Genomic DNA, 71,692 nt, shown 5'->3' with positions numbered 1-71,692 from the left:
CTCTCGCAAGGCCTTGTGGCAAGGTGGTAGTGGTAGACGAGGACGTCATGTCGCACGCACAACTGGGTGACGGCAACCTTCTGATCGTGCCCGGCACGACCGATGGTGTACTCGAGGTCGAAGCCGACCACTCGGTACTTGTCCTCGGCAAGGAACTGCTCCATAGTTTGGATGGAGCTCTCCACTGAGATCGGATCGTTCGTGTACACCACTGAGAGGGCCTTCCCCCTCACGTGGGTGTCCACTACGTGATGCGTGGGGAACTGCCCGCCGTTGCCGTCGTCGGCCACTAGGAGCGCCATTGGAACCGCTGGATGTCCTCTCTGTATGTGTCGTCGTGGGTGTGCTTATTGTGTCGTGTGACGCGAGATATATAAGGTAAATGGCCGCAGGAAAAAATGGGGGCCGGGCGGCCTGGATTCTCTGCGCGTCCGCATGGCAGTTTTTGCAGCGGGTAACTGCATCGACGCGCCGCACCCAGCGCAACCGCATGCACACGAACATGCGTGATCATGCGCCGGCCCCAAACACTGGCAACGCGCGTGGAGGGACGAGGGCAGAGCACCCGGAGGGACGCGAGGGCAGAGCGCGCGTGGCGGGACGCGAGAAGAGCGCGCCGCGGCCGCCTGAACCACAAGCAACAACACACATAGTGCAGTTGAACACGTAGGAAATGGTCACCTACAAGTTGGCCGATAGTTGCGTCGCTGCATAGAGAGCGGTCGTGTGCTACCACCTCCGTCTAGTCTATAGTCCCCTTTATATTTTGTGCCATACTTTGCCCTCAAATTTAACCAACAAAATGTTAATGCATGTTATAAAAATTATATAATTGGAAACTATGTTCAAATACGAATCCAACTATATAATATTTGGCGACTTGCATTCGTATTTTATTAGTTAAACCATACGTATAAACCAGGACGGGGGTATAGTAGGTAATTAAATCGCAAAAAAAATTATTAACTGTATGTGTACGTGGCCTTTCGTCCTCCTCTCGCACGTCTTGTCACTCCGCTACCGCAGACGGCTTACAGCGCGAGCTTGCACAGCGCGCGGGGGCGTTCTTTTGGCCAAACGGTGGCGCTAATGAATCGTTAGTGAGCCCGTTACCGCGCAACCTCGCAGGTTCCCACACAAGCTTCCCGCCTGACTCGGTGAAATCCCCCAAAATCCCAATGCTTACCGGCCTGCTATAAAAACCCTCACGGCCGGCGAGTCCTGCGTCGCATTTTCCCATCCCTCCCTGTAGCTTATCTCGTCTGCTTCTCCCACAATCGCCAATGGCACCGGTCCGTCGTCGTCGCTCGGCCACTCCGCCGCCATCAGAGGACAGCTCCAGCTGGGAGGCTACACCGCGGCGGCGGCGCAGTCCCCGGCGTAGTGTAGTGTGCGTGGTGTCCCTGTTGGGTGTGCGCGGAACACCCACCACACGCTCCGCCGCCGCTGCCCGTCGGCAGCTGTTGCCGTCCGCCGTTGCCGCCACACCACCGCCGAAAGCCAGGGCCATCTCCCGCTCCACCGCTGCAGCCCGAAGGCGGGAGGTGGCCGTCGTGGCCGCCACCCCACTGCCGGCCACCATGGCCATCACCCGCTCCGCCACCACGGCCCGAAGGCGGGAGGTGGTGGTCGTGGCTGCCACCCCATCGTCGGCCGCCATGGCCGCCAACCCACTATCGACCGCCGGGGTCATCACCCGCTCCGCCACCGCCGCCCGAAGGCGGGAGGCGGAGGTGGATGCACGCACGTGCGTCATCGACCTTGGGCGCTACACCGAGTTCTTGCGGGAGGAGGAGGAGCGCCTCGTCAAGCATGCAAAGAGCCTTACCCATGCCGTGGTCGCGGCACACGCCGCCTCAGAGGCGAGGAATCAGGAGATCTACGAGGAGAACCACCGCTTCGAGAGGGGTCGTCTGGAGTGGCAGAGGGCGTTCGAGGTGAGCGTCGCTGAAGCTGCAACAGCGGCTGGCACCGTATTGCGGTTGCCCAGCTCATCGGTAGGCTCCTCCTCGTCCGCCTCTTACTGAGCGTGCTCGGCAGAGGAGAGGCATCCAGAAGTAGTACAAAGCCCCTCCGAAGTAGTAATAGTGGTAGTATTTAGGGGTTATTTTGTTCAGTTCATCTGACTATAGATGTGGTGGAACTGTACAACGTACTTAAAATTAGCTAGTATATATAGTTGAACTAGCTATTTCAGTACGTGGTTGGCAACAATTGGGGAAAAGTTTGGTCGGTTCAGCTGTCGAGTTGAACTGTTTGTATAAATTAAGAAAGACTGCTTAATCTATGAATGAAATCTATGCTTAATTACTGAATTTTAGTTGCAAAAATTAGATACTGGTAGTGATTTTTAGCTTCATATTTTGACAAATCGTAGTGTTACAAGGTTGACAAATGGCAATGTTACTAGATCAACAAATGTCAATCTTTCCAGTTTGGCAAATGGCAACATACCCAATATGACAGATGCAAATCTTACCAAATTGTTTTTAAGTGGTTGCACACGGGTCATCCAAAAGAACCGTTTGTGTTGAAGAGATGCACAAATCCTGCTCTCACTTTACATCATGTCGTCCCGGGATCGACGGGCGGGGCGCGGGAGGACGGCAGCTGGCGGCGCTGAGAGGTAGAGTTCGACGGCGGCGTCCCATGCCGCTGAGGGGGGCGCGCGCACGGAGAGGAAGGCGGGTGGCCATGGAAGTCAAAGGGCTCGCCTCCCAGTGAGCATGCGCAGTGTACAGCTCGCACGCTTCCTGGTGAGCCTACGCATTCGAGGACAGCTTGCATGCCTCTCGGTCAGCCTGCGCACCGGACTGCACTCGCACGCATCCCGTTCAGTCAAGGTCAAGCAGTTGTCCACACGGCACCTCCTACAGCCATTAAAACCAAGACACGAGTTACGTGAATGGTTAACAGAACGCACACGGTTTGAATTATACAAACGTTTGAGATATTAAAGTGGCAGCTATGCTTTCAAAATGCCTTTGTTGGCTGTCATTATTCGAGTGCGCCTTCTCACAAAATGGACACGAAAAATACCATAGCATGTCGGGTGCCATTCCATGATACCATGCCAAGTTTCATGAATTTCAGACGAGTTTTGGATTTACTAGAATTTAAAAATAAAGTATCTCAACATTTTGCCTGCAATCAACGGTGCTCTGGTGTTTGAAATTCATTCCCATTTCTTGCATGGGACCTAAGCATGCACCCAAGGACACAAATTTGATTTTTCAACCAATTTATATGCACTGGAGCATGTGCATGTAGTTCAAATTTGAATTATGCACATAAATGCATTGAAAACTCAGTTAATGCATAAAATGGTTCAAACGAACCCCGAAAAATCACAAAAATTGACACAACACTCCTGTTGTTCTATGTTGACACGAGAAAAAATTTGAAAGCAATAAGAGGCAATGGATATTGTTTCGTCCCCAAAGGTGGGACATTCCCTACCGAAACCATCATTCTTGTTGTGAGAAGCTCTGGTTGTAAGAAGCATATACCCAAACCTGCCCCAAATGGGACAAAAAAATTACCACGGCATGTTGATGCCGCTCCATGATAGCATGCCAAGTTTCATGAATTTCAGACGAGTTTTGGATTTACTAGAATTTAAAAACCAGGTATCTCAATGTTTTGCCGGTAATCAACGGTGCCCTGGTGTTTGAAATTCATTACCATTTCTTGCATGGGACCTAAGCATGCACCAAGGACACATATTTGATTTTTCAACCAATTTATATGCACTGGAGCATGTGCATGTAGTTCAAATTTGAATTATGCACATAAATGCATTGAAAACTCAATTAATGCATCAAATGTCCAAATGAACCCCGAAAAATCACAAAAATTGACACAACACTCCTGTTGTTCTATGTTGACACGAGAAAAAATTTGAAAGCAATAAGCGGCAATGGATATCATTTCGTCCCCAAAGGTGGGACGTTACCTACCGAAACCATCATGCTTGTTGTGAGAAGCTCTGGTTTGTGAGAAGCATATACCCAAACCTGCCCCAAATGGGACAAAAAATTACCACGGCATGTTGATGCCGCTCCATGACAGCATGCCAAGTTTCATGAATTTCAGACGAGTTTTGGATTTACTAGAATTTAAAAACCAGGTACCTCAATGTTTTGCCGGCAATCAAAGTTACCCTGGTGTTTGAAATTCATTACCATTTCTTGCATGGGACCTAAGCATGCACCCAAGGACATAGATTTGATTTTTCAACCAATTTATATGCACTGGAGCATGTGCATGTAGTTCAAATTTGAATTATGCACATAAATGCATTGAAAACTCAGTTAATGCATAAAAATATACAAACGAACCCCAAAAATCACAAAAATTGACACAACACTCCTGTTGTTCTACGCTAACACGAGAATTTTTTTTGAAAGCAATAAGAGGCAATGGATATCGTTTCGTCCCCAAACGTGGGACGTTCCCTACCGAAACCGTCATGCTTGTTGTGAGAAGCTCTGGTTTGTGAGAAGCATATAACCAAACCTGCCCCAAATGGGACAAAAAATTTACCACGGCATGTTGATGCTGCTCCATGATAGCATGCCAAGTTTCATGAATTTCAGACGATATTTGGATTTACTAGAATTTAAAAACCAGGTATCTCAATGTTTGCGGCCGAGTGACGGTGGCAGGGTGCTTGACATTCATTCTCATTTTGTTGCATAGGACCTAAGCATGCAACCAAGAACACATATTTGAATTTTGAACCAATTTATATGCATTAGAGCATGTGCATGTAGTTCAAATTTGGATTATGCACATGAATGCATTGAAAACTCAATTAATGCATAAAAATGTACAAACGAACCCCGAAAAATCACAAAAATTGACACAACACTCTTGTTGTTCTATGTCAGCACAAGAAAAATTTTGAAAGCAGTAAGAGGCAATGGATATCGTTTCATCCCCAAATGTGGGAAGTTCCCTATCGAAACCATCATGCTTGTTGTGAGAAGCTCTGGTTTGTGAGAAGCATATACCCAAACCTGCCCCGAATGGGACAAAAAATTTACCACGGCATGTTGATGCCGCTCCATGATAGCCTGCCAAGTTTCATGAATTTCAGACGAGTTTTGGATTTAATAGAATTTAAAAACCAGGTATCTCAATGTTTGCGGCCGAGTGGCGGTGGCAGGGTGTTTGACATTCATTCCCAACTCTTGCATGGGACCTAAGCATGCAACCAAGGACACAGATTTGAATTTTCAACCAATTTATATGCATTAAAGCATGTGCATGTAGTTCAAATTTCAATTATGCACATAAATGCATTGAAAACTCAATTAATGCATAAAAATGTCTAAACGAACCCCGAAAAATCCCAAAAATTGACACAGCACTCCTGTTGTTCTATGTTGACACTAGGAAAAAAATTGATATCGAGAAGAGGCAACGGATATCGTTTCGTCCAGAAAGGTGAAACGTTCCCTACCGAAACCATCACACTTGTTGTGAGAAGCTCTGGTTTATGAGAAGCTTATACCCAAACCTGCCCCAAATGGGACAAAAAATTTACCACGGCATGTTGATGCCGCTCCATGATAGCATGCCAAGTTTCATGAATTTCGGACGAATTTTGGACTTACTAGAATTACAAAAGCAAGTACGTCGATGTTTGCCGGAGAGCCACGGTACCGTGGTGTTCGAATTTCATCCCCATTTCTTGCATGGGACATAAGCTTAAACCCATGGACACATATATGATTTTACAACCCATGTTGGTGCACCGGAGCATGTGCATGTAGTTTAATTTTGAATTGTGCACCTAAAATTGCTAGAAAACCAATTTAATGTATAAAATGTTCAAACGAACCCTGAATAATTCCAATTCTTTTACAACACACATATAGTTGCATGTTCAATGCACATAAAAGGTCTAGCAATTCAAACACCGTCCATTGCCGCTGTGACCCCATTATATAATTCAAATCAAGATGAAAAATCAAGTAGATCACACACAGTTTATTATCACCAACCGTGTGAGATGCAGCACAAAATATCCTGCAGCACCGTCGGTGTATAGTACGCCTATGGCTTACGCGAGAAGGTGCGTCGGCTACAGTCCACATCCGGCGTCTCAAGCACACTAGGTCGCTCCCCAAATGTCATTTCACTATTCAATCATCGCCGGTGAAAGATGGGCACGTGGACCCGTGTCGTGAGGGCAACTTTGGTGGCCCACTCCGGCGAGAGCGCGGCCACAGCCGCCATGCGCGTGCTAACAAGGTGCATGAGTGCGGCCGCAATCTGCGACCGGGCGGCCAAGGCAGCCCAAACGGCCGTTGTTGCTTCTCAGGTGGCGGCGGCAACATCTGCCTCGTGGATAGCAACTGGCGAGAGCGGCACAACAGCTGTCCGTTTCGAGGCGGCGGCCTTAGCCCTGATGGAGGCCGCCCACGACCATGTCGAGGCCGCCCACGCCCAGCTCATGGCGGTCACCGCACAAATCGAACGAAGCTTCTCTGACAACGGTCGGCAACCCACGACCGAAGAGTTGGCAATCGTTGAGAGCGTTCGAGTAGTCGTCCGTTCCTCCGCCGCATACCTTGCAACACCGGAGCCTGTCCAAGCACAGATCGCGGCCGCCCATGCCCAGCTTGTGGCGGCCTTTTCCAAAGAGATGGCGGACGTGGATGGCGAGATGCTTGCCGAGTATGGTGCGATGGATACCATGGAGCCCCTTCCCCAGGAGACCGTCGGGCACGAGCTGGACGTGGAGGCGGCGGCGGAGATCGACGAGCACCAGCCGTAGTACTATTACTCTTTGTTTTGTTTAATTAAGAGTGTCGGTCTTTAATTTCTTAGAGTAATGTTTAGGTTAGCTAGCTCTGTTTAATTGCTGAACTTGCTCGATTAAGAAGCGTGGGTGTGCTGTAGTCTCCTTTGTGTACCCAAATTATGCAATGACGTGGATGACCACTGTAACCATGGAAATTCGAACCAAAATTTTTGACGTTCAAACTCATCACACACGGGTTAAGCTATCTGAATCGTTTGTGATGTTCACATATCGTACACAATTCTGAATAAGGGACCGTGTCTGATGACACTTTGCGCGCCAGTTTTTTGGCTGAAGCGATTCCAAATTTTTGGCTTCCGCAGAAATATCTACCTCCCCGCCCCCTCTCCCTTACCAAAAGCCACATTTCCCCTGTTTTCGCCTTCCTTTCCAAGTTGAAACCTTCACTCCTTGCTTGCAGCGCCGCCTCCTCGCCGGCGACCCTCCTTCACGCTGCTCGGCCTCGTCTATCCAGGAAGGTAATCCACACCCGACACCCATCCTCCTCCTCCTTCCACATCCCACATGCCCCGACCGCCGGCGCGAGCGCGACACCTTCCACCTAAATCACCGACCCCTCCACCAAATAAGTGCCGCCCTTAGCCATGGTGCACGCAGTTTAGCCAGGATCTCAAGGAGCATTTCACAGCGGAGAAGCAAATCGCGGCTGCACGCGTGGATGAGGTCGTGATGGCTGCCATTCGTGCCGACCCCCAGATCTTGGAGGAGCACCTTGCCATTTGCTAGCTACGCCGGTTAAGCATGCTCGGTTTACCCGTTGCGTGTGCTGCTCCTGCCTTTCCTTCACAAATTCTAGTGAATTGTGCTATCTAATTTTACCATGCAATCTGTTGCTCTAGTGTATATGTTCTATATGTCGGTGTGGTGCTCACTTATTAGCAGTTTTGTTAATTAGTTGTCATCTTCAGTTAACTGTTTCGTTCAATTCTGCAAATGTGATGTTCAATTCTTCAGGCTGCAATATTGTATTGTGTTCCATGTGAGAAATAAATCGAATTTATCTTTACAAAATACATGAGAAACGAATACAATTGCTATATTTCTAAGTTGTCAAGCATGCTTGGTTTGGTTATACATTGTGCAATGTGGTGCTCAGTTAACATTTGGTTCATTTGTGTTGTGGTGTCTAGTTAACTGTTTGGTTCAATTTTGCAATGTGATGTTCAATAGTTGTGGGTGCATTATGTTATTGTATACCATGTGAGGAATAAACTGAATTTGGCTGTAGTAAATACATGAGAAACAAATACAATTGGTATATTTCCAAGTTGTTAAGCATGCTTGGTTTAGTTAACTGCTTGATTCAATTCTGCAATGCGATGTCCAATTGGCGTGGGTAGAATTTTGTATTGTTGTGCATGTGTGGAATAAATCAAACTTCACTGCACTTAATACATGAGAAACATATACAAGTGCTAAATTTCCTAGTTCTTAATCATGCTTGGTTTGTATAAATGGGTTTTCCATGTGGCTTGAATTAATCTGATGAATCTGCAATGTGCTTATTTTTCATCAACATATTTTACTGATAGCATGCAAACCCTTACTTAACCTGATGACTAACAACCTTATATGTGTTGCAGGGAAACAATGGGAAGCACTAAGGCTTACAATCGAGGTTAGCACGTGCATGGTCCGTTGTCTAATAGCACATTATTGTGCAATTGCATGAACCATTCTAATATTTAGGTTTTAACAATTTGGTCTTGCACATGTAGGTCCTGCTGTCAGAGGTTTTGACCCACTGTTCGACCCTTTTTGCATATGGGGAAATGAGTTGTCCATGAATATCAGTCAAATCAAGAAACTCAGAAAGATTGTTAGGATAAAGAAATTAGCGAGAAAAAACAACAAGATCTTTGTCTGCACAATGAAGAAGACATCAGTTCACTACAAGATGGTACTAACTATTATACCTTGCCTTTTTTTATTCCTTTGCCCATTTCCAATATAGAGATGATATTTATGCACATCCTTGTGTCGGTGGAAACGACACCTATGGGATCACGGGGAATCCCTTCTACGGTCGGCGGGCACGGGGCTGTGGAAGGAGCTGGTTTAAGAGATCAACACGGGAAATTTATCCAGGTTCGGGCCGCAAATGACGCGTAATACCCAACTCCTGTTGGCTTGTGTTTATCTGGTGTTCTTGGACTAGCTACAAAGCGTGCAAGGTCCAAAAAGTCCGAATCGTCTCTCAGTATGCCGCGGGCCTCCTTTTATAGACAAAGGGGCTGCCACAGTGGCACACAGGAGGTGGAAAGTTGTACAGTAGTTGAGTTTATCTCCGGCATCATAGGACAAAACGCATTAAATGCGCTACTTAGGTGTCCTCCTACTTTATCGGGGACGGTAACGAGGCCCGTCCTGTCCGTCGCCGCTTCGCCTTGCTCCGACACGCGTCCAGGCCAACGAGGCATGCAGCGCCATGTAGGCTGGCAGGCTGTTGAGCTGGTGTGGTGGCGGGGTCTTTACGAAGATCTGCATGCCACCACATAGGTGCTTGACTAGTTTGCCTAGGAGCCACGTACTACCACGTGGGTACCTTCTTAGTTGGTGGGTCGGCCGCTGAGCTGGGGCAGCGACGGGGCGGCAATGCCTTGCCGCGGTCTTGCTGATATTCCCGGCAAGGGTCTTGTCGGGGCCTTGTGGGCGCCCTCGGCAAGAGTCTTGCCGGGGCCTCGTGGGTATCTTCGGCAGGAGCCTTGCCAGGGCCTCGTGGGCGTCCTCAGCAAGGAGCCTCACTATTGTCTTGTCTTATGGTTCTTATCTAGGCCTTGTAGGCCCTTTGTCTTCACAAAGATCTGCATGCCACCATGGAGGCGCCTCCGAGCCTTGGCACCAATGTGGTTGATGGCGTCGGAACTCTCAGGCTCAAGGGTGGCGGCCTCGTTGGTGTTGCGCAAGTTGCCCCGGCAAGGCTCTTTCCGGGGCCGTGAAGGCCGCCCCGGCAAGGGCCTTGCCGGGGGAGTTCACCTCGCCCTTCTACTCTTCATGCTTCTGGTCTTGAGCGCTACTCTAGTAGTCTAGTGTCTTTGCTTCCTTCCCCTGCCCTGCTAAGTGTGGCCGTAGGTGCGGCTCTAACTGCCCGTGCACATGTAAAAGGGTACAAAGGAGGGCCCCTACTTTTGTACACCGACAGGAGCCCCTGGGCCTGGGCCACACATAAGCGCAGAGCGTTGTTGGGCCAGGCCCAGAACGGTGCGCCGGCACGCGAGGCAGAGTTTTTACTATAGTAACTCCCTCGCCAGTTGCGCTTCCCCACGACCCGCGTTGAATGCGTGACGTGGGGGTCGTGCATGGGGCGGTTGCTGCACGCGTGCGTCACATCGTCGTAAATGGTAAAGAGGCGGCCCGCGCCTCCCCATAAAAAGGAAAAACCGCAGGCGCGCTGCACATTTACCCTCTACACCTTTTCCAATCTCGGAACCGTCGTTCCCCTCTTCTTCCTCAGGCGAAAGATTCGAAGCTCTTGTCTCTGCTCGCCGCCGCCGCGCCCCCCATTGCTCTCAATTCTTCGCCCTTGCCCAGCCGCCATGGCACCCAAAACCAGCAAGCGTAAGGGAGCGGCCAAGGACGCAGGGGAGAAGGAGGCGCCGGGGAGCGAGCTGGCGGTGCTTCGGACGCAGCACGCCTACTTCCCTTCGACGGTCGACGCGGTCCACCTCAGGGACTACTTCAGGCCCCTATGGGGGAGGAAGACGATGGGGCACCCTGCCACGCTCATCATCCCTGCCGATTTTGCCAAGGCCGGCCCAAATCGGTACCCCTCTTCATCGATTACTTTTCTTGCGGGCTCTGCCCCCCTTTCTCTATTTTCTTCAACGACATCATGCACACCTACGGCTTTCACCTCCTCGACTTTACGCCGAATGTCGTGGCGTGCATGGCCTTCTTCGCCCATCTCTGCGAGGGCTTTGCCGGAGTGCTCCCCAGCACGGCACTCTTCCACCACTACTTCTATCCTCGCATCCAGCCAAGGGACGCCATTTCTGGGTGCATCTCCTGGATCCCGAGGACCCAGGAGAAGGGCACGTACCCGGAGGGCGCCCAGAAGGAGAGGTGGGACGAGTGGCAGGGCCGGTGGCTCTGGATCAAGGAGGAGGATCCGCACGAGTTCTGCCGAGTTCACCAGAGCCCGCCGACCCGCCGCAGGGACTGGAGCAACCTCGATGCCAACGACAAGAAGCTCACGGTCACCGCCACAAGGATCCATCGCCTCACCATGGCTGGGCTCACCCTCGAGATGATTGGGGCCGATTTCATCCGTCGCCGAATCGCCCCACTGCATAACAAGGGGAGGCCGGCCTGGGACTTCAGGAATGCGGCCGACGTCATGAGGCTCCGCCCTGGCCTGAAGCATAACTTCACGGTGCTGGGGCATGCCCATTTTTGCCAGAGGCTCTTTCAGCTCAATGTGGGCGATGACAGCAGGGCTGAGAGGACTGGCAAGGCCGTGAAGACCGGCAAGGCCGTCAAGGGGCCCCTATTTGGGTTGCCGTCGGGAGTGGTCCCGCTGAGCAACAACTCTCGCCAGACCGCCATCATCGCCATGATGCCGGACTTCAACGCGCACGGCCTTGATCCGCTCTGGGACGAACCGAAAGTGGAGGAGGTGCAAGCGTTCTTCGATAACTTGTCGGAGGGTTATGTCCGCGACGAGCCGGTGCTCATCCGCGACACCACCAAGGAGGAGCTGGACTACATTGCTGCCAGGGCGACGGAGGCAGTGCTTGCCAATGAGGCTGGCAGCGCCGGCGCCGTGGAGGACGAGGCCGACACGGCTGCGGAGGAGAAAGAGCTCGCCCAGTGGGCGGAGTCTACCGGGGAGGCCAGCGGCGCCGGCGCCGGGCCCCCCTATTGAAGACGCGGGCGACGAGTCACCCGAAGAGGAAGCCGAAGCGGACGACCCTCCGTCCGCAGGGAAGAAACGCGTCCTGCGGCGGGCCAGCTCTGGCGAGCCGATCCGGCCTGGCAGGACCGCGCAGCAGCAACAGGTTCAGGAGCAGTCCATGTGCCAGACGAGGGCCGCGGCGACGAAGGCCGTGGCAGCGAAGAAGGCGGTGAAGGCCGTGGTGGCGAAGAGGACGGCGACTGCCTCCTCCTCGTCCAAGCGGCGCTGGACCCTATCCTCTTCTCCCTCTCCTTCGGACAGCACCCTGGAGGCCGAGTTTGACCTCGGGTCTTTTAGCCCGAAGAGGAAGAGGAAGCCAGTGGAGGTGGAGGTGGAGGACGAGTAAGTACCTTGCCCCCCATCATTTCTTGACCTCACGCCTGTGTTATCCTTGTTTGATTTGATGTTATCTCCACAGGGACACGGAGACGCTGGCCCAGAGGGCCGCGAAGAGGGCCAAGCCCTCGGCGGGTACTTCGTGTACGCCGGTGTTGGTGGGGAGCAGTCCGGACAGCAGCCCCCGACGCAGCCCCCGCTTCAGCCCCTAGCGTGAGCTCATCACTCACTCCTTCATTGATGAACATTGGGGTGTGAATTCTTGATGCTGACCTTGCCGGGTTTGCAGGAGAAGAACGGCAACAGGAGGAGCCGCCGAGGGCCACTCCCAACACGCCGCCCCCCTCGACTACGCCGCCCAGAGGGGCGTCCCCGGCAAGGGCATCCACCACCAAGCGCACGCATATGGAGGAGGAGGAGGCGAGCTTAGGTGCCGGTGGTTCTGCCCCGACAACGAATGCTGGCGGGGAGGGCGCCACTTCTTCCCAGCCCGGTGTGGGTAAGTCGTTTGCTTCCCGTCCCTGTTCTTTCTTCGTGTTCTGAGTTTTCATCTTGGCCTAGCTTCATTCCTTTTCTTGGTATTAGATCCTTCCTCGATGGACCAGGACGACATCGACATTGTCATCGAGGAGGTCGCCAGGGATGCTGAGGCCGAGGCCACCAAGGTTGCGGCCGAGGAGGCCGCCAATTCCGCTACTGAGGAGGCCGCCAAGCGGCCTGCCGGGGAGACCAGCGAGACCGCTGCCGGGGAAGCCGGCAAGGGGCCTGCGGGGGAGTCCGGCAAGGCTGCCACCAAGGAGGCCGCCAAGGAGCCCGCAGAGGAGGAGGCGGCCAACGACCAATCTTCCTCCCCTGCAGCCCCTGCCTTGGACAAGTATCTGAAGGTGGGCGACGACTTGTTCATCCGCCTCCCTGGGACGGCGGGCGGCAGAGCGCCAGCCGAAGGGGAGGTGTTCGACGACGAGACGCTCGCCACCGCTGGGCTCCAGGTTGTTAATGAACCGAGTGTTGGCGGTGACGGTTCTCAGGGGGAGCAGCTTCTTCGGGCCATGAGCGCCAACTTCCAGAAGCTCCAAGCGCTCCACCGTGCCAGCCTTGACAAGGCGAAATCCAAGATGGCGGCGGTGGACAAGGTGGAAGCTGATTTTGAGGTGCGCGTCACTCAGGCGCAGGCCTGGTTCCGCGAGGCCCAGGAAGAACAGAAGGTTGCTCAGGGGGAGCTGGCTGAGCGCAAATGTGAACTCATCCTGAAGCAGGCTGATATCGAGAAGGCCCAGGAGGTAGCGAATGCACAGGCCGCCCAGGACGAGGCTGCCCGGCAACAGCACCAGGCTCTGCTAGACTCCCAGGAGGAGGACCTTGCCACTCGTGAGGAGGCGCTCGCCCCCACACTCCGCGGCAAGGACGAGGAGGTTGAGAAGCTCGTCGCGCAGCGGACCCAGGAGCTGGAGCAGAGGCACAAGGATACACTCGATGCCCTGACCCTGGATCACGCCGGCAAGGTGAAGGAGCTGGAGCTAGAGTGGAATGAGCTGAAGAAAAATGTCTTGGAGCTGACAGAGGAGAAGGACACGGCCAACGGCGCTTTGGCGGATGCGCAGGCCGCGGTCCTCAGCAAGGCCGAGCTACTCTCCAAGGCCAACGACTCCATCAATGACCTGAAGCTGAAGCTGGATGGCTTGGAGGGGACGCTTTCGGAGGTCAGGTCCCGGGAGGAGACCCTAACCAAGGACCTGGAGGAGGAGAAACTGCAGCGGAGGGACGGCGCCACCGAGTACGAGGAGTACGCGAAGGGCATGAACCTCTGGATCGGCTGCCTCGTCGACGTCGCAGGGAAGCTCACTGCCCAGCTAGCCGTCATGGGCGTGCCGGACATCAAGCTCTCCGAGGACAGGAACATAAGCCCCAACGCCAGGCTGACCTTATTCTTCGAGCGCATCCTCGACGCCCTGGATCAGCTCCGCTCCAACCGGGCAACTTATCTGGCCAACGAGGCCCGGTGGCTCTGTCGGGGTGCCCTGACCAAGGTGGCGCTCTAGAACCCCACCGTCAACTTCGCCGACGCGTTGGAGAGCTTGCCGGAGGAGGCGGACCTCGCGGTGCTCAAGGAGCGTATCAAGCGACTGCGTCGACGAAGTCCAGAGGGTGGAGGGCCAGCGCCGGGACTAGGCACCCCGTTTCTCGTTGCCGCTGCGAGTTCAAGACCAAGACAATTTTATCTTAAGTTAGAACCGTAGCAACAATTGATGTAATATAACTCTGCAGTACTTTGAAATGATGCATGCTATTTTCCTGTTCGATCTTTCTTGGTATGTATGCCCTACGCTTAGTTGGACAGGCTTGCCGGCGCGTAAACCCAAGCCGCGGCGCTTTGAGGAGGATCCTTAGCGGCATGCCGGTGTGCTTGCTGCCGGACAAACCACCTTACCGCTCTCAACGCGGCCGCTTGAACTCTTGAGCGGACTCAAAACAGAACAAGGGCGTTGCCAATAGCGGATAGGCCACCCTGCCGATCTCAATGCGGCCGCTCGAACTGTTGAGCAGACTCGAAACACAACAAGGGTGTTACCAATAGCGGGAGGGTCCCATCGCGTGCAGGTTTTCCATACAAAGAGCGAGATCTTTCGAGGAGAATAACTTTATAAAAGAAAAGGGAATTACTCAAGGTTTTGTGCGACTTAGCTTTTTGCGGCCACGCAGATGATGGTTGCTTCTGCGGACGGCACCAGAGTGCGGCTGATTGCTGCCGCCTTCTCTTCTCGGGTCACCGCGACGAGGGAGTCAATAGGTTGGCTCTGAAACCGGACTTTCACAGCTTGCGCCCCCTACCTGGCGCGCCAAAGATGTCAGTGGAAACGACACCTATGGGATCACGGGGAATCCCTTCTACGGTCGGCGGGCGTGGGGCTGTGGAAGGAGCGGGTTTAAGAGATCAACACAGGAAATTTGTCCAGGTTCGGGCCACGAGTGACACGTAATACCCTACTCCTGCTCGCTTGTATTTATCTGGTGTTCTTGGACTAGCTACAAAGCGTGAAGGGTCCAAAAAGTCTGAATCCTCTCTCAGTATGTCGCGGGCCTCCTTTTATAGTCAAAGGGGCTGCCACAGTGGCACACAGGAGGTGGAAAGTTGTACAGTAGTCAAGTTTATCTCTGGCACCATTGGACAAAACGCATTAAATGCGCTACTTAAGTGTCCTCTTACTTTATCGGGGACGGTAACGAGGCCCGTCCCGTCCGCCACCGCTTCTCCTTGCTCCGACACGCGTCCAGGCCAACGAGGCATGCAGCGCCATGTAGGCTGGCTGGCTGCTGAGCTGGTGTGGTGGCAGGGTCTTCACGAAGATCTGCATGCCACCACGTAGGTGCTTGACTAGTTGGCCTAGGAGCCATGTACTGCCACGTGGGTACCTGCTTAGTTGGTGGGTCGGCCGCTGAGCTGGGGCGGCAAGGCCTTGCCGCGGTCTTGCTGATATTCCCGGCAAGGGTCTTGCCGGGGCCTCGTGGGTATCTTCGGTAGGAGCCTTGCCGGGGCTTCGTGGGCGTCCTCAGCAAGGATCCTCGTTGTCGCCTTGTCTTCTGGTTCTTATCTAGGCCTTGTAGGCCCTTTGTCTTCACAAAGATCTGCATGCCACCATGGAGGCGCCTCCCGAGCCTTGGCTCCAATGTAGTTGATGGCGTCGGAACTCTCAGGCTCAAGGGTGGTGGCCTCGTTGGTGTTGGGCAAGTTGCCCCGGCAAGGCTCTTGCGGGGCCATGAAGGCCGCCCCGGCAAGGGCCTTGCCGGGGGAGTTCACCTCGCCCTTCTGCTCTTCATGCTTCTGGTCTTGAGCGCTACTCTGGTAGTCTAGTGTCTTTGCTTCCTTTCCCTGCCCCGCTAAGTGTGGCCGTAGGTGCGGCTCTAACTGCCCGTGCACAAGTAAAGGGGTACAAAGGAGGGCCCCTTACTTTTGTACACCGACAGGAGCCCCCGGGCCTGGACCACACATAAGGGCAGAGCGTTGTTGGGCCAGGCCCAGAACGGTGCGCGGGCACGCGAGGCAGAGTTTTTACTGCAGTAACTCCCTCACCAGTTGCGCTTCCCCACAACCCATGTTGAATGCGTGACGTGGGGTTCGTGCGTGGGGCAGTTGCTGCACGCGTGCGTCACATCGTGGTAAATGGTAAAGAGGCGGCCCGCGCCTTCCCCATAAAAAGGAAAAACCGCAGGCGCGCTGCACATTTACCCTCTACGCCTTTTCCAATCTCGGAACCTCCGTTCCCCTCTTCTTCCTCAGGCAAAAGATTCGAAGCTCTCATCTCTGCTCGCCGCCGCCGTGCCCCCCATCGCTCTCGATTCTTCGCCCTCTCCCAGCCGCCATGGCACCCAAAACCAGCAAGGGCAAGGGAGCGGCCACAACTCCTTTGTGTTCTACTCGTGCATATCATCTACGCGTAGACCTGGCTCATGACGCCACTGTTGGGGAACGTTGCATGGAAAATAAAAAAATTCTATGCACACGCAATATTTATCCATGGAGATGCATAGCTACGAGAGGGGAGAGTGTGTCTACGTACCCTCGTAGACCGTTAAGCAGAAGCATTTATCAACACGGTTGATGTAGTCGTACACCTTCACGATCCGCCCGATCAAGTACCGAACATACGTCACCTCCGCGTTCAGCACACGTTCAACTTGTTGACGTCCACTCCTTGATCCAGCAAGACGGGAGAAGTAGTAGATGAGTTCCGGCAACACGACGGCATGGTGACGGTGGTGATGCAACTATCTCCCTAGGGCTTCGCCAAGCACTAGGAAAATATGACCGGGGATGAACTAGAGGGAGAGGGGCGCCGCACACGGCTTAGGAATCGTGGTGTGTGTTGCACCTCTCCCTCCACACATATATAGAGGTGGGGGAGGAGAGGAGGCAGCCTAGGGTGCCCCAAGGGGGCCTGCGGCTACCCTTGGCCCCTGCCCTAGCCGCGCGTTCCTGCCTTCTTAGGCGCGCGGGGGGAAGGCAGGAGGGGTGGCGCCCCACCCCCCCCCCCCTTTCCTTTCTCCCATGAGGAGGACATGGCAGGAGGGGCTAGCCCTCGCCCCTTTCCTTCCTATAGGATCGGCGGCCAGGTAGAGGGCGTGCCAGCCCCTTGTGGGCTGGTGTGTGCCTCCCCTTGGCCCATTAGGCCCATATACTCCCCGTAGGTCTCCCGGAACCCCTTCTGGTTACCCGATGGATACCCGATGCATTCCGAAACCTTTCCGGAGTCCAAACATCATCATCCTATATATCAATCTTTACCTCTGGACTATTTCGGAGCTCCTCGTCATCTCCGTGATCTCATCCGGGACTCGGAACAACATTCGGTCACCAAATCACATAACTCATATTATACTATATCGTCAACGAACGTTAAGCGTGCGGACCCTACGGGCTCGAGAATGATGTAGACATGACCGAGACACCTCTCCGGTCAATAACCAATAGCAGGACATGGATGCCCATATTGGTTCCTACATATTCTACGAAGATCTTTATCGGTCAAACCTTTATGACAACATACGTAGTTCTCTTTGTCTGTCGGTATGTTACTTGCCCAAGATTCGATCGTCGGTATCTCCATACCTAGTTCAATCTCATTACCAGCAAGTCTCTTTACTTGTTCTGTAATACACCATCTCGTAACTAACTTCTTAGTCACTTTGCTTGCAAGCTTCTTATGATGTGTATTGACGAGTTGGCCCAAAGATACCTCTTCGATACTCAGAGTGATAAATCCCAATCTCAATCCATGCCAACTCAACAGATACCTTTGGAGATACCTGTAGAGCATCTTTATGATCACCCAGTTACATTGTGACGTTTGATAGAACACAAGGCATTCCTCCGGTATCCGGGAGTTGCATGATCTTATGGTTGAAGAAATATGTATTTGACATTAAGAGAGCAATAGCAATAAACTAAATGATCATATGCTAAGCTAACGAATTGGTCTTATCCATCACATCATTCTCCTAATGATGTGATCCCGTTATCAAATGACAACTCATGTCTATGGTTAGGAAACCTTAACCATCTTTTGATCAACGAGCTAGTCTAGTAGAGGCTCACTAGGGACACAGTATTTGTGTATGTATCCACACATGTATTTAAGTTTCCGGTCAATACAATTCTAGCACGAATAATAAACCTTTATCATGAATAAGGAAATATAATAATAACAACTTTATTATTGCCTCTAGGGCATATTTCCATCACTAGCTAGTTCATGAGCTACTTGATTGCTATCTCTTTTACAATGGTCATTGTCGGTACTAAAACCGACAGATATCTGGTAGGGGGTCCCGTGCTGTGGATTTTGGAACGATGGTGAACAAGAGACAAGTGAGACAGTGTTTACCCAGGTTTGGGCCCTCACGGAGAGGTGAAACCCTACGTACTACTTGATAATATTGATGATGGAGTATCGAATACAGGTTGATCTACCTCGAGATCGTATGTTGTGTTCTAAACCCTAAGGCTAGTAATTGTGATTGTTTTTCTACGGACTAAACCCTCTAGTTCATATAGGCACCAGGGGTATCTAGGGTTAGACCTGGTCGGTTGCCAACTACGAGTAAACATGCCGACATCTGAAGCTATCATTGAAGCGTACCCCAAGTCTGAATACATGGTCGGTCTCCTATACGTGTGTCGTCTTTGGACCTTCCTGCAGTAGTGGCTGAATGCCTGCCACTAGGCTGTCCGCGCGGCCATGTAAGCCAGCCGGCACACGAGCCACGAGCTCCGCCCACAAGCATTGTGGATCCCACCAACAGGGTCGCCGCCCTGCATCCAGACACCCAGAGACCGTCCAAAGGAGTAGGCTTTGCATCGACCCACAAACCCCTACCAACGACGGAGGCGCCAGGGACCGGCTTGCCCTGGACAATGCCAGATCGGGGACTAGAAGGACCCAAGCTAGGGGAAAGGATGAGGAGAAGGATCGGAACATTCCACGACCGACGCCCCTGCGCTAGCGATGGGTGACCATCGCAGTCGGGGCCACTCACCCCTCCTACTAACCTCCCCGCCACCCCTGTGATGCCCCACCATGGACCCCGCTCCAGACCCACTAGCGAGGTGCACTGGGCCGGCCACAACCACCTTTGTCAAAGACGCCCTCTAGAAGAGCCAACCACGAGGTCAGCACTAACGACGCATCACAAAAACGCGCCGCCGTCAGGCCTTACTGCCCGCGACATGCCGTTATCCACATCAGGGTGAGCCAGACCTATCCACCGCCGCCTCCCAGCTCAATAGCTCCTGAATCCGCAAGCCCTAGGAGCAGCTAACCCATGCCGCGACATCACAAACAGGGGAGGGGGTGGAGCCCTGTCGTTGCGAGCACTGCAAGAGCTCTGCCCAATGGACACCTTCCAATGGCGGCGAGGAGGGAGAGGAGGCGGTGGTGGGCACGCGCATCGCGCATCGCACCAGCAAGGAGCGAGAGGATGAGTCCCCAAAGAGCCGCTCGATCGCATAGATCAGAAGGTGTACTCCCTCCATATTAATTGTCGTTGAAACAGATGTATCTAGATATATTTCAGTGCTAGATACATTCGTTTAAGCGACAACTAATATGGATTGGAAGAGGAGGATGCTGGAAAATGAACTACTCCATCGGTTTTCCAACCTTCTATGTGCACACATCAAATGATGTTTTCACGCTCCAATAAATATCCTAATCCGAAGTACTAACAAAAATCTTGCATCTGAAGGTATACTATTTTTTCGCGAATACACAAAGCTTGTGTATCATTTCATTGATAGAAGAAGTTAGAATGAGTACATGAGGAACAGCACATGACACGGACGCAACAGGCGTGAACATGGTGCCTTGAGCAGAGATACATGGAATGCTCGGCCCAGAAAAGAGGAAAACAGAGCTAGACTCGCCATCCTGAGAAGTAGTCCAGACCAACAACAAGACGACCAACAACTCCAGATCCCAATCCGAGGACACCACGAGCAAACAAGACACCGCCTTTATGAAAAAGAACGACACCAAGACGTCGTCACCGTCCGATCCGGATAACCGGACCTAGGGTTTGCCTGCTGCTCGAAGAACTAACAAAAATCTTGCAGCTGAAGGTACACTATGGTTGGTGACTTCGTTGTCCCGTTGTTTTCTCCATTTGCTCCAATTGGCGAGTCCTTCCCTTCGAAGGTTTTTGGTGAATGGTGACAATGACTGACAGCCACCCCCATCAAACATTTGTCACAATGATTGTAACAAAAATCCCACGTATTTAAGTAAGAAGATGATCCGATGGATAGGGACTGACTACGGGTCAGTCGATTGAAAATTTAATGTGGGTCAGTCGACTGACCCAAACCTGTTTCAGCCAACGAAACTATCTTTGTGCATCAAGGCTTAACTCGATCGCACGTGAAAAAATCAAGGCGAGCAGGCCGGCCACTGTCACGCGCGATATCAATTCGCTTCCGAGGAATTTGTACGCGCAGCGTTGAGCAGTGCACGTACACAACGTACGTACATATGTATCTGCACCAACACTGCAATTTTTTTATTTTTTTGAGATAAACCAACACTGCTAGCTAGCTACCTTCCTCTTCCTCATTTTCTTTCTTTCTTTTGGATCGGAGGACGGAGCCTTCAAGATGCATTTCACGTACTGTACATGACTAGCTGCAAAAAAGTATCGTACATCACTTTTTTTTGCGGGGATATCGTACATCACTTTAAGTATCTGTACGCACATGCACTTCCTCCCATCGATCGATGGTAGCTAAATTAAGGCATTTCAATCTAGTAACAACCCATGCATGTTAGTCGATTGAAAATAAAATTTGGGTTAGTTGACTGACGCAAATTAAAACAAATAGTGAAAAAACTTCATACAATTTACACATAAATTGTATTTTTAACATGCAAGAAAGCACATATAATAATTGAAAGAAAATAAAATAGAACTAAAACTAAACCAAAATTTGCACACAATTTACAAAGAAATTGCACTTCTTAAATATGCAAGAATAAGCACATAATAGTGTAATTTCTAAAAAAATAGGTTTTCTAATAGGAAACGAATTGGTGGCTTTGGTACTGCCCTTATAGAAATAATACTAAATAAAATAATAAATTTTTCTAAGGAAAAATGAATTAGTGACATTGGTATTACCATTTAAGAGGAAAAAAGAAAAGAAAAGGTAATGACAAAATTTGCACAAAATTTATACAAAAATTGCGTGTTTTATAATATGTAAGAATAAGTGTATAATGGTGCAATTTCCGTGAAAAGGAAGTTTCCTTAGAAGAAATAGATTAGTGGCTCTGTATTACCCTTAAAGAATAAAGAAAATAAAATGAAAAGTAAAACAAAATCAAAATAATGAAGTTTTTCTAAGGAAGAATGAATTAGTGGCATTGTTATTACCCTTCCAGAAGAAAGAAAATGAAAACAATTGCACATAATTTACACATAAATTGCACTTTTCGTAATATGAGAGAATAATCTTATAATAGTGAAATTTTCGCCAAAAGAAAATTTTCTAAGAAAGAATTAAAGAAGAAAGACAATAAACCAAAAACTAAAAACTAAAACTAAATAAGAATGATGATTTTTCACAGTTTATTATAATTTACACTCATTTGTGTAATACTCCATCCGTTCCTAAATATAAGTCTTTATAGAGATTTCACTATGGACTACATACGAAGCAAAATGAGTGAATCTACACTATAAAATGCATCTACATACATCCGTATGTGCTTCATAGTGGAATCTCTCCAAAGACTTATATTTAGGAACGGAGGGAGTACTTGTGTCTATACATTCATATAAAAACAACCCGACCAGAAAAATAAAAAGCAAAATAAAAAACACACACAAATGTCAAAAATTAATTTGAACCATATCTAGTATCAATGGTACATCCCAATCTCACACATATGCATGACACACAACACACGCGCGACATAAAAAACTAACATGCAGAAAAAGAAAAGATAAAAAAAGGTGCAACGTATACATGCATGAAGGCATGGCACCGCATGTAGCCATGCATACAGCTAGTCAAAGGCAATCTTGCATGCATGCATGTTCCGAGTAAAAAGAAAATCGTCTGAACCAAAGCGAAAAAGTCAGGCGACTGTTATGTAGCTAAACTGTTAGCCTTGTGCCTAACCTCAAGCAAGTTGCACCCCTACACCATCAACCGAGCCCACCACCACACCCACTCAGAAACAAAATGAATAATGAAAAAACTTGCACACAATATGTACAGAAATTATTGTTTTTATAATATACAAGAATAAACACATGTTAGTGGAACTTTTACAAAAAAGTTGTTTTCTCAAAAGAAATGAATTAGTGGAGTTGACAATGCCCTTAAAGAAGAAAGAGAAAAATAGAAACAAAAAAATTCATAATAATGAAGTCTTCTAAGCTAAAATGAATCATTGGCATTTAATACTACCCTTGAAGAAGAAAGAAAATAAAAAAAATCTGAACGTTGACAGTACCCTTTAAGAAGAAAGGCAATAAAAAACAAGTAATGGCAATATTTGCACGCAATTTACACAAAAATTGCGCTTTGCTATATTATGCAAAAAATAAATGTATTACTGTTAAAGAAAGAAAATGGAATACAATTAAAATTAAAATGATTTTCTAGGGAAGATTGAAACCCTTTAAGAAGAAAGAAAATAAAAAAACAACAACAAAACAAAAATAATGATGTTTTCTAGGGAAGAATGAAACTATTTAAGAAGAAAGAAAATAAAAAATAAAAATAAAATAATGAAGTTTTCTATGGAAGAATGAAACCCTTTAAGAAAACAAAATACAAAAACTAAAACTAAAACAAAAGAATAAAGTTTTCTATGTAAGAATGAATCCCTTTAAGAAGAAAGAAAATATAAAAAACAAAACGAAATACTGAATAGGGGAAAATGAAACCCCTTAAGAAGAAAGAAAATTAAAAAATAACTTGCACACAAGTATGCCTTGAAATTGCACTTCTGCAATATGCCAAAAATAAGCATATACAGTGCAATTTTTGCTCTCTACTATAATATACACACATGGTGTATACTTGCGTGTATACTTACTTACAAACACAAAATTAAAAGTAAATTTTTCTAAAGAAATGAAGTATAGTGGCATTCGTACCACCCTTTAAGAAGAAAGGAATTCAAAAATAATAATGATGCAATTTGCACACAATTTACACATAAATTGCAGTTTTTTAGTTATCTAAGAATAAACATATAATACTAAATTTTACATAAAAACAAAGTTTTTAAACAAGGAACGAATAAGTGGCATTGGTATTGTCCTTGAAAACAGGAAATGAATTAAAAACTAAACATGGTAAAACAAATAAAGTTTTCTAAGAGGGAATAAATTAGCGACATTGGTATTACTCTTAAGAAGAAAGAAAATAAAGAAAAAACTTGCACACAACTTTGCAATGAAATTGCAACTTTTATAATATGCAGCGAATACACATATAATAATGCAACTTTAGTAGTCTAGTATAATTTACACACATATTGTATAGTTCTTTCATGCATGCATACATACAATAATAGAAAAATGTATTTAATTAGCAAAAAAAATAGCACAAAACAATTAGCATTGGTATTACCTCTAAAGAATAAAGAAAATAAAAAATAAAAAAATCACAAAATTAGCACAAAATTCACTTTTTGTAATACGTAGAATAAATATATAAGTGTGAAGTCTCTGTGCTGTAATGTAATTTGTACATGTAGTACTTGCATGTATACATTTTCACGCACTCAACATCCAAAAATACACGTAAAGGAAAAAACTCAACTGAAAAATAAAAAATCTGCACATGCAAAAAACAAAAGCAAACACATGAAAAAACAGCATGCACGCACGAAATTCAGCCCAAGAACGAAATCGATTGATTCAAAATAGGTGTCAATCAAATCCAAACAGCCCAATACCACCAGCAAAACATGACAGAAAAAGGAAAACCTACACAAAATTTAAAGCACAATCCAAGAGCCAGAAAATCGATTGACCACAAGACAAAAATTCAGCTGACTGAAATCTAGCTAAATTGCTGTCAAAAAGAAGAGAAGATGATTTGACTTTCTCGCTACTGTCAAAGGTTTAGCAACTCCAAAACGGTCCTTTTCGCGGGACAAACGGCCCGTCTCTCTGACTCTCTCCACGCGTCGCGCCGTTGCGCGCTAGCTGCCGACCGCTGCCGGCCGGGAACCGAGCCCGACCCAGTCCTCCTCCCGCCATAATTTAAATCCCACAGGACGCCAAATCCCCATACTACCCCTCCTCCTCTATCCCACCAACAAAGAACACGTGCCCTTTTCGGCCATTTCGTCCTCTCCGTCGCGTGCTTTCGAATCCAAGATTATCGAAACAAAACCATCCCCATCACCGAGTGTCCTGCTCAGCGCGGGCGGCACGGCACGCGACGCGAGAGTAGGCAAGCATGGCAGGGCCTACGCCGACGTACTCCGCCGTCGTGGCGCACGCCTCGGCGTTCCTCGCGGAGCTCATCGCCGACCCGCTCCTCCGGCGCCACCTCCTCTCCGCCGCAGCCGCCGCGGACGGCGGCGGGGGCCAGCACACTGCCGCGACGCTCCAGGCGCTGTCGCTCATATCGGATGCGCTGGACACGGTCCCTTCCGCCTCGCCGTCGCCGTCGTCGCTCCGGGCCGCCGAGCGGCTGCTGCTGTCCCTCCCCGCGGCCACCCCGCTCTCCTGCCTCCTCTCCGCTATCTCGTCGGCAGCGCGACGACGCGGCGGGGCGCCTTCCGCCGCGTCCGCCGTGCTCGACCTCTTTGTCCTCGACCCCGCGCTTGCGCGCCACGAGCTCGCGCCCGCGGCATTCGAGGCGCTCTTCGCGCCGCGCCTCCTCGCCGTCATGCGGCACTTCGCCACGCGCCGCGCGTCGGCCGTCGCCGCGGTGGCTTCCGCGGCGCAGGGCGACGAGGAAAGATCCGACGAGACAGTGGCGCTGTCGGCGATGAGGGTGCTGTCGCTGATGAGCGGCGCCCAGGCGCACGAGATGAGGGGCCTGGAGCGCGAGTACGAGATGGTGCTGGACGTGAACTGCAAGGCCTACGCGCTCTACCTAAAGAAGATCCTCGAAGCCGGCGAGGCGCCAAGGATGACGCCGCCGCCTCCTCCCCCAGAGCTTGTATTCACCGTCGGACAGCACGCCGACGAGTACGAGAACACCGGCTACGAGGAAGCCTCGACGGACGCCGACGATGGGGCCGTCAGTTCGCAGAATGGCGTACGGAATAATGTAAGTCTCGATAGACCGTTCTTTCCATGCATTTCAGCGTGCTCAACGGAGTAGTCCAGACTCCAGAGTCACAGCAGGTTTCCGGTGATTTTGTAGCCGATGTGGGCGGAGGCGGAGGGCGACATATACCCGCGGCAGGGCAGCGTCAAGGGTCGGAGAGAAATGATGAGGCCGCCGAGCCTGTACCCGCAGCGCGTGGCTCCGCACCTCATAGTTCAGCAGCAGAAGAAGCAGCCGCCACAGGTGGGCAGAGGAAGCCCGGCGTCCAGACTCCGGGCCGGGTACTCGCCTGCCACGGCTTCCGACGAAAGCACGGAAGATTCTTCATCCGAGCTCTACACCGGAAAACAGGTGTGTGTTTGTGTGCTGTATACGTATAGCTGCATCTGCATGTGAACCTTTTTTTAGATGTACCTGTATCTGAACCTTGACACGGACTGAAACTTAAAGAAGTTCTTTTAAGCCCAAACTAGAGAGGTGTTTTATTGGATCCCTAGTCCGAAACCAGAGAAGTTCATTGGTGCTCAGCTCTAGTCATTTTCTTATGAATCGGAGTCCCCAAAAAGATTAGCAGTGCACATCCCAGTTCGTGATTAGTTAGGATATGCGGTGGTTTATAATAATTAAACATGGATGCCGGCTTACAAGTAAAAATATGAACTTTGAATTAGGCAACTTAGACCCGTTTGTAAGTTTATGATAACCCCATTTAAATAACTAGACTAGACTTGGTCTTACTTACTCTAATAAGATGACATTTTTTGTCTACATTCTTACTTACCTTCTTCACAAGTCACAACACATTAGAAACCAAGTTCGTCACAATTTAACAACCTGAAACTAAACAATAAGAGCGATTGGATAAATGGTCTGGATTCTATAGATTTATAAAACTAGTGTTTTCGTAATTAGCACATAGGTACTCCTATCAATGCGCTGAAACCAATTAATTCTTACTACCCCAGTTCGTATATAAAAGGTGTGTTCATATTGGTATTTCTAGGGTTTTTCACTAGAAAATTATGAAATTTAAATATTTATCAATCAAAATGTTTATTTGTATAGAATAAGTTAAGGTTTGACGACACGCTTTCTAGGAATTCATTGAATGGAGGCATTGAAAAACAAGGAGATATGTTGCATATGTTCCTGATGAGTTGTGATGACCCCATTCGCCAAAAATTAATAATTGATAGCCTGGTTTAGATTTAATCGGTTTTACATGTTTAAAAAACTAGATGATACAACACACGTTGTTGCGGGAATATTTTGCAACATATTTCAATGTGATTCGTTGTATGAAACATGAATATTTAAAGTAATAATATAAAAGGCTAAAACTAAAAATACATATAATTTATTATGTCTGAGTACTATATAGTTGTAAAATATTTATTACATACAAATAACATAACAGAACAGAATGAAAATTCTCATGTATGTTTGCATGTTGAGATGAGTCTTTTTCTTCATGCATGTTTCATGATGAAGTGACATGCTTGAATGTTGAGAGACATATGGTAGTGGAGGTGGGCATTTTCTCATGCATGTTGTGCGATGATGTGGCATGCTTGCATGTTGAGAGAAAATAGTTAGTGGGGGCTAGCTATTTTGATACTAGATGATGCCCCGCGCGTTGCTGTGGAACCTTGTTAAAAAATATGGCTAAGTGGTGGAAGACTAAAGTTAATGCAAAAAGAAAATATAAAAATGTCTTACATGACTTAATTCCCTGGAAAAAAAAAGTCATGCATGAGGTGGTATCCTTTGCATGAAGAGAATAAAAAAAAGTAACTTATGACTACATACATGCATGACTTGGTGATGTGGCATTGTTGCATGGAGAGAAAAATTAGGTAGTGGGTTGTAGCTATTTAAGAATAAAAAAGATGGCTGAGTGGTGGAAGACTAAAGTTAATGCAGAAAGCAAATATAAAAATGTCTTACATGACTTAATTCCCCGGAAAAAAGTCATGCATGAGGTGGTATGCTTTGCATGAAGAGATTAACGAAAAAAGTAACTTATGACTAAGTACATGACTTGGTGATGTGGCATTGTTGCATGGAGAGAAAAATTAGGTAGTAGATTGTAGCTATTTAAGAATAGAGGGTACAAGATGAGTTAACCTTTTTATGGTACAATCTGCATTAAAAAAAAGCTTTGCGACAAGTGTTGTGATTTAGTTTTGTAAATTTCAGTAGTAAGTTAGATTGTAGTTTTATTCGCTGAACATTGTGGTAATGTCATGTTGCCAAAATTATCTATATATCAACATAAAAATAAGTTTAGAATAACACAATTCAACAATGTAAATAAGTATAGGAGAACCTAAAGCTAGGATGAATATCTAGATGAAAAACCATAAATATAATGACTGGTTTGCTATTTCTGAGTCGTTTGAGACCGTTACAACTGCCCTTCTTCTTTTGAAACTGAAACTGCAAAAATAGCTACTTATTTTTTGCAAACGAACCAACACTCACAATCACTACGAACCAGCACTCACAGTCATAACTAGAAAAAAAATATTCGTTCACGGATTTTGAAGTACCCCCTCCGTTCCTGAATATAAGACCTTTTGGGAGCTTAATTTCAACAGCCAAAATAGACGGTGGTATGAACGGCTACCATATTGCAATCCTGGAAATTATTGCAGTGGAAACTTCCAGATATCCAATCCTGACTAGTAAAGATGTGTGACTGAGATGTAACAAAATTTAAGATAATTCGTGAACAAATAGTCACTTGGAAACATCCAACCATCCTCATCTTCTTAGGCCATCTACAAACGTGTGCCCTAACACCAGGCGGTGGGATTGTTTTCCTGCTCACTATGTGGGATTCCTATCAAAAACATGATATTGCCTAGCATCGAAGGAAACGGAGTCACCAGGCGCCCCATCCTTTGTCCTTACACAAGTCAAAATTAATTGGTTGCGGGGACTTATCCTTAGCGCCAGAAAAAACTAATTTCCCGATAATATCCGCCGAGGCTTCTTCAACTAACTAGCGGTTTATCTGCATTTTTTCGGATGCTAGGTCGGCTCGGCATTGAATAGAACGAATTTGCAATTTGAGTTTATTTTTATATTTTTTCACAATTGCTATATGTTTAATTGGATTTGCAATTCAGTCTTGCTAAGTCTCAGTCGATGCCACATTTGTGAAATCTTACATTGAGATCCGCGCATTTTTTTTCTCTTTTGTATGCTATGTCACTTGGTTGAGACTGCTTAAATCTCAATCGATTTAGACCTAGCCACTGTTGGAAATATGAGCAAATTACTACGAGATTTAATCCGAATAAACAGAAGATAAATCATGACCGCAATAGCAGAGATTAAACTAATCATACAAACTAGCATAGTAGATGAACAGATCGCATCTAGGGCACATACTAGATACATGAATTCAACCATGATCTCGAACAGGAAGGATAGAATCACATACAGTGCAGCGGGAGCAGCACCGCCGGCGTTGACGTTGTCGCCCATGTCGTCGAGGATGAGGTTGCCGAGGTCGGGGAAAAAGTCGTCGTTGGCGAAGTCGTCGCTGCCAGCAGTCGCGCGAGTGCGCTCCCCAAAAACCTGATCGTCCCTCTCCCGTACAGGATCACGAGAGGCGGGGTTCCGGAGGCCTGTTGTCCCTTCTCCCGGTGCATGCCGAAAGGAGGGATGGAGAAGACTTGCTTGGCGGCGCAGTGATCTGGAACGGTGGTGCGAAACCATACGAAGCGGCTAGGGTAGACGTCTCCCTGACTATATAGTGCGGGTCGGGTAGGTCGTGGGAGTAAACCCCACGTCCGAGTCATCACGATCCAAAAGAATCGGAAACGGTTCAATAATTAACGCATCCGTTAATTATTAATTAATGACTCATTAATTTTTTTCGAGCAGCAAAAATATAGACAACGTGCATAGCTCGGCTCGGCTCAATCCCGCAACCCGCTTCGTGACGAGGCGTGGCGAGGCGAGCGAGGAGAAGGAGCGCACGTGTAGGTCTCCTCTTCTCATGCTCATACAAGTAGTAGAAGAGCTCACCTTATAAAAAGGTGCAACTCTCCCTCAACTTTCATGGTGGGACTAAACTCTAGTCTCACTCACTCCACTCACATGTGTGCATGAATGGGCCAAGAGAATTTTAGAATTTTAGTTGGGCTTTGGGCCAAAGGCCTGCTAGCAAAATTCCAACATCCACACCCTTTGCAATTTGAGTTTTTCTATTCATCATATGTCACTTATTTATCCGTGTAACATTGGAAAGAACAATGCTATGGTAATATTTCAATTTGTTTTGGACGCCGATAACTGCCACATGTGTGGTATATTCGACATGCACCCACACATGGTGTGTGGTGTGAGCCGAAGGCAGCCCACACGGGCTATGTGTGGGTGGACATTAGAATTGCCCACACGTGTGGGCGCGGCTACTTCGTGCCACACGCCCAAGAAATACTACTCATCTCCACCCCGCGCGTGTGGCATGAAGCAAAAATGCCCACACGTCCTGGCGTAGCTACGTTAGATGCCCCGCGGGATGACGTTTTAGTTGCCATCCTGGTTGGCAGATGTAGTTATCCGGGATGGCAAGTGTAGTTGTAAAAGCATGGCAACTCTACCTGTTTTGGTTAACTATAGTTGCCATGTCTAATTTATGGTAATTGCCGCATGTAATCAAACCGTAGTTGCCGTGTGTGATTAACTACTTGCCACATATGGTCAAACAGTAGTTGCCATGTGTGTTTACCTAGTTGTCATGTGTGATCCAACCATAGTTGCCATGTATTGTTAATCACAGTTGCCATGTGTGTTTATCTGGTTGCCACGTACGCGCAACTGCAGTTGCCGTAGCAAAAGAATCACAGTTGCCATATGTGTACCGAGTTGCCACATTCGCGTAACTGCAGTTGCCATCCACAACGTAGGAGTGTCGTGTGGGACGAAAAGCAGTTCGCCCACACGCGCATGACCTAGGTGGTGGGTGTGTGGGTAGAAACTAGTTCGCTCACACAGCACAGCTGGCAAACAACGTGGTGCGGGCGTGTGGGCAAACTCTCCAATGCCCACACACCAGCCCCGTCCTACGTGGCACAGAAAATCAACCTTTTCATGCCAAGATTCGTGTAAAAGGCACTGGACGACGATCCAAGCGTGTTGGCGAGTTGGGAAACGCCCACACGTGTGGGCGTTAGTGTTTCCCTTTGTTTTTTCTCTCTCTCTGGTAGTCATTTATGGAAAATTTAAGACAGCTGAGGAACTATCAAAAGCGTAGCCTAAACAATTGGCTCTTTTCAAATTATGGAATTGAGTTCTTAACTTTTCTAAAAGGAGGTTCAATAAAAGAAGGGATGTATAAATTACGGTACTAGCTAGTTTCTACTACGAAACTGCTGTGTGGACGACAACGTGCTTGCACGACAGTGAGACGACAACCCTGGTTTGTTTCTCATCGCTCCAAAGCTGAGTTCCCAATGCTGTTGCCTTGTCTCTTAGGAAAAGCAAGCGGCGTCCCCACTGTCGAAGCCACGCAGAGCTCAGCCACGCGCCAACGACGGCGCCCGCCCCTCTCCGGAGCCCTCGAGGTAACCATTTCGATCGCTTCCAGAAACAGCATTCCACCAACCTAGATTGCATCGATGGTATTGATCGAGACATGCGCTGATTTTGAATACATACAGGTCCCCGATGGGCGGCGACGCCGAGCTGTCGCGGCATCAGCAGCAGCAGGCGGCGACGACGCCCAAGGACTTCGTGTGCCCGATCACCAGCCAGGTCTTCGACGACCCCGTCACGCTCGAGACCGGCCAGACGTACGAGCGCCGCGCCATACAGGAGTGGCTCGACCGCGGCAACGCCACCTGCCCCATCACGCGCCAGCACCTCCACGGCGGCAGCCTCCCCAAGACCAACTACGTCCTCAAGCGCCTCATCGCCGGCTGGCGCGAGCAGAGCCCGCCCGCCACGCCGATCACGCCTCCCACGCCCGCCACGCCCGCGGTGCCGAGAACACCGGCGACCGCGAAGATGGAGAGCCCGGCCCCCGCGTTCAAGATCAACTCGCCGTCCCCGGACGCCACCGGCAGCCAGGCGAGCGCGCCGTCGCCGACCAGCGTCATCGTGCAGGCCACCGTGGAGAGCGCCGTCGGCGAGCTCCGCGCTGCGGTGTCCTGCCTCTGCACGTCCGAGGAGCTGGCCGAGTCGGAGAAGTCGGTGCTCAGGATCGAGCGGCTCTGGCGCGAGGCCGGCGCCGCCGAGCAGGCCTTCTTCTCCGCGCTGGCCAAGCCCGCCGTCATCAACGGCTTCGTGGAGATCCTCTTCAACTCCGTCAGCGCGCAGGTGCTGCAGGTGGCCGTCTTCCTCCTCGCCGAGCTCGCCTCCCGCGACGACGGCGTCGTGCAGACGCTCACGCGGGTGGACACCGACGTGGACTGCCTGGTCGCCCTGTTCAAGAAAGGGCTCGTCGAGGCCGTCGTGCTCATCTTCCTCCTGTCTCCTTCCGTGGAGCAGCTCGTCGAGATGGACATGGGCGAAGCGCTGGTGGCCACCATCCGGCGAGCCGATGAGGCAGACGCGCTCAACATGTGCGTCAAGCCCAAGTCCGCGTCTGTGATCCTCCTCAGCCAGATTCTCTCAGAGTCAGGCGTCGGCCGGGAGAGCACGCCGCCGGTGCCGAGGTCCTCTCTGGTGTCTGAGAGGTTCGTGAGGAGCACGGCGCTGGTCTTAGAGGCCGAGCAGGTGGAGGTGAGGGTGGCCGCAATGAGGATCCTGATGCGATGCATCGCGGAAGACGGCCACTGCCGGAGCAGCATCGTGGAGAAGCTGGCGGTGGGCGCCGTCCTAGACGCCTTCCACGTCGTCGGCGACGCCGACAAGTTCGAAATCGTGCGGTTCCTCTCCGAGCTTCTGAAGCTGAAAAAGTAACGAAATCAAACTCCACATTCTTCCCACGCTTTCTAAGTGCTGACTTGTCGACCCCAGGCATAACCGTTATTCGGACTGCAGGCGATCGACCGCGGAACGTGTGCTTCGGGCGATCAAAGAGGGGAGCTCCTTCAGCATGATGCACACGCTCCTCGTGTATCTGCAGTCCACCACGCCGGAGCAGAGCCCCGTCGTCGCCGGGCTTCTTCTTCAGCTCGATCTCTTGGTGAGCTGAGCACAGTATAATTTATTCAGATCAGCCTACAGAACGATTCATATATAGCTCTTCTGAATCCAAATAATTTGATGTGATCGTCAGGTGGAGCCGAGGAAGATAAGCATGTACCGCGAGGAGGCGATGGACAGCCTCGTGCAGTGCCTCAAGAACTCGGATTTCCCGAGGAGCCAGCTCCTGGCCGCCGAGACCATCATGAACCTCCCCGGAAAGTTCTCGTCGTCCGGGCGGCCGCTCGCCAGGTCGGCCCTGCTGAAGCTCGCAAGGGTGAAGGAGAGGTACCGGCAGTCGCAGGAGCTGAGCGTCGTTCGTGGCACCGACGGCGCCGAGGACGACGCGGCCGGGGAGGAGAAAGCGGCGTCGGAGTGGGAGAGGAAGACGGCGTACGCGCTGGTGAGCCACGAGTTCGGGCTGGTGCTGGAGGCCCTGTCCGAGTGCCTGGAAAGCAAGAACGCGGAGCTGTTCGCGGCGAGCCTCGTGTGCGCGGCATGGCTCGTCCACATGCTGTCCTTCCTCCCGGACACTGGCGTGCTCGGCGCCGCGCGGGTCTGCCTGCTCCGGCAGCTCGTGCTCGTTCTCAGGTCCGCCAAGCACGGCAGCGACCGCGCCCTCGCCATGGTCGCGCTGAGGAGCTTCATGAACGACCGCGGTTGGTTACTGGCTGCTCAACTATCATTCTGCCGAGAAGTTGTAAATTAAAATACTTCTCTCGTCTCTGATTTATGCTCCAAAACTTGTGACATTGTTTCAGAGGGAATGCAAGACATCACGACGTACATCAAGGACGTGCTCAGGACCCTGAGGGAGCTGAAGAAATCGTCCGGCCTCGCGTTCGAGATGCTGAAGCTGCTGTCAGATGGCCAGGAGTCCAGCATCGTAAGGCTCAGCATTTACCATCAATCCGAATAAATTCACAAAAAAAAATCCAAATTCACAAAAGTTGTACTACTACATACTACAGGATTTATGTTTGCTGAAGAATGTTTCTTGTTCTTGTGGCAGGATATGTGGAACCACAAGGAGCTTAACAATGCCGATTGCAGCTCGAACGGCGAGGTCACGTCGATCGTTTACTACAAGAGCTACATCTTCTCCGGGCACTCTGATGGAACACTAAAGGTTGCTCTTCCAAAATGTTCATGCTTACAGTTACAGGTCATTACTATAAGTTTCATTTTCTGAAGTCTGAAAAATTCACATTCAGGTCTGGGAGGGAAGCGAGAACATCCTTCGCCTCGTCCAGGAGTCCCAGGAGCACACGAAAGCAATCACCAGCCTGTCAATCCTGCCTTCGGAGGAGAAGCTCTACAGCGGATCCATGGACAGAACCATCAGGGTAACAACATACCATGTTCCTTTCTTCGCGTGATCGAGGAAAGTTAATTAATTACAACGTGCAAAGTTCAGAATGAAACCCGTTGGTGGTGCGTACATGGGCAGGTGTGGCAGTTCCGGGACGGCCTCCGGTGCGCGGAGGTGTACGACACGCGGGACCCGGTGCAGAACCTGGCGGTGGCGAGCGCCATGGCCTGCTTCGTGCCGCAGGGCGCCGGCGTGAAGACGCTGAGCTGGAACGGCGGCACGCCCAAGGTGCTGAACCCGAGCAAGTCCGTGCGGTCCATGGCGCTGGTGCACGGCAAGCTCTTCTGCGGCTGCAACGACGGCAGCATCCAGGAGATCGACCTGGCCAGCGGGACGCTGGGCGTCATCCAGCCGGGGAACAAGAGGATCCTCGGCAAGTCCAACCCGGTCTACTCCCTGCAGGTCCACGACGGGCTGCTCTACACCGGGAGCACCCCGCTCGATGGCGCGTCGGTCAAGGTGCTAAATTGCTACATGAATTCGATCGAGAGACGAATCTATCTTGGTGTGATGTTGTGTGAGGATTTTCTGACGACGGTTGTTGCTGGCTGGGTGCAGATATGGAACAGCTCGAACTACAACCTGGTTGGATCGATACCGTCGGCGGCGGAGGTGCGGTCGCTGGTGGTGAGCGCGGACCTGGTGTACCTCGGCTCCAGGAACGGCGCCGTGGAGATCTGGTCCAGGGAAAAGCTCATCAAGATCGGCGCCCTTCAGGCCGGCGGCGCCGGCTGCCGCGTCCAGTGCATGGCGGTGGACGCCGACGGGGACGTCCTCGTCGTCGGAACGTCTGACGGCAAAATTCAGGTCAGGGTCGTGGTCTTACTATTTTTTTAGCCAATAATGCATGAAGGCTGTTCTTATACTGAGAGTTCCGTTCTTTTTCTGTCCACAGGCTTGGGGATTGACTTGAGCAGAGATATGCAGATTGTCGCGTACAGGGTGGGGATGACGGAATAAGTGACCTATCTTTGTGCAGAATGGTGACCAGAAATGGGGATGTACAGATAAAAATGGCATATACCTGTAATTTGAATGTAACTATTTTGGCATGCTTTTGCAAGGACTGCAAAGTGTACATAACTGTCATGCCCTTTTCTGGATTCAGAAGAGAATTTCGTAGTTTGGGTTTGGGAAAGTAAATCATGAAAGCTGGAATTATCACTATAAGATATAGGGTTTATGTTTGCGAAAAAAAAATAGGGTTTATGTTTGAGATAATTTTCAGCAAATGTGATCCGATCACAATAAGCGGAGCTGTCTTATATCGCCCAGCTGACAACGATAGAAAATGGCGCATCAAGTGAATCAATCCACCGGAGGAGAACGTTACTTGGGAAGACGCAACCTTCATTCAAAAGGTCTTTCCTGATTTCCAGCCTTAAGGGCAAGTCTGTTCTCAACAGGGGGGAATTGTCAGGACAGCGACAAGATCAGGATAAGACACTGGAGTCAGATTGTCGGAAGCATCACAGTCGTCGATCTGCGATCCGACGAGCTGGCAGCCGTTACCTGATAGCCGCAGATCTCATGATGGACGATCATCTTCAATGCGCGTTTTACTTTAAGATTTACCGCAAACACTGTAGCTTGCTGAACATGTCGTTTTCACTCCGTTTTCACTTTCTGTTACTTTTTAAGCCACTCCGCTTGTGGAGAGGAGGCATCTGGATGTAATTGGGCTTTGGCCCTCTAAGCCGCCGTGTTCCGGCTGGCGAACCCTAGCTCGAGTTCCTCGGACCTGAAATGAAATCCACCTCAAATTCGACCCTGAAATCGAATGCTTTTCCTCTGTTTCTCTGAATTTGAGTGACAGTTATAGTAAGATCCTGTCAAATAGAATACATTCACAGATTTCAATATGAAATCAATTGGCAGCACCAGGCAGAAAGTTTAATACACCACCACATGCTCTTCGCTTCATCCTTAGTATCTAGCTCACATCCATTTTGTTCGAACTTAGATCCAGAATGCCAAAGGCTCCAAAGGCTCCAGTGATGGCTCCGTGAAATCATGAGGCCGCTTAAACATCATGCACGCGTGAGCTTGTCGCAGCATGATCTGCAGGTTTCCTACTTTATTGTACTTGAGGCCAAATGTGGTCATGTGGAGCACGCGGCGGCGCCTAAGCGGGCAGCCGTCACAGAGATCCGAGAGCGACTAGTATAGAATTTGGGGTTGTGGTAGAAAAATAGAAAAATCAATCCGGCCATCAGATAACCATGGATGGTACAGATTCCAGTGGAGGCTTCTCAGTCCCCTTAATGTACATTTTATGAAAACCCCCTTGGTACTAGTTAGATATAAACCTAGACCTTTGCAGTAAACACCTCGACTTTCTTATATTCAATTGTTTTGTCATTGGTAACGAGATTATTTTTCAAACCTCACTACACTGATATCTCCTCTTCACAAATCAACTTATTCTGACCGTGTCCATGCAATATGTTCATGAGTGACCGAATTCCATCTCTTTCTTTGATTAAACGAATACTCTCTCCGTCCAGAATTACTTGTCGCACAAATGGAAAAATGGATGTATCTAGAACTAAAATATGTCTAGATACATCCAATTCTCCGACAAGTATTTCCGGACAGAGGGAGTACATCTTAATCTCATCCGAACTAACACGAGTGAAAAAAAAATAGAAAGTACACATCAACAAGTATTCTCATTTGAATTCTGCATTGTCTAGTTTGCTTGTGCATTTGGAGGTCATCGTTCACAATTTATATCATAAAGGTAATAAAGTTATATTTTTATTTTGCATCCATGAGAGAGCCAGTATCTCTACCTGACACACCAGACAAACAAACCTAAAATCATAACTCAGAACACCCATTACAGAGACAGGTCAAAACAGGAGCTCCGCACAACTCGGAAACGCCCAACTTGAATTGTAAAATGAGGCTATTATGAAGCACTTTTTAAGCGTGAATAGGAACACCAGCTACACTGAAAATCCAGCAGTATGTTTTTTCGCAGACGAAGCTTCCTTCAGTTCGCCGCTTTCGATAAGTCAAAGTACTGAAATGAACAGGAAAGTCAATAGCAGAAGCTATCCAATACATCTGTCCTTCTGCTGCTATGTCATTTGTAACTATTTAAGCCTGGGCATCCATTTGTAAAATCTACCTGCACCAAAATAAAAGCAGATGCTTGAGATAACTTCGCAAAGTAAAAACGAGAGAACAGAAATGTACAACATGGGTTTCTCTCAGGAACATGGGTGCTTTGCATCCAAATGTTCCTCACGACTTAGTATTTTTGCCACAACAAAGCTCTTTGATGAAAACAAAATACTGCTATGGTTTAAGCTGATTTCAGGTTCCTGAGACTACTAGCTTGATGTATTGGAAGATATAAATAGTTGGTTTCTTGCATAATTAGATAAATATGAAATAGATGGTTATCATGGATGAGCTAGCGGCACGGAATTATTTTCCACTACATAAAAAGGAAGCACATTCATGTAAAGAAGCAATGCCTTCTCCAGCCTACATTGGTTAATTATGACCTCTTACAATTCCAAACCTGGATCTTCTTTTCTAGACACCAAACCTGGAACATCGAAGAGCAAACGATTTAGTCAATGGACGAACCTACAGGAGAGCAACATGCATCCAGTGTTTATGAACCTAGTACCTGGTACAAAATATTAAATGGAGTCGCTCAGTGACAAATTGAATTCACAAAAGGCACCAATTAAAAGGTATGTTGCAAGTTGATATGGGTTGCTTCAAATAGTGTCTCGGAGAAGCAGAAGAAGACATGAACTGTATTTAGTATAGGAACTGAAGCTTCATATCAAATACCAGAAAAGCAAAATATGGACAGGAACTGTAGCTTCATATAAACTCCTTGTCTTTAATTTTTTTTTTTGTACATTCCTGTTATAGCTTTTTAATTCTAACATTTTTCTAAATTGATACCCTAAGGTAATATTGGAAAAACACTACTTTAACATAGTTGGCCAAACACTACTGTATGTTCGATCAAAAGGTCCACTTGTCAGCCCATAGATCAGCTTTCAATAGAGAGTAATGGACACACTGACAAATGAAAAGGATATACCAAATGATTAGATTGCGAGAAGTGTAGCGTACCAAATATCGTTTCTCTATCCTGGTCTGAACCATCCATCGTGCCAGAGCAGAAAGTGTATTCTACACCAAAAATCCCGATAGCTGAATTTCAGTCGCCTAAAACATAACAAATCATAATAGGTGGTTCGGCATAAAATGCAACCATGGTACCAACCAATGCCAACTGAAAACAACAATGATATGCTCACTCTCAAAGTCCTACTTGTCTTACAACAGCAACTATCTCAGTCAATGAACATAGAAATGAAAAATGGAGACAGGCGAATATCTATTGCTCCTCCATGATTTACTGAACTTGTTCAACAACACATAACCTACAAGTGTATTTATGGAGAATCAGCTAGTATAGTTGCAACAAGTAGAAATTATTTCATCCCATACAGAAAATGAAAGAGAGTTGGATAGGTGCATTGTTGTAATTAGAGATAAAAAAAGTCATGCGAATTATCTAATTAAAGAGGTGAACGCTAATTGAGATTGATGTAAATTTGAGTCTGATGAAAGGGGTTGTGATTGCCTAATAAAGTTCAAGTGGCAACTATGACTCTGGAATTAATATCCAGAAAATAGGAATCCGACGAACTAAACGTCATCCAGGAACGAATCCCTCACCGTCCGGGTCAAGGAAGAAGACCTAGGGCGTGCGGCCGTCGGGATGCGTATTCCCGAACAAGTGCGCGCAGCAGGTCTTCAGCTCGGTCGCGAAGCCGTCGGAGTTCGGCACGAAGAAGGCCATTGGTGCCTCCTGGGCAGTTGCGCGGTTTGGATGCCCGCAGCCACCGGGAAGTACGAGACCATGGTGGCGCCGGCGGGGTCCAGGTCGATGATGTGCAGCGCGACATCGGGGATGTCTGGGAGGAGGCATGGAGCAGCAGCACCGGATCTAGACTGGCCGCCACCGTCGACGCGATAGGGAGATGGACCGCCACCGGATCTGTCTCCAGAAGCAGGGGGTGTCGTCTGAAGGAGAAGGACCTGGGGCAAATTAATGAGGAGCAATGGGACGTTTTAGCACAGAATTGTGTAACTATGAGTACGAAACCCTCCAACGGGATCTGCATCCTTCATTTCTATTCCCACGGTCCAGATTCGGTTTTTCTATTTTTGCAACAGATGCTCAGATTCTATGCTAGTCGCTCCCCAGAGATCCATCTCAGTAGGATCACGGCGCAAATGCTGGTCATCCTTGTGGAACAGGGACTCAATGAGGCAGAACTTGCTGTCACCCATGTAGACAAGCTTGGCGCCCCGATGCAACTCTGAATCCTTGGAGAACATCTTGTCCTGGCCGAGCTTCCAAGACGGAGGGCTCGTTAACTTGGCAGCGACCGGTGGCACATCGCAGGAACAGAGGTAGCCAGAGCTCTCTTTGTCGCGGGCGAGGCCGACCCACGCTTCCAACTCGGCGTCGAAGTAGGCTTGGCCTGCAAAAGGCAATAGCCAGTTACCATGGTGGGCCCACTCGAGGCGCTCGGCGTCGAAGGAGAATGTGCTTGGCAGATTCTTGCGCCGGCTGCCGGCGGACACGAAGAGGGTGCGGCCATCCGGATGCAAGGCATAGCACAAGATTTGCACGTTGTAGAAAGGCAGCGGGGAGTTGATGGTGGACCAAGACCAAGGAGCGTTGCTGTCGTAGGGTGGCGGGTCGGCAAGGTACTCGGTGCGGTCCTCCAGGAACAAGGAGAGCTTGCCGCCGATGGAGGCGAGGAGGGGGGTGACATAGCCCGCACGGCAGGAAGGCCACGGGCTGATGGTCAGGCTCATCGTGTGCGTGTCGAAGGCCGGGATGGCAGGGCTGGCTTCTTTGGCCTTCATGGCGAAGATCTTGGAGGCGTGGGAGATGAAGTTCCAGGACCTCACGTGCGGCGCTTCGATGCGGGCGACCGGCGGCTCGGTGAAGCGCTTGGGCGGGGTGTTGGTGTCGGAGTCGAAAGCTTCGACGTCCACCTTGCGGATGCTGTATCCCCTCTCCCAGTCGTCCAGCAGCAGGTAAAGATGCTGCTTCGGCTCCTGCGCCGGCCGCGGCCGCCTGGCAGTGCGGCAGCCCCGCTCCTCTGAGCGCTTCCGCTTCGTCATACCCTGAATCCCCCACCTGCCGCGACTCGTATGTCCCTGTCCCTGTCCCCGTCCCCTTCAGTATGAAGGTGCGTGCCACGGATCACGAACAAGGACCTGTATTTATGGATCAAAAAGTGTTAAGCCACCCCGAATCGAACTAGTATTGAGCAATAAAAATCGAATTTTTGGGTTTACCTGAACTGTAATCCCCCGATGTGGTTAGGATTCAGATATGCCAAGGGGATGGAAACGTCACCCCGTAACCGGTCCCGTCACCGAGCACCGTCGGGACTCAGGGGGGAGCCGAGGCTAGCTAGGCGAAGCTGCGCCACAAGAGCATCTCAAACAGCCACCTAATACGCGGCGTCCAAAAAATAAGTTTACAGCGCGCAAGTAGTTTTTTTTAGGATGCTAGAAGACGTTTGCTCCAACAAACGCTGTAAAATATGCTGCGCACGCGAGTCCAGCGGTCCCAATCCAAGCGGTCTCATCTGCAGCAGCCCAGAGTTTGCAGCGCACGTGACTGGGCATACTAAATATGTTGCGCGCGATGCCTTTTTAATGCGTGCGCTGCATTAGTTATAGCGCGCACGCGCTTTTTGTGCGGCCGCTGGAGACTCCAAATCAGGTCCGCGCGCGCTAAAAGCAGATTTTATACCGCGCGTCGCTTATATAATGCTTCTGTTGGAGATGCTCTGAGGAGAGAGGAGGGCATGGGGCTGGGATGGCGGCTCTCGGATAGTCAGATGCGAGGAGATGAGGGGAGATTTTTTTTTTGTTTTTTTAGACAAAGGAGACGAGGGGAGAATTTTTTTTTTTTTTGAGTCTTGAGCATCTCCAAATCAGGCTGCAGGTTGATGTGCGGCAGCCCACAAAAAACGCGTTCGTGGACACACATGGCCCACGCTAAGAGTCTAAATAATGTGGGTTGCCCAAAAATATGTGGTATACGTGGGAAAATCCTATTTACCGCAGCATGCGTTAAATGGTCGGAGCTTCGGACAGGGCGCCCACGACTAGGCCGGCCCATTTTGTTTTTTTTTAGTTTTTTTCCTTTCCCCCTTTCTTTCCTGTTTATTTTTCTTTAACAAGCTTATTTTTTTGGCTTCCTTTTTTTCATAAACTACAAATTTCAATAAATTCTCAGAATTTCAAATTTTCATCAAATTTTTAGAAAGGTCCAAAATTTCGAAATGTTGTTCGCATTTTGAAAAAGGTTTTAAACTTTAAATTGCTGCGCTTGTTCAGAAATTTGTTCAAAATTCAAAAAATGTTCATGCATTAAAAACTTGTTTCAGATTTTGAAAAATGCTTGTGTTTTCAAAAAATTCTATTATTAAGAATTTTGTGCAAATTTGAAAAATGTTTGAGTTTTTAAAAAATGTTCATCTTTTCTAGAATTGTTCTGAATGTTCAAAACATATTCTCATTTTCAATAATGCGCAAATTAAAAAAAAATTCTAGTTTCATAAAAAGTTCACATTTTCAAAAAATATTCCCTTTTCTAAAAGAATTGTGTTTTCAAAAAATGCTTGGATGTTTAAAAAAATTGTACACATTTAAGAAAATGTTTAGAATTTAAAATGTTGTTCACAGATCCAAAAAATTAAGCCCATGGTGGAATGGTCGGTTACTAGGTTTGGACGGGTGAGGTTTCTGGCGAAAGCCGTACTTAGGTTGTGGCATGAGTCGTCTTCGATGGAGCTTAAATGCATCGTTCCCTTATTGGAGGCGTCGATGTAGCAGTTCTTATCCTCCTTCCCGTCATGCTCCGGGGTAAACCCTAATATGGTCTGCTTGATCGGATGATGGCAGCACTAGTAGCTATGCTCGATGTTGCGTTCCCTCTTGGGGGCATCGTCTTGGGTGTGGATCCGTTCGGTGGGAATTGTTGCTCGTGGAAGTTGGCAGTGGCCACGTGGGGCCGAAGATGGTGCATTCATCGATGACAGGGAGCATGAGTACTATTCACATGTGAGGAGCGTTAGATGAGCTGTTGGATCAGAGCGGCATATGTCCACCTCCTTTTGGCATGTCTTTCCTCGCCGGTGTCGACAAGGTTGGCGAATTTGCTCATGGGAGATCAGATCAGGAATGGTGTCGGTGTGCACTTTGGTAGTGGCGAAGACAACGCTCAAGTACCTTGCTAAGTGTCATGTGGTGCTGGCCTTACACGCATCTTGATTTTTTGTAGTGCTTTAGATCTAGTCTAACTAGGTATGGCTCGCCGTTATTCAAGTTTTCACCCGGTTTTCCTTCAATAAATTGAGCAGTCTTTTTTTTCTTTTTTCCTTCCTTTTGCACTAATATTTATGTTGTGCCTTTTTTTCTTTGACACCCTTTCTAACCAATGAATTTGACAGTTCTCCACATTAGAAAAAACATGACCCTCACACAACACTGTCGAAATGACCACATCGAGGTCTCAAGCAATAGTTGACAGAGTGCGTATCAGGTTCTACCGCACCTTTAGATGCTACCATGATACGGGGTCTGGACCATTGGATCGTGGATCAAATGGTCAACATCGGTCAGTGCAAGTTTTGCAGAAAACCCCTCAACAGTCCCAAAATGATGTTTTGGTTCACATCCGACGATGTTGTCCGTTGGATCACATATCTAATGGCCTTGGGTGCCCCTGTAGCACAGTAGCATGTAATGAGTTGTAGCTCCAGATGGAAATCACGCTGTGGTCGGTGAAATACACCTGTAAAATCAATACGGGTGTAAAAGTTTACACCGATGCCAAGCGGGGCTTAAAGATGTCTTATAAAAAGTTACCGAGGTATTACGTCTTAGTCGCTGCCGTGCCGAAAGGTGCAACTGTAGCGTGGTGAGAAGTGTATTTGACGCTTTTTTCTCTCAGTTGAAAGTGCAAGTTGCATTTTCTTTGGTCGCTTATAGACGCCGGCGCGCCCGGCCGAACTGTTCGGCTGGTCCAGCCCCAGCCACCCGATAGCACGATTAAGGGCCGTTAGATCTGATTCTCGTCTTCCTCCTAGTTATTCCCTTGGAAAAAATGTACAACGCCCACAGCGATGTTCGACACCCCGCCACCCCCCAGCGACCAAGCTTGAAGAACCACCGCGGCGTCCCCGTCGCCGGTTGGCGCCCTCCGGCCGTCCTCGTCGTCGGCGCAACTCGCCAGATGCATCTCAATGTGTCTCGCACCCCCTGGATGCAGCTCCGCCGCCCGCACTTGCGATGCAACTTCGCCGCCCCCCGCGCTCGCCATGGATGGATCCCGCCCTCGTCGCCCGCACGCCATGGATGCAGCTCCGGCGATTGACTGGTTCCAGCAAATAGAATTGCCCGTTGTAGCATTTTTCGTTGTCGGTCGTAGCAAAATGGAGACACAGTTGTAGCATCTTGCTGGACGCCTGACGGTCGTAGTCGACAGTTAACTGGTTCCATCAAACAACGATGCCTATTGTAGCAAAAAATGATGCCGGATGTAGCAAAAAAACCGGGGTGCATTTGAGGCGCTGGCTCCAGCAAAAATTCCTCGTCGCTGGCTCCAGCAAAAATCATGGATGAATGTAGCAAAACTCGTTGGTGCTTGTAGCAAAAAGAAAAAGACCTCATCAATTTCTCATGAACGATGAAAAGAAAAGGCAGTGGTAGCAAAAAAACTCGCCGGTCGTAGCAAAATTTAATGATGATTGCAGCTAAAAAAGACCAGCCAATTCTCATGAACGATGAAGAAAAAGATGGTGGTAGCAAAAAAACTCATCGGTTGTAGCAAAAATTGATATCGGTTCCAGCAACCACGGTGCCTGGTTCCAGCATGGGTGGGCGTTGGTTCCAGCATGCGGCGACAACGGCCATGGCGGACCTCGCCAGAGCTGCGGCTGCAACCAGATGCATGGTGGCTCCTCCGTCGCACATCACCGAGGTCGCGGCGGCTCGCAGTCGCCATGAAGCAAAAAGAAGAGATGGGATCGAGAGACGGAGATAGGAGAGACACCCGCGTGGAGGATAAGGCTAGCGGGACACAGACGTGGGCCAGCCAGCCCACGTGGGCCGTGGTCGTGGCACCCCCGCGTGAAAGGATCCAGCGCGATCTGAATGCACGCGCTCGACTCACACGCGACCGGCCGAAACGTTCGGCCGGCGCAACGTAGGAAAACGTTTTCCATTTTCTTTTCTGAACTAGACTTCAAAGAAAGAATCACTCACCCAAGGATTAATAAAATGGATTTTCATTTGTTCCGCTCTATTGAACGGAGATGCCCAAATCTGAAATCATCCGATCGGACGACATTTTAACTTCTGTCAGAGGTTGCTCCTGCTTTTGTTGCTCTTTGTTGGCCAAGCAGGTGTCATCCACTGCCTCCCTATCGCCACCAGCTCGCCGGATCCCATCTTCCGCACCCGCACCACGGCGGCCGTCAGCTTCCCTTTCCGGCCCACCACCCGCCCGTCCAATTGAACCTCATCCTGCACACGATTCGCATGTTTCAATTTGCTCGCCGGCCGCCGCAACAGCTAGCCATCAATCATCATGGTACAGTATTATCATAGGAAATGCACATACGTTGCACGCGACAGGCGAGAAGTAGGACAAGCCGTAGTGGACGGTGGCCGTGGGCGCGCCCACCACAGTGAAGACCACCGCCGAGCACATGTTGTCCACCGCCGCCGCCAGCGCACCCGCGTGCCACGTCCCGTCCGAGTCCTGCAACGCGGGAACAGACAACGACACGCCGCGCTGAGATCTCCAACCCGGACACGGCGGCACATGCGCTTGACGCGCTAGCCATAGTAGGCATGAGCCGAGGAGAACCCAATATATGCGAGGGAGCTGGGCGCACGTACGGTGAGCGGCGGCGGCACCTGGAACGAGCAGACGACGCGGCCGTGCTCGGAGAGGGAGATGCGTGCGCCGGCCAGCACCAGCGAGTTGAGCGCGTGCCCCTTTTGGCTGGCCGCGTGGGTGATGTTGCCGGCGGAGTCCGCGCGCGGGTCCTCCAGCCACTTCCTGGCGACGGCGGCCAGCCGGAGCCGCAGCGCTTCGGCCTCCGCCGCCGCGTCGTCCATGTGTGTGTGTTGCGTGTGCTTGATTTGGTTGGGCCTTGGACGCTTCCTAACGACTCCATTAGGCAGCTATAGCCTATAGCCTTGTTGTACCCGTAGGAGCACGATAAGAGCACTTAATTAACCCCATGACAGTGACTAGCAATAATGCACGATTCTTCAACAGTAACGCCTTCAGAAAGGAAACGACGCTCAGTCGCCGCTATCATCGGATTCAACCACTTATGGTCAGAATCGAGCTTTTCACCCTGAAAAATCAGTCCGAGCATATTCGAGCAATGCCTTCAACAAGGTAACGACATAAAAATATCGCCATTGCTAGGCATAACCAACTCGGTCACCTAGGTTTTCACCCCGGAACTCGAGACCCGGTGCTTGAGTAGCACCACCACATTTCCCCGATCTCAACAGCTACATGCGATGTGTAATCGGCACCGATGCACCACCATCCCTTTGCGCCAAGTCATCATTCTTAGTTTGCATCCCACCGTCGAAGTCAACCACCGAAATTGAAGTGATAAAACCTCGCGAAGATGTATCGATGGCCACCGCAATCCACATCAAGGTTGCTGTCGGGACGAGATGACCAATCGTCGGCGTGGGCCCAGCAAACAGCGATGCATTGGATAAACATAGCAGCCACACTGACGATGGGCGCCGCATCTCATCCAGAACGCCATCTTCATGACCCGGAGGGGCCAGCCGGCAGCACTGATCGGTGTCTTGAAAGTCGAATCTGGCCCTTGGGCAACGGCCGCCGCCATGGCGCCTCATCTGCCAGGCCAGATCTGGACGCGAGCAGCGCATGGGGGCGCTTGTCCTGTCATCCGGACATAATTGTTGCGGATATGGTCATTGTTGTAGTTTGCCTATTATGAATTTGGTTGCTCTGATTTTTTTTCATCGTCTACGCACGGCTTTGGTCTTATATGACTTTGCTATTTGTTGACGTGTTGTTGTGTGCGTGTGTTAGTGTTGGCTGTGTGCATCCTAGCTATGCAGAGGCCGGGTGTGCTCATTATGTGTGTATCCTCTTGATGCCTCATTTTGAGCCAATAAAATACACTCTTTGTCAAAAAGCAATAATGCACGATGTAGGCATATATCTGAAACTCAAGTCAACCGACGAAATGCCCAACGCAGCTTCCTTGAAATCCCTTTGGACTGGAGGTGATCTCCACTCACTTAAGATTGTCAGTTAATCAATGAATTTTGGACAGATAGTGTCCTCATCGTTGCTGTATCATAGCTTGCTTCCTTGATATCCCTTTGGTCTGGAGGTGGTCATCCACTGCCGGCCGATCGCCACCAGCTCGCCGGACTCCTTCTTCCGGACCTCCGTCGTCACCGCCGTCATCCTCCCTTTCCGGTCGACCACCCGCCCGTCCATCTCCACTTCCTCCTGAAAACATTTCAGCAGAATTTATTTTACTTCAGCCTTGTTCTTGATTAAACTTGCACGCGAGGATGCAAAATGCAGCTGAAATCGTACGGCTTCAGACAATGTGACTTACGACTTGAAACTGTGCAATAAAATGGAAAGCGTCTGAAATGGCATATGCTGACCGGAAATTAGACCCTGTTCGGAGACCCGCCACTCCACTACTCCGCTCCCGAAGCTGGAGTTAAAAAGCACAGAGCTAGAAAACACATGCTCCGCAGCTCCTCGTATTTTTAGAAGCTAGAGTGACTCAGAATAGGGCCTTAAAGCTCATTGTGCTGAGGCTGAAAATGTGCAGCCTTGGCGTCTCTTGCCTTATAACTAGACGAAGAAGAAATGGTTGAAGAGTTTTGCTTTGATACTCTAACTTTATTTACTCTACAAAGCTCACGTTCAGAAGGAATAATCAGCCAAATTCTTTGAGCTCAGAAAGCAGCTTTCCAGGAAAGATCAAGCTCACCTAATTGGACTATCCTTTATAATCTGTCTACCGAACAAACCACGCCTGATCGCCGCCTCAATAGTGTAAGGCATTAATTTACCTCTGCATATTTTACTCATGGTCGTGTTTGGTGCTGGTGCTCCATTTGGATCGGTTTTTTCTATTCTTTCTTATTTTGCGTGGTATTCGCCCTAGGTTCTCATATAAACCAAGCCACTCTGCATTCTTGTGCCTTTTCTTATTTTAATGAATTCAACACAGCTTTTGCCTTGCAAGTCGTTTTTTTTTTCTTCTCTTTTTCCTTGTTTCATGTGGCATATGCCCTAGATTCTCATATAGTAAACCGAGGCACTATACTTGTGCTTTTTCCTATCTTATTGAAATATGCGTAGCTTTTGCCTTGCAAGTAAAAAAAAAATGACTTGAGGTCGTCAAAATATGGAAGTACGCATAAAGACTCCACATAATCCAAGTGTTTTCTAGTCCTTTACCAACGAAGATTATCCTATTTATTTATTTTGTCTATTTTTTTTTTTGCATGGTTATTTATTTTGTCTATACACATGTGAGAAATACAACATGAAATTCAGTATACGCGGCCACAGGAAATCATTTTTTCCCTGGGAGTGTGGCTACCCAGCAACTGATCAAGTAACACAAGGATTTCAACTGATCAAGCAACACAACGATTGCAAGAAGCAAACACTGAGATTAATTTCCATTTCACCCAATAAACGAGTTTATGCTGGCATTTGGAGGAGGAACAGAGCACAGCAGAGAGTACAGTAGGTAGGGTACGCACATGGTGCTTGGCCGGCGCGAAGTAGGAGATGTCGTAGTGGACGGAGACCTTGATGATGCCCTCCACCGACATGATCGCCGCCGCGCACACGTCGTCCACCGCCGCCGCGATAGCCCCCGCGTGCCAGCTCCCGTCCGCGTCCTGCACGCGCGCGCGCCCAAACTAAGCACAAATTGGAATCGGAAACCAATCACAGGAAGAAGCCAACCTCGCAGAGCGCCAGGGCTCGAGATACTCTGCGGGCGCACATGTACCGTGAGGTGGGCGGGCACGCGGAGCGAGCAGACGGCGCGGCCGCGCTCGGCGAGGGACACGCGCACGCCGAACAGCGGCAGCGCGTTAAAAGCCCTGCGGCCGTCGCCGGCGCCGGCGCCGTCCTCCGCGATGGCGCCGGCGTCCTCGAGCCACTTGCGGGCCGCGGCGGCCATCCACGCGGGCGGCGCCGGGTCGCCCATGCACGCGCCGTGCGGGCGCGGGGTGCCTCGCCGGCGTGCGCGGTGGACGGGGATCGAGTTTGACGCGATGACCGGCAGACCTACTCCTACTCTTTCTTTTCCTACTTGACAGGGGTGTGTCTGCTTCCTTTTCGTCTCCTCTAACTTGCTTAAAGTGAGAAGCCAGGGTGTGAGCGCATGCTCGTCAGTTCAACGCTTCAAACGATCGTCTCCTGTGTCAATGTGTCTTGGGCACGGTGGCTCCCGGTCCTTGCCGGAGAGAGGTCTTCGTTTTTTATTTTTATTTTTAAATTTTTATAGAGTTTGTGTCCTACTCAGAGATGTGAAGCGACGACAGCTTTCTGTAGATGGAATAAGGTCCTTCTTGTCTAGCCTTCGTTCCGGTGGTGTTTCTAGCATTGTCAGAGGGCGTGTGAAGCTGTGTCTCGAGCGGATATCATGGGATTCGGTTGGTGTTTGTTTTCGGTGGATTCACGTGGATCGGTCTTCGTTCGTCTGTGTTCGTGCGTCTACAGGTTGGATCCTTCCGATCTACGCTTCTCTTCATCGGCGACGGTTGCTGTTTTGGTGCGCCAGTTCTATGAGGGCCTTAGCACAACGACTTCCCAACTGTCTACTACAATAATGTTTGCCCGGCTCCAATAAGGAAGGGGGGATGAAGGCAGGGCGCCTTCGGCTCGCTCCAGTGCTTGTAGTCGTCGATCGGTGGTCTACAGACTTGGATCTACTTTTTTACTTCTGGTGATTTTTTACTACCTTAACAGTTGATGAATAGATCAATAAAATTTCTCGCAAAAAAGGAAAACAAATAAAAATGAACCATTCTATATGTACATTTCAGTCTCTTTGAGGGAAAAAGAGGTTCTAGCAACTCCGATGTGGTTTATTTGGCTGCTCATATTTTGAACCAAAGTATGACCATATATTAACATAATAAAATACGAGTTTTATGCAATAATAATGGTATCACTGAAAATATATTTTAAATACAAATCCAACAATATAATTTTATGGCATATCGCTTGTATTTTACAAATCAAGTTTGCGGTCAAAGAACTTAAAATACAAGGAATCTAAGGGCATCTCCAAAGCGGACTCTTAAATCGCCCACAAACGCTTCGACCACGCTGTATGGATGCAGTTTGTCATTAAATTTCATCCCATATCGGTCCACAGATCAGTCCGTTTCCCGCAAACTAAGGCGGAGGGGGGCTTTGCGGGAGTTCAGACCACCACCACGTAGGATTTCGACACCCCCGGCCCACCCAAAGCCACACCCGGACCACGCGTCTCCATCCCTTCCCTCCATCTCTTCATCCGCTTCATCCCTTGTCAACACTAGCACTCTACCACCCCATTCGCCCGCTAAGTCCTTCTCACATCTTCGCGACCTCCGCCGCTCCACCCGGTCGGCACGCCGCTTTGCCTACGCTGGCAGTCCACACCTCCCGTTTGTCCGCTGGGCATGTACCGTACCATCTGCCCCGACGGGGTTCACAATGCCCGACAAGTGTTTGGTAAAATGCACATGCTAATATGTTTGCCCTTCTTTGAAATAATGGATTCAGACATGGAGTACATGTACGAGCACTACATTGAGTCGTCTGGCGAGGAGGATTTTGCGGAAACAACAATGATGCAAGTGGTCCTTTCTGACGTGGAGCATGCGGAAGAGCATGTTCTCAATTTCAAGGGATCGATCAAGAGTCATCGAGTGCTGGGTTGGAACAGGGTATGGGGGCATTGGACGTTGATGGACAACTACTTTGTCCCGGAAGAGGTGCACTAGGCCCCTTGTGGGCTGGTCTGTCCCCCCCCCCTTGACCCATAAGGCCATTACACTTGCCGGGGGTGCCCGGAACCCCTTCCGGTGACTCGATGAGTACCCGATGCACTCCGAAACTATTCCAGTGTCCGAATACCATCATCCTATATATCAATATTTACCTCTCGACCATTTCAAGACTCCTCATCATGTCTGTGATCTCATCCGGGACTCCGAACAACATTCGGTCACCAAATCATATAACTCATATAACACTATATCGTCAACGAACATTAAGCGTGCGGACCCTACGGGTTCGAGAACTATGTAGACATGACCAAGACACCTCTCCGGTCAATAACCAATAGCGGAACCTGGATGCCCATATTGGCTCCTACATATTCTACGAGGATCTTTTATCGGTCGAACCTTCTGACAACATACGTAATTCCCTTTGTCCATGGGTATGTTACTTGCCCGAGATTCGATTGTCGGTATCTTCATACCTAGTTCAATCGCGTTACTGGCAAGTCTCTTTACTCGTTCTGTAATACATCACCTTGTAACTAACTCCTTCGTTATTTGCTTGCAAGCTTATGATGTGTATTACCGAGAGGGCCCAGAGATACCTCTCTGATACTCGGAGTGACAAATCCTAATCTTGACCTATGCCAACTCAACAAACACCTTCGGAGATACCAGAGCATCTTTATGATCACCCAATTACGTTGTGACGTTTGATAGCACACAAGGTATTCCTCCGGTATCCGGGAGTTGCATAATCTCATAGTTAAAGGAATATGTATTTGACATGAAGAAAGCAACAGCAATAAACTGAACGATCATTATGATAAGCTAACGGATGGGTCTTGTCCATCACATCATTCTCCTAATGATGTGATCCCGTTATCAAATGATAACACATGTCTATGGTTAGGAAACCTTAACCATCTTTGATCAACGAGCTAGTCTAGTAGAGGCTTACTAGGGACACGGTATTTGTTTATGTATTCACACATGTATCTAAGTTTCCGATCAATACAATTCTACCATCAATAATAAACCTTTATCATGAATAAGGAAATATAATAATAACCATTTTATTATTGCCTCTAGGACATATTTCCATCAGTCTCCTGTTGGGAAACGTAGCATGCAATTTCAAAAAAATTCCTACACTCACGCAACATCTATCTAGGAGATGCATAACAACGAGAGGGGGTGAGTGTTTCTACGTACCCTCATAGATCGAAAGCGGAAGCGTTTGACAACGCGGTTGATGTAGTTGAACTTCTTCTCGTTCCGACCGATCAAGTACCGAACGTATGGTACCTCCAGTTCTGCACACGTTCAGCTCGATGATGTCCCTCGAACTCTTGATCCAGCAAAGTGTCGAGGAAGTAGATGAGTTCGGTCAGCATGATGGCATGGTGACGGTGATGATGAAGTGATCCACGCAGGGCTTCGCCTAAGCACCGCGAGAATATGACCGAGGGTGTAATCTGTGGAGGGGAGCGCCGCACACGGCTAACAGATGTTGTTGTGTGTTCTAGGCGCCCCCTCCCCACGTATATATAGGTGGGAGGGGGAGGGGAACAGCTTTGGGGCGCCCCAAGTAGGAGGAATCCTACTTGGGGGCCCAGTCCAATTCGGCCCCTGCTACCTCTTGAGCATGCGTTGGTTTTCCCTTGAAGAGAAATGGTGATGCAGCAAAGTAGCGTAAGTATTTTCCTCAGTTTTTGAGAACCAATGCATCAATCCAGTAGGAGGCCACACGCAAGTCCCTCGTACCTACACAAACAAATAAGAACCTGGCAACCAACGCGATAAAGGGGTTGTCAAACCCTTCACGGCCACTTGCAAAAGTGAGATCTGATAGAGATGATAATATTTTTGGTATTTTTATGATAAAGATTGAAAGTAAAGATTGCAAAGTAAAAATAGATTGGAAACTTATATGATGGAAAATAGACCCGGGGGCCATAGGTTTCACTAGTGGCTTCTCTCAAGATAGCATAAGTATTACGGTGGGTGAACAAATTACTGTCGAGCAATTGATAGAAAAGTGCATAATTATGAGAATACCTAGGCATGATCATGTATATAGGCATCACGTCCACAACAAGTAGACCGACTCCTGCCTGCATCTACTACTATTACTCCACACATCGACCGCTATCCAGCATGCATCTAGAGTATTAAGTTCATAAGAACAGAGTAACGCATTAGGCAAGATGACATGATGTAGAGGGATAAACTCAAGCAATTTGATATAAACCCCATCTTTTTATCCTCGATGGCAACAATACAATACGTGTCGTTTCCCCTTCCGTCACTGGGATCGAGCAACGCAAGATTGAACCCAAAGCTAAGCACTTCTCCCATTGCAAGAAAGATCAATCTAGTAGGCCAAACCAAACTGATAATTCGAAGAGACTTGCAAAGATAACCAATCATACATAAAAGAATTCAGAGAAGATTCAAATATTGTTCATAGATAATCTTGATCATAAACCCACAATTCATCGGATCTCGACAAACACACCGCAAAAAGAGTTACATCGAATAGATCTCCAAGAAGATCGAGGAGAACTTTGTATTGAGATCCAAAGAGAGAGAAGAAGCCATCTAGCTAATAACTATGGACCCAAAGGTCTGAGGTAAACTACGCACACATCATCGGAGAGGCTATGGTGTTGATGTAGAAGCCCTCCGTGATCGATTTCCCCTCCGGCGGAGCACCGGAAAAGGCCCCAAGATGGGATCTCACAGGTACAGAAGGTTGCGGCGGTGGAAATAGGGTTTCGTGGTGCTCCTGAATGTTTTCGGGGTGGTATATATTGGGGGAAGAAGTAGGTCGGTGGAGCTACGAGGGGCCCACGAGGGTGGGGGGCGCGCCGAGGGGGCATGCGCGCCTCCCTGCCTCGTGGCCTCCTCGGTTGTTTCTTGACGTCCATCCAAGTCCTCTGGATCACGTTTGTTCCAAAAATCATGCTCCCGAAGGTTTCATTCCGTTTGGACTCCGTTTGGTATTCCTTTCCTGCGAAACAGTGAAATAGGCAAAAAAAAACAGCAATTTGCACTGGGCCTTGGGTTAATAGGTTAGTCCCAAAAATAATATAAAAGTGTATAGTAAAGCCCATTAAACATCCAAAACGGATAATATAATAGCATGGAACAATCAAAAATTATAGATACATTGGAGACGTATCAGCCCCCCTACCATATTTTCCGGAGGGGAGAGGAAGGAGGAGGGAGAAGGGAAGGAAGGGGGAGGCCGAATCCCTCCCCTTCCTTCTCTCTTCTCCTCTGGTTCGGTCCATACGGGGGGTGCAGCAGCCCCTGCTGGCTGCTATGTTTCCCCTCCTGGCCAGTTAGGCCCATATCTTTTGCCGGGGGTGCCCGGAACCCCTTCCGGTGTCCCGATATGTACCAGGTATCTTTCGAAACACTTCCGGTGTCCGAATACTATCGTCCTATATATAAATCTTTATCTCTCGACCATTTCGAGACTCCTCGTCATGTCCGTGATCTCATCCGGAACTCCGAACAACATTCGTTCACCAAATCACATAAGTCATATAATACAAAATCGTCATCGAACGTTAAGCGTGCGGACCCTACGAGTTTGAGAACTATGTAGACATGACCGAGAGACCTCTCCGGTCAATAACCAATAGCGGAACCTGGATGCTCATATTGGCTCCTACATTTTCTACGAAGATCTTTATCGGTCCCGTTATGACAATATACATTATTCACTTTATCCATCGGTATGTTACTTGCCTGAGATTCGATCATCGCTATCTTCATACCTAGTTCAATCTCGTTACCGCAAGTCTCTTTAATCGTTCCGTAATACATCATCCCGCAACTAACTCGTTAGTCACTTTGCTTGCAAGGCTTCTTATGATGTGCATTACCGAGAGGGCCCAGAGATACCTCTCCGATACTTGGAGTGACAAATCCTAATCTCGATCTATGCCAACCCAACAGACACCTTCGGAGATACCTATAGAGCATCTTTATAATCACCCAGTTACGTTGTGATGTTTGATAGCACACAAGGCATTCCTCCAATATCCGGGAGTTGCATAATCTCATAGTCGAAGGAATATGTATTTGACATGAAGAAAGCAATAGCAATAATACTGAACAATCAATATGATATGCTAACGGATGGGTCTTGTCCATCCATCATTCTCCTAATGATGTGATCCCGTTCATCAAATGACAACACATGTCTATGGTTAGGAAACTTAACCATCTTTGATTAACGAGCTAGTCTAGTAGAGGCTTACTAGGGACACGGTGTTTTGTCGATGTATCCACACATGTATCAAGTTTCCGGTTAATACAATTCCAGCATGAATAATAAGCATTTATCATGATATAAGAAAATATAAAATAACAACTTTATTATTGCCTCTAGGGCATATTTCCTTCAGTCTCCCACTTGCACTAGAGTCAATAATCTAGTTCACATCGCCATGTGATTTAACACCAATAGTTCACATCGCCATGTGACCAACACCCAAAGGGTTTACTAGAGTCAATAATCTAGTTCACATCGCTATGTGATTAACACCCAAAGAGTAAGGTGTGATCATGTTTTGCTTGTGAGTGAAGTTTAGTCAACGAGTCTGCCACATTCAAATCCGTATGTATTTTGCAAATTTGTATGTCTACAATGCTCTGCATGGAGCTACTCTAGCTAATTGCTCCCACGTTCAATACGTATCTAGATTGAGACTTAGAGTCATCTAGATCAGTGTGAAAGCTTGCATCGACGTAACTCTTTACGACGACTCTTTATCACCTTCATAACCGAGAAACATTTCCTTATTCATCTAAGGATAATTTTGACCGCTATCCAGTGATTCACTCCTGGATCACTCTTGTACCTCCTTGCCAAACCCATGGCAAGGTACACAATAGGTCTGGTACACAGCATGGCATACCTTATAGAACCTATGACTGAGGCACAGGGAATGACTTTCATTCTCTATCTATATTGACCATGGTCGGGTTTTTCAGTCTTACTCAACTTCATACCTTGCAACACAGGCAAGAACCCTTTCTTTGACTTATCCATTTTCAACTTCTTCAAAACTTTGTCAAGGTATGTGATTTGTGAAAGTCCTATCAAGCGTCTTGATCTATCCCTATAGATCTTGATGCCCAATATATAAGCAACTTCACCGAGGTCTTCCATTGAAAAATTCTTATTCAAGTATCCTTTTATGCTATCCAGAAATTCTATATCATTTCCAATCAGCAATATGTCATCCACATATAATATCAGAAATGCTACAGAGCTCCCACTCACTTTCTTGTAAATACAGGCTTCACCATAAGTCTGTATAAAACCATATGTTTTGATCACCTTATCAAAGCGTATATTCCAACTCCGAGATGCTTGCACCAGTCCATAGATGGATCACTGGAGTTTGCACACTTTGTTAGCACCTTTAGGATCGAAAAAAACTTTTGGTTGCATCATATACAACTCTTCTTTAAGAAATCCATTAAGGAATGCAGTTTTGACATCCATTTGCCAGATTTCATAAAATGCGGCAATTGCTAACATGATTCGGACAGACTTAAGCATCGCTACGAGTGAGAAAATCTCATTGTAGTCAACACCTTGAACTTGTCGAAAACCTTTTGCAACAAATCGAGCTTTGTAGATAGTAACACTATCAGTGTCCGTCTTCCTCTTGAAGATCCATTTATTCTCAATGGCTTACCGATCATTGGGCAAGTCCACCAAAGTCCACACTTTGTTCTCATACATGGATCCTATCTCAGATTTCATGCCCTCAAGCCATCTGTCGGAATCTGGGCTCATCATAACTTCTTCATAGTTCATAGGTTCGCCATGGTCTAATAACATGACTTCCAGGACAGGATTACCGTACCACTCTGGTGCGGAACGTGCTCTGTTCGATCTACGAGGTCTAGTAGTAACTTGATCCGAAGTTTCATGATCATCATTATTAGCTTCCTCTATAGTTGGTGTAGGCATCACGAGAACGGATTTCACTGATGTGCTACTTTCCAATTCGATAGAAGGTATAATTACCTCATCAAGTTCTACTTTCCTCCCACTCACCTCTTTCGAGAGAAACTCCTTCTCTAGAAAGTTTCCATTCTTGGTAACAAAGATCTTGCCTTCAGATCTGTGGTTGAAGGTGTACCCAATTGTTTCCTTAGGGTATCCTATGAAGACGCACTTCTCCGATTTGGGTTTGAGCTTATCAGGTTGAAGCCTTTTGACATAAGTGTCGCAACCCCAAACTTTAAGAAATGACAGCTTAGGTTTCTTTCCAAACCACAGTTCATACGGTGTCATCTCAATGGATTAAGACGGTGGCCTATTTAACGTGAATGCAGCTGTCTCTAATGCATAACCCCAAAATGATAGTGGTAAATCGGTAAGAGACATCATAGATCGCACCATACCTAATAAAGTACGGTAACGATGTTCGGACACACCATTACGCTGTGGTGTTCCAGGTGGCGTGAGTTGTGAAACTATTCCACATTGTTTTAAATGAAGGCCAAACTCGTAACTCAAATATTCGCCTCCGCGATTAGATCGTAGAAACTTTATTTTCTTGTTACGATGATTCTCCACTTCACTCTGAAATTCTTTGAAATTTTCAAATGTTTCAGACTTGTGTTTCATTAAGTAGATATACCCATATCTGCTCAAATCATCTATGAAAGTCACAAAATAACGATACCCGCCGCGAGTCTCAACACTCATCGGGCCGCATACATCGGTATGTATTATTTCCAATAAGTCATTAGCTCGCTCCATTGTTCTGGAGAACTGAGTTTTTAGTCATCTTGCCCACGAGGCATGTTTTGCAAGCATCAAATGATTCATAATGAAGTGATTCCAAAAGTCCATCTGTATGGAGTTTCTTCATGTGCTTTACACCAATATGACCTAAACGGCAGTGCCACAAATATGTTGCACTATCATTATCAACTTTGCATCTTTTGGCATCAATATTATGAATAAGTGTATCACTACGATCGAGATTCAATAAACCATTCACATTGGGTGTATGACCAGAGAAGGTTTTATTCATGTAAACGGAACAACAATTATTCTCTGACTTAAATGAATAATTGTATTGCAATAAACATGATCCAATGATATTCATGCTCAACGCAAACACCAAATAACATTTATTTTAGGTTCAGTACTAATCCCGAAGGTAAAGGGAGTGTGCGATGGTGATCTTATCAACCTTGGAATCACTTCCAACACACATCATCACCTCGCCCTTAACTAGTATCTGCTCATTTTGCAACTCCTGTTTCGAGTTACAAATCTTAGCAACTGAACCGGTATCAAATACCCAGGGGCTACTATGAACACTAGTAAAGTACACATGAATAACATGTATATAAAATATACCTTTGTTCACTTTGCCATCCTTCTTATCCGCCAAGTTTTTGGGGCAGTTCCGCTTCTAGTGACCATTTGCTTTGTAGTAGAAGCACTTAGTTTCAGTTTGGGTTTAGCTTTGGGCTTCTTCACGGGAGTGGCGACTTGCTTGTCATTCTTCTTGTAGTTCCCTTTCTTTCCCTTTCCCTTTTTCTTGAAACTAGTGGTCTTGTTTAACCATCAACACTTGATGTTATTTCTTGATTTCTACCTTTGCCGATTTTAGCATCGCGAAGAGCTTCGAAATCGTTTTCGTCATCCCTTGCATATTATAGTTCATCACGAAGTTCTAGTAACTTGGTGATAGTGACTAGAGAACTCTGTCAATCACTATCTTATCTGGAAGATTAACTCCCACTTGATTCAAGCGATTGTGGTACCTAGATATTCTGAGCACATGCTCACTAGCTGAGCTATTCTCCTCCATCTTGTAGGCAAAGTACTTGTCATAGGTCTCATACCTCTCAACACGGGCATGAGTCTGAAATATCATTTTCAGCTCTTGGAACATGTCATATGCTCCATGGTGTTCAAAACATTTTTGAAGTCCCGGTTCTAAGCCGTAAAGCATGGTGCACTAAACTATCAAGTAGTCATCATACCGAGCTTGCAAAACGTTCATAACGTCCGCATCTCCTCCTGCAATAGGTCTATCACCTAGCGGTGCATCAAGGACATAAGTATTTTGTGCAACAATGAGGATAATCCTCAGATTATGGACCCAGTCCGCTTCATTGCTACTATCATCTTTTAACTTAGTTTTCTCTAGGAACATATAAAAAACGTAGGGGAGCTACAACGCGAGCTATTTATCTACAACATAGATATGCAAATACTATCAGGACTAAGTTCATGATAAATTAAGTTCAATTAATCAAATTACTTAAGAACTCCCACTTAGATAGACATCCCTCAAGTCATCTAAGTGATACGTGATCCAAATCAACTAAACCATGCCCGATCATCACGTGAGATGGAGTAGTCATCAATGGTGAACATCTCTATGTTGATCATATCTACTATATGATTCACGTTCGACCTTTCGGTCTCCAGTGTTCCGAGGCCATGTCTGTACATGCCAGGCTCGTCAAGTTTAACCCGAGTATTCCGCATGTGCAAAACTGTCTTGCACCCGTTGTATGTGAACGTAGAGTTTATCACACCCGATCATCACGTGGTGTCTCGAAACGAAGAACTATAGCAACGATGCATACTCAGGGAGAACACTTACACCTTGAAATTTTAGTTAAGGGATCATCTTATAATGCTACCGCCGTACTAAGCAAAATAAGATGCATAAAAGATAAACATCACATGCAATCAAAATATGTGACATGATATGGCCATCATCATATTGTGCTTTCGATCTCCATCTCCAAAGCATCGTCATGATCTCCATCGTCACCGGCTCGACACCTTGACCTCCATCGTAGCGTCGTGGTCGTCTCGCCAACTATTGCTTCTACAACTATCGCTAACGTATAGTGATAAAGTAAAGCAATTACATGGCGTTTGCATTTCATACAATAAAGAGACAACCATAAGGCTCCTGCCGGTTGTTAGATATCTTACAAAACATGATCATCTCGTACAATAACTTTTATCACATCATGTCTTGACCATATCACATCACAACATGCCCTGTAAAAACAAGTTAGACATCCTCCACTTTGTTGTTGCAAGTTTTACGTGGCTGCTATGGGCTTCTAGCAAGAACCGTGCTTACCTACGTATCAAAACCACAACGGTGATTTATCAAGTTTGCTGTTTTAACATTCAACAAGGACCGGCCGCAGTCAAATTCGATTCAACTAAAGTTGGAGAAACAAACACCCACCAGCCACCTTTATGCAAAACTAGTTGCATGTCTATCGGTGGAACCGGTCTCATGAACGTGGTCATGTAAGGTTGGTCTGGGCCGCTTCATCCAACAATACCGCCGAATCAAAATAAGACATTGGTGGTAAGCAGTATGATGATCATCGCCCACAACTCTTTGTGTTCTAATCGTGCATATTCTACGCATAGACCTGGCTCTGATACCACTATTGGGAAACGTAGCATGCAATTTCAAAAAAATTCCTACACTCACGCAAGATCTATCTAGGAGATGCATAGCAACGAGAGGGGGAGAGTGTGTCTACGTACCCTCGTAGACTGAAAGTGGAAGCGTTTGATAACCCGGTTGATGTAGTTGAACTTCTTCTCGTTCCGACCGATCAAGTACCGAACATACGGCACCTCCAAGTTCTGCACACGTTCAGCTCGATGACGTCCCTCGAACTCTTGATCCAGCAAAGTGTCGAGGAAGTAGATGAGTTCTGTCAGCATGACGGCATGGTAATGGTGATGGTGAAGTGATTCACGTAGGGCTTCGCCTAAGCACTACGAGAGTATGACCGAGGGTGTAATCTATGGAGGGGAGCACCGCACACGGCTAACAGATGTTGTTGTGTGTTCTAGGCGCCCCCTCCCCACGTATATATAGGTGGGAGGGGGAGGGGAACAGCCTTGGGGCGCCCCAAGTAGGAGGAATCCTACTTGGGGGCCTAGTCCAATTCGGCCCCCCTTACCGTATTTTCCGGAGGGGAAAGGAAGGAGGAGGGAGAAACGAAGGAAGGGGGAGGCTGAATCCCTCCCCTTCTTTCTCTCTTCTCCTCTTTCCTTTCTCCTCTGGTTCGGCCCATATGGGCAGCGCAGCAGCTCCTGCTGGCTACTGCGTGTCCCTCTTGGCCCATTAGGCCCATATCTTTTGCCGGGGGTGCCGGGAACCCCTTCCGGTGACCCGATATGTACCCAGTACCCTCCGGAACACTTCCGATGTCCGAATACTATCGTCCTATATATCAATCTTTATCTCTCGACCATTTTGAGACTCCTCGTCATGTCCGTGATCTCATCTGGAACTCCGAACAACATTCAGTCACCAAATCACATAACTCTTATAATACAAAATCGTCATCGAACATTAAGCGTGCGGACCCTTCATGGTTCGAGAACTATCACTACTGCAGGATGCTGCTAACGCGACAGTGCGATCAGAGACCCTTCGAGGAAACTGTGTGCGATGCAATAATCGCAAACGGTGGTGTAAAAAACCCGTCAAAAAGGGTGCAAAACTTTTGTGATGGAGGATGCATCAAACACGGTTCAGATTTTAGTTGCGTGTGCGATGCAGGGCATACAGTTCAGTTCAATTAACTGTTTGCAATGAGGAGGAACAAAAGAAACGGGCAGCCAAATGAAGGTGTGTGCGATATACATCATATAGTTCACTCGAATGAACTGTTTGTGATTAGGCAACACAAAAGAAACTGTCAGCCAGATCAAGGTGTGTGCGATATACGGCATGCGGTTCACTCGGATGAACTGTTTGTGTTTGAGACAAGAGAACATAAACGGTTCAATATAACAAGATGTGTGTGATACACGGCAAACAGGTCTGTAATCAGAAATGTGTGCAAAGACCGATAATAACACAGACGATTGCTACTAATAAGACGTGTGTGTTGTGCGATGGGATTGCATACAAAACAACAACATACACATACACACACACACACACACACACACACACACACACACACACACACTTATAAGGACATGGTTGCATAACCAAATTAAACATCCACTTACATAGGTGGCTACTACAACCATGGCATTTGCACACACCAAAGTAAACTATTACATGCATAATTACATAGCTGGCTACTACACACATGAAATTTCCACACACCAAAGTAAACTATATATTACATGCATGATTTGAAGGAAATATGCCCTACAGGCAATAATAAAGTTATTATTTATTTCCTTATATCATGATAAATGTTTATTATTCATGCTAGAATTGTATTAACCGGAAAAATAATACATGTGTGAATACATAGACAAACAGAGTGTCACTAGTATGCCTCTACTTGACTAGCTCGTTGATCAAAGATGGTTGTGTTTCCTGGCCATAGACATGAGTTGTCATTTGATTAACGGGATCACATCATTACGAGAATGATGTGATTGACTTGACCCATTCCGTTAGCTTAGCACTCGATCGTTTAGTATGTTGCTATTGCTTTCTTCATGACTTATACATGTTCCTATGACTATGAGATTATGCAACTCCCGTTTACCGGAGGAACACTTTGTGTGCTACCAAATGTCACAACGTAACTGGGTGATTATAAAGGTGCTCTACAGGTGTCTCCAAAGGTACTTGTTGGGTTGGCGTATTTCGAGATTAGGATTTGTCACTCCGATTGTCGGAGAGGTATCTCTGGGCCCACTCAGTAATACACATCACTATAAGCCTTGCAAGCATTGTGACTAATGAGTTAGTTGCGGGATGATGTATTACGGAACGAGTAAAGAGACTTGCCGGTAACGAGATTGAACTAGGTATCGAGATACCGGCGATCGAATCTCGGGCAAGTAACATACCGATGACAAAGGGAACAACGTATGTTGTTATGCGGTCTGACTGATAAAGATCTTCATAGAATATGTGGGAACCAATATGAGCATCCAGGTTCCGCTATTGGTTATTGACCGGAGAGGTGTCTCGGTCATGTCTACATAGTTCTCGAACCCGTAGGGTCCGCACGCTTAACGTTACGATGGCAGTTATATTATGAGTTTATATGTTTTGATGTACCGAAGGTTGTTCGGAGTCCCGGATGTGATCACGGACATGACGAGGAGTCTCAAAATGGTCGAGACATAAAGATTGATATATTGGAAGCCTATGTTTGGACATCGGAAGTGTTCCGGGTGAAATCGGGATTTTTCCGGAGTACCGGGAGGTTACCGGAACCCCCCGGTAACTTAATGGGCCTTATTGGGCCTAGGTGGAAGAGAGGAGAGGAGGCCAGGGCAGGGCCGCGCGCCCCTCCTCCCCAGTCCAAATAGGACAAGGAGAGGGGGGCGGCGCCCCCCCTTCCTTCCTCCCCTCCACCTTTTCCCCCTTCCTCTCCTAGTCCAACATGGAAAAGGGGGGAGTCCTACTCTCGGTAGGAGTAGGACTCCTCCTGGCGCGCCTCTCCTCCCTTGGCCGGCGGCCTCCCCCTTGCTCCTTTATATACGGGGGCAGGGGGCACCTCTCTACACACAATTGATCAACGATCTTTTAGCCGTGTGCGGTGCCCCCCTCCACCATATTACACCTCGATAATATCATAGCGGTGCTTAGGCGAAGCCCTGCATCGGTAGAACATCATCATCGTCACCACGCCGTCGTGCTGACGAAACTCTCCCTCAACACTCGGTTGGATCGGAGTTCGAGGGACGTCATCGAGCTGAACGTGTGCTGAACTCGGAGGTGCCGTGCGTTCGGTACTTGATCGGTCGGATCGTGAAGACGTATGACTACATCAACCGCGTTGTGTTAACGCTTCCGCTTTCGGTCTACAAGGGTATGTAGACAACACTCTCCCCTCTCGTTGCTATGCATCACCATGATCTTGCATGTGCGTAGGAATTTTTTTGAAATTACTACGTTCCCCAACAGTGGCATCCGAGCCTGGTTTTATGCGTTGATGTTATGCACGAGTAGAACACAAGTGAGTTGTGGGCGATATAAGTCATACTGCTTACGAGCATGTCATACTTTGGTTCGGCGGTATTGTGAGATGAAGCGGCCCGGACCGACATTACGCGTACGCTTATGCGAGACTGGTTTCACCGTTGCGAGCACTCGTTGCTTAAAGGTGACTGGCGGGTGTCTGTCTCTCTCACTTTAATTGAACCGAGTGTGGCTACGCCCGGTCCTTGCGAAGGTTAAAACAACACCAACTTGACAAACTATCGTTGTGGTTTTGATGCGTAGGTAAGAACGGTTCTTGCTAAGCCCGTAGCAGCCACGTAAAACTTGCAACAACAAAGTAGAGGACGTCTAACTTGTTTTTGCAGGGCATGTTGTGATGTGATATGGTCAAGACATGATGCTATATTTTATTGTATGAGATGATCATGTTTTGTAACCGAGTTATCGGCAACTGGCAGGAGCCATATGGTTGTCGCTTTATTGTATGAAATGCAATCGCCATGTAATTGTTTTACTTTATCACTAAGCGGTAGCGATAGTCGTAAAGCAATAGTTGGTGAGACGACAACGATGCTACGATGGAGATCAAGGTGTCGCGCCGGTGACGATGGTGATCATGACGGTGCTTCGGAGATGGCGATCACAAGCACAAGATGATGATGGCCATATCATATCACTTATATTGATTGCATGTGATGTTTATCTTTTATGCATCTTATCTTGCTTTGATTGACGGTAGCATTATAAGATGATCTCTCACTAAAATTTCAAGATAAAAGTGTTCTCCCTGAGTATGCACCGTTGCGAAAGTTCTTCGTGCTGAGACACCACGTGATGATCGGGTGTGATAGGCTCTACGTTCAAATACAACGGGTGCAAAACAGTTGCACACGCAGAATACTCAGGTTAAACTTGACGAGCCTAGCATATGCAGATATGGCCTCGGAACACGGAGACCGAAAGGTCGAGCGTGAATCATATAGTAGATATGATCAACATAGTGATGTTCACCATTGAAACTACTCCATCTCACGTGATGATCGGACATGGTTTAGTTGATATGGATCACGTGATCACTTAGAGGATTAGAGGGATGTCTATCTAAGTGGGAGTTCTTAAGTAATATGATTAATTGAACTTGAATTTATCATGAACTTAGTACCTGATAGTATCTTGCTTGTCTATGTTAATTGTAGATAGATGGCCCGTGCTGTTGTTCCGTTGAATTTTAATGCGTTCCTTGAGAAAGCAAAGTTAAAAGATGATGGTAGCAATTACACGGACTGGGCCCGTAACTTGAGGATTATCCTCATTGCTGCACAGAAGAATTACGTCCTGGAAGCACCGCTGGGTGCCAGGCCTGCTGCAAGAGCAACACCAGAAGTTATGAACGTCTGGCTGAGCAAAGCTGATGACTACTCGATAGTTCAGTGTGCCATGCTTTACGGATTAGAACCGGGTCTTCAACGACGTTTTGAACGCCATGGAGCATATGAGATGTTCCAGGAGTTGAAGTTAATATTTCAAGCAAATGCTCGGATTGAGAGATATGAAGTCTCCAATAAGTTCTACAGCTGCAAGATGGAAGAGAATAGTTCTGTCAGTGAGCATATACTCAAAATGTCTGGGTATAATAATCACTTGATTCAACTGGGAGTTAATCTTCCGGATGATAGCGTCATTGACAGAATTCTTCAATCACTGCCACCAAGCTACAAGAGCTTCGTGATGAACTATAACATGCAAGGGATGAATAAGACAATTCCCGAGCTCTTCGCAATGCTAAAGGCAGCGGAGGTAGAAATCAAAAAGGAGCATCAAGTGTTGATGGTCAATAAGACCACTAGTTTCAAGAAAAAGGGCAAAGGGAAGAAGAAGGGGAATTTCAAGAAGAACAGCAAGCAAGTTGCTGTTCAGGAGAAGAAACCTAAGTCTGGACCTAAGCCTGAAACCGAGTGCTTCTACTGCAAGAAGACTGGTCACTGGAAGCGGAACTGCCCCAAGTATTTGGCGGATAAGAAGGATGGCAAGGTTAACAAAGGTATATGCGATATACATGTTATTGATGTGTACCTTACTAATGCTCGCAGTAGCACCTGGGTATTTGATACTGGTTCTGTTGCTAATATTTGCAACTCGAAACAGGGGCTATGGATTAAGCGAAGATTGGCTAAGGACGAGGTGACGATGCGCGTGGGAAATGGTTCCAAAGTCGATGTGATCGCGGTCGGCACGCTACCTCTACATCTACCTTCGGGATTAGTTTTAGACCTAAATAATTGTTATTTGGTGCCAGCGTTAAGCATGAACATTATATCTGGGTCTTGTTTGATGCGAGACGGTTATTCATTTAAATCAGAGAATAATGGTTGTTCTATTTATATGAATAATATCTTTTATGGTCATGCACCCTTGAAGAATGGTCTATTTTTGTTGAATCTCGATAGTAGTGACACACATATTCATAATGTCGAAGCCAAAAGATGCAGAGTTGATAATGATAGTGCAACTTATTTGTGGCACTGCCGTTTAGGTCATATCGGTATAAAGCGCATGAAGAAACTCCATAATGATGGACTTTTGGAATCACTTGATTATGAATCACTTGGTACTTGCGAACCATGTCTCATGGGCAAGATGACTAAAACACCGTTCTTCGGAACTATGGAGAGAGCAACAGATTTATTGGAAATCATACATACAGATGTATGTGGTCCGATGAATATTGAGGCTCGTGGCGGATATCGTTATTTTCTCACCTTCACAGATGATTTGAGCAGATATGGGTATATCTACTTAATGAAACATAAGTCTGAAACATTTGAAAAGTTCAAAGAATTTCAGAGTGAAGTTGAAAATCATTGTAACAAGAAAATAAAATTTCTACGATCTGATCGTGGAGGAGAATATTTGAGTTACGAGTTTGACCTACATTTGAAACAATGCGGAATAATTTCGCAACTCACGCCACCCGGAACACCACAACGTAATGGTGTGTCCGAACGTCATAATCGTACTTTACTAGATATGGTGCGATCTATGATGTCTCTTACTGATTTACCGCTATCGTTTTGGGGTTATGCTTTAGAGACGGCTGCATTCACTCTAAATAGGGCACCATCAAAATCCGTTGAAACGACACCTTATGAACTATGGTTTGGCAAGAAACCAAAGTTGTCGTATCTTAAAGTTTGGGGTTGCGATGCTTATGTGAAGAAACTTCAACCTGATAAGCTCGAACCTAAATCAGAGAAATGTGTCTTCATAGGATACCCAAAGGAGACTGTTGGGTACACCTTCTATCACAGATCCGAAGGCAAGACATTCGTTGCTAAGAATGGATCCTTTCTAGAGAAGGAGTTTCTCTCGAAAGAAGTGAGTGGGAGGAAAGTAGAACTTGATGAGGTAACTGTACCTGCTCCCTTATTGGAAAGTAGATCATCACAGAAACCAGTTTCTGCGACACCTACGCCAATTAGTGGGGAAGTTAATGATAATGATCATGAAACTTCAGATCAAGTTATTACTGAACCTCGTAGGTCAACCAGATTAAGATCCGCACCAGAGTGGTACGGTAATCCTATTCTGGAGGTTATGTTACTAGACCATGACGAACCTACGAACTATGAAGAAGCGATGGTGAGCCCAGATTCCGCAAAATGGCTTGAGGCCATGAAATCCGAGATGGGATCCATGTATGAGAACAAAGTATGGACTTTGGTTGACTTGCCCGATGATCGGCAAGCCATTGAAAATAAATGGATCTTCAAGAAGAAGACTGACGCTGACGGTAATGTTACTGTCTATAAAGCTCGACTTGTTGTGAAAGGTTTTCGACAAGTTCAAGGGATTGACTACGATGAGACCTTCTCACCCGTAGCGATGCTTAAGTCTGTCCGAATCATGTTAGCAATTGCCGCATTTTATGATTATGAAATTTGGCAAATGGATGTCAAAACTGCATTCCTGAATGGATTTCTGGAAGAAGAGTTGTATATGATGCAACCGGAAGGTTTTGTCGATCCAAAGGGAGCTAACAAAGTGTGCAAGCTCCAGCGATCCATTTATGGACTGGTGCAAGCCTCTCGGAGTTGGAATAAACACTTTGATAGTGTGATCAAAGCATTTGGTTTTATACAGACTTTTGGAGAAGCCTGTATTTACAAGAAAGTGAGTGGGAGCTCAGTAGCATTTCTGATATTATATGTGGATGACATATTGCTAATTGGAAATGATATAGAATTTCTGGATAGCATAAAGGGATACTTGAATAAGAGTTTTTCAATGAAAGACCTCGGTGAAGCTGCATATATATTTGGCATCAAGATCTATAGAGATAGATCAAGACGCTTAATTGGACTTTCACAAAGCACATACCTTGACAAAGTTTTGAAGAAGTTCAAAATGGATCAAGCAAAGAAAGGGTTCTTGCCTGTACTACAAGGTGTGAGATTGAGTAAGACTCAATGCCCGACCACTGCAGAACATAGAGAGAAGATGAAAGATGTTCCCTATGCTTCAGCCATAGGCTCTATCATGTATGCAATGTTGTGTACCAGACCTGATGTGTGCCTTGCTATAAGTTTAGCAGGGAGATACCAAAGTAATCCAGGAGTGGATCACTGGACAGCGGTCAAGAACATCCTGAAATACCTGAAAAGGACTAAGGATATGTTTCTCGTTTATGGAGGTGACAAAGAGCTCATCGTAAATGGTTACGTTGATGCAAGCTTTGACACTAATCCGGACGATTCTAAATCGCAAACCGGATACGTATTTACATTGAACGGTGGAGCTGTCAGTTGGTGCAGTTCTAAGCAAAGTGTCGTGGCGGGATCTACGTGTGAAGCGGAGTACATAGCTGCTTCGGAAGCAGCAAATGAAGGAGTCTGGATGAAGGAGTTCATATCCGATCTAGGTGTCATACCTAGTGCATCGGGACCAATGAAAATCTTTTGTGACAATACTGGTGCAATTGCCTTAGCAAAGGAATCCAGATTTCACAAGAGAACCAAGCACATCAAAAGACGCTTCAATTCCATCCGGGATTTAGTCCAGGTGGGAGACATAGAAATTTGCAAGATACATACGGATCTCAATGTTGTAGACTCGTTGACTAAGCCTCTTCCACGAGCAAAACATGATCAGCACCAAGACTCCATGGGTGTAAGAATCATTACTGTGTAATATAGATTATTGACTCTAGTGCAAGTGGGAGACTGAAGGAAATATGCCCTAGAGGCAATAATAAAGTTATTATTTATTTCCTTATATCATGATAAATGTTTATTATTCATGCTAGAATTGTATTAACCGGAAACATAATACATGTGTGAATACATAGACAAACAGAGTGTCACTAGTATGCCTCTACTTGACTAGCTCGTTGATCAAAGATGGTTGTGTTTCCTGGCCATAGACATGAGTTGTCATTTGATTAACGGGATCACATCATTACGAGAATGATGTGATTGACTTGACCCATTCCGTTAGCTTAGCACTCGATCGTTTAGTATGTTGCTATTGCTTTCTTCATGACTTATACATGTTCCTATGACTATGAGATTATGCAACTCCCGTTTACCGGAGGAACACTTTGTGTGCTACCAAACGTCACAACATAACTGGGTGATTATAAAGGTGCTCTACAGGTGTCTCCAAAGTTACTTGTTGGGTTGGCGTATTTCGAGATTAGGATTTGTCACTCCGATTGTCGGAGAGGTATCTCTGGGCCCACTCAGTAATACACATCACTATAAGCCTTGCAAGCATTGTGACTAATGAGTTAGTTGCGGGATGATGTATTACGGAACGAGTAAAGAGACTTGCCGGTAACGAGATTGAACTAGGTATCGAGATACCGACGATCGAATCTCGGGCAAGTAACATACCGATGACAAAGGGAACAACGTATGTTGTTATGCGGTCTGGCCGATAAAGATCTTCGTAGAATATGTGGGAACCAATATGAGCATCCAGGTTCCACTATTGGTTATTGACCGGAGAGGTGTCTCGGTCATGTCTACATAGTTCTCGAACCCGTAGGGTCCGCACGCTTAACGTTACGATGACAATTATATTATGAGTTTATATGTTTTGATGTACCGAAGGTTGTTCGGAGTCCCGGATGTGATCACGGACATGACGAGGAGTCTCGAAATGGTTGAGACATAAAGATTGATATATTGGAAGCCTATGTTTGGACATCGGAAGTGTTCCGGGTGAAATCGGGATTTTTCCGGAGTACCGGGGGGTTACCGGAACCCCCCGGTAACTTAATGGGCCTTATTGGGCCTAGGTGGAAGAGAGGAGAGGAGGCCAGGGCAGGGCCGCGCGCCCCTCCCCCCCAAGTCCGAATAGGACAAGGAGAGGGTGGCGGCGCCCCCCTTCCTTCCTCCCCTCCACCTTTTCCCCCTTCCTCTCCTAGTCCAACATGGAAAGGGGGGAGTCCTACTCCCGGTAGGAGTAGGACTCCTCCTGGCGCGCCTCTCCTCCCTTGGCCGTCGGCCTCCCCCTTGCTCCTTTATATACGGGGGCAGGGGGCACCTCTCTACACACAATTGATCAACGATCATTTAGCCGTGTGCGGTGCCCCCTCCACCATATTACACCTCGATAATATCATAGCGGTGCTTAGGCGAAGCCCTGCGTCGGTAGAACATCATCATCGTCACCACGCCGTCGTGCTGACGAAACTCTCCCTCAACACTCGGCTGGATCGGAGTTCGAGGGACGTCATCGAGCTGAACGTGTGCTAAACTCGGAGGTGCTGTGCGTTCGGTACTTGATCGGTCAGATCATGAAGACGTACGACTACATCAACCGCGTTGTGTTAACGCTTCCGCTTTCGGTCTACAAGGGTACGTAGACAACACTCTCCCCTCTCGTTGCTATGCATCACCATGATCTTGCGTGTGCGTAGGAATTTTTTTGAAATTACTACGTTCCGGAACATGATTAACTAGGATAAATGATCATCCGATCACCATCTACTTCTTGTGACGCTTGCTCTGGTTGTGGCCTGATCCAGCCTCGTCGATCTCCGTAACAAGGCACTTATCGGCAAAAAGCTTTGTAAAAACAAAGTGTGTGGAATGAATTCGGTCATAGGTTTACCCGTGGGTGATGAGGTCAAAGTTACACAGAAGGGTGATGATGGACACTCGAGTGCGATAATTAATTATGTGCTCTACAAGGCACACAGTGGAAGAAACCAGCTGTGTGCAATAATGTCGAAGATCGCAGTCGAGTTAGCTATATAAATCATGTCTTGTGTGATCGACAAGGTAAACAGATTCGAGAATGGTTAATAAATCTAAGACCATTGCATATTAAGGTCAAAATAGTGCTACCAATATACGAGTCTCATACGTTGCCATTTCAACGATTGTACCACCAAAGCTCGAAATATTACAAGGTTCAAATTCCAGAGTTATAGGGCTCAAATTCGAAGATTACAAGGTTCAAACTGATATTAGAAATGAAATTCAGCTCATCAGCTGCAAACGCTCGCGCTGATCCGCTGAACATGGATATCAGAGAGGTTCAAACTAATATTACCACTTCTAAGTCTGGTTTCAAAACCTACAATTTTTGTAAAGGGGCCAGCCAGTGAAAATTCATGTATGGGGTTGACACGATGACTTCCGATTACTCTGTCATCTGAAGTTCCAAAATGAAATTCAGCATTTTTGGAGCCTATTCCATTCTTCCGCAGGCACCGGCGCTGATCAACAAACCATTAATTTTTGCGAAATAAATGTAGGGCAAACCTCATTACCTTCAGCACCCTTGCTCTGACAACAAAGAACCTGGTGAATATAATCTCCGGTAAGGTCCCTCGGTAGGAGTTCAAGGTAATTTCTGAGAGATGCAGATCTAGGCATTCGACGTGATTGCTATATTGTATCACATTATCCACCACTGGGCCTAATCTTATCTGCAAAGAAGAAAACGTGTTAGTGCCTACATGCATTTTTGAACACTACAAGCCTATTTGGTTTGCAGGATTTGTAAAATGCACTAACATGCCATCTTCGATTTGACATGATTAACATGGGCATTTGATTACATTCTAGAAAAATGTAGCCTTCTTCACAAGAGGTTGGAGTGGATGAAAAGTTCCCTAAGAAAACTAGTATAGATGAATCCAAAGGAGAAATGCTTATTGATTGTAACCATATGGATCAAGCAACCAATATGGGGGGCATGTATGTACTGAAATCCTCCAAAAGAATCCTTCAGAAATCGTAGTACATTGTCATTGTAAACTTGGAAAAAGGCGTCACAAATTGAACTCCCTTATGGTTAACATTTAACAGGAAAGGAACATCACCTCGATATATAGCTTCTCCAGGCACGGAAAGCATATCAGGAAACTGACAACTTGCTCCAGGTTGGGTCCGATAGATTCTAGTGCCAAGACCTTCACTGTGCGCAGTTTCAGGGTCAAACTTGTTGGGATCATTTTCTAAATGACAGCCGAACAAACATCTTCAAAATTAGAAATAATGTTAATTTGTAGAAGGAGAGGTAGAAGGCGGTTGTTGTACCTGAATGGGTGTGGATTCAATAACAAGTTCGGAGTATTTGTCAGACGAGTAGCCCACCATTGTCAATTTCGGTGCAGAAATGACATTGATTCTTGTTGGACCTTCTTGATCAACTACAAGTAATCTCTCAAGTGCAAGTGTGTCCTCAATAA

At 47.5% G+C, this 71,692-nt stretch overlaps 3 protein-coding genes across 17 annotated transcripts; 1 reads left to right on the top strand and 2 right to left on the bottom strand.

The window, feature by feature from the left end:
• The first annotated feature begins 24,537 nt into the window (after positions 1-24,537).
• LOC123074354 (putative E3 ubiquitin-protein ligase LIN) lies at positions 24,538-35,015 on the top strand. Its single transcript, XM_044497222.1, has 12 exons — positions 24,538-25,359; positions 25,456-25,710; positions 30,853-30,941; positions 31,038-32,276; positions 32,362-32,506; positions 32,600-33,164; positions 33,267-33,391; positions 33,518-33,634; positions 33,720-33,851; positions 33,956-34,336; positions 34,436-34,684; positions 34,773-35,015. The coding sequence occupies exons 1-12, from the start codon at positions 24,538-24,540 to the stop codon at positions 34,788-34,790; spliced, it is 4,137 nt and encodes a 1,378-aa protein (XP_044353157.1). The 3' UTR covers positions 34,791-35,015.
• A 1,597-nt stretch (positions 35,016-36,612) lies between these two features.
• On the bottom strand, positions 36,613-40,114 carry LOC123077873 (uncharacterized). 15 transcript variants are annotated; one of them, XM_044500216.1, is made up of 4 exons: positions 38,597-40,114; positions 37,524-38,044; positions 37,380-37,439; positions 36,613-37,013 (listed from the first exon to the last, which is right to left on the bottom strand). In XM_044500216.1, the coding sequence occupies exon 1, from the start codon at positions 40,058-40,060 to the stop codon at positions 39,083-39,085; it is 978 nt and encodes a 325-aa protein (XP_044356151.1). In that variant the 5' UTR covers positions 40,061-40,114; the 3' UTR covers positions 36,613-37,013; positions 37,380-37,439; positions 37,524-38,044; positions 38,597-39,082. The 15 variants fall into 15 exon arrangements, with proteins under 15 accessions (XP_044356151.1, XP_044356155.1, XP_044356157.1 ...); XM_044500220.1 differs by having other exon boundaries at positions 37,396-37,439; XM_044500222.1 differs by having other exon boundaries at positions 37,403-37,439.
• Positions 40,115-44,204: 4,090 nt separating this feature from the next.
• LOC123076195 (uncharacterized) lies at positions 44,205-48,373 on the bottom strand. Its single transcript, XM_044498579.1, has 7 exons — positions 48,019-48,373; positions 47,765-47,905; positions 46,330-46,481; positions 45,250-45,361; positions 44,861-45,148; positions 44,580-44,720; positions 44,205-44,482 (listed from the first exon to the last, which is right to left on the bottom strand). The coding sequence occupies exons 1-7, from the start codon at positions 48,217-48,219 to the stop codon at positions 44,318-44,320; spliced, it is 1,200 nt and encodes a 399-aa protein (XP_044354514.1). The 5' UTR covers positions 48,220-48,373; the 3' UTR covers positions 44,205-44,317.
• Positions 48,374-71,692: the final 23,319 nt, after the last annotated feature.

Source organism: Triticum aestivum, chromosome 3D, assembly GCF_018294505.1.
Source record: "Triticum aestivum cultivar Chinese Spring chromosome 3D, IWGSC CS RefSeq v2.1, whole genome shotgun sequence".
Classification (NCBI taxonomy): Eukaryota; Viridiplantae; Streptophyta; class Magnoliopsida; order Poales; family Poaceae; genus Triticum; species Triticum aestivum.
This window is presented reverse-complemented; position numbering and strand designations above follow the sequence as displayed.

Bases quoted from the DNA above. Each gene is read 5' to 3' on its own strand.
- LOC123077873 (XM_044500209.1), bottom strand. From the start codon at position 40,060: ATGACGAAGCGGAAGCGCTCAGAGGAGCGGGGCTGCCGCACTGCCAGG.
- LOC123076195 (XM_044498579.1), bottom strand. From the start codon at position 48,219: ATGGGCGACCCGGCGCCGCCCGCGTGGATGGCCGCCGCGGCCCGCAAG. The intron at 46,482-47,764 runs GTGCGTACCCTA...AAATGTTTTCAG, and splicing joins TCGCGCCGGCCAAGCACCAT to GAGGAAGTGGAGATGGACGG. The intron at 45,362-46,329 runs GCTATGATACAG...ACCTTGTTGAAG, and splicing joins AAGGGATATCAAGGAAGCAA to GCATTGCTCGAATATGCTCG.
- LOC123074354 (XM_044497222.1), top strand. From the start codon at position 24,538: ATGGCAGGGCCTACGCCGACGTACTCCGCCGTCGTGGCGCACGCCTCG. The intron at 25,360-25,455 runs GTAAGTCTCGAT...GTGATTTTGTAG, and splicing joins AGAATGGCGTACGGAATAAT to CCGATGTGGGCGGAGGCGGA. The intron at 32,507-32,599 runs GTGAGCTGAGCA...TGTGATCGTCAG, and splicing joins TTCTTCAGCTCGATCTCTTG to GTGGAGCCGAGGAAGATAAG.